Genomic DNA, 70,675 nt, shown 5'->3' with positions numbered 1-70,675 from the left:
CAGCATGCACCGCCTAAGGTTTATGGTGGCCCCGCTGCTAATGCTGCTCCACGCCCCAATATTGTGACATGCTTCAAGTGTGGAGAAACATGTCACTATTTGCGCGAGTGCCCCCGAAACAACCTCAATCAACCTGGACAGTCCGTTGGCCGTGGTAAGCTAGCAGGAAAGACTTACTACGCCAAGCCAGCCACCACTGCACGTGGCCATGTCAACTACGTTTCAGCTGAAGAAACTCATGAGGATCCCAACGTCGTCCTTGGTACGCTCCTTGTTAATTGCCATCCGGCAACTGTTCTTTTCGATACTGGAGCATCTCATTCATTGTCTCTGAGAGCTATGCTCGATTACACAACACCACATTCTGTGACATGCCTACCTCCATGGTAATTCAAACCCCTGGTTCTAAGTGGCAAACCTCTAAAATAAGCCATGGAAATGAAATTCTTGTTGACAGACTGGTCTTCCTTGCATCACTAATAGCTCTCAAGTCCTCGGACATAAACATCATCTTGGGTATGGACTGGATGTCAGCCCATTATGCCAAGATTGATTGCTCTACTAGGACTATTCAACTCACCCATCCGTCGGGCAAGACAGTTAATGTTTTGACCCGTGTGTCTAAGCGTCAGCTCTACTCACTAAATGCCAACCCTCTCCCAGACCTCGAAGATGTGCCGGTAGTCCGTGACTTTCCGGATGTCTTCCCTGAAGAACTGCCAGGTATTCCACCTGACAGGGATGTTGAGTTTGTGATAGACCTTGTTCCAGGAACCGTCCCAATTTCCAGAAGACCCTATAAGATGGCACCCCTAGAGCTAGCCGAGCTTAAGAAACAACTCGATGAGTCCTTGAAAGAGGGTTTCATCCGTCCTAGTTCTTCTCCGTGGGCTTGCCCCGTCCTCTTCGTCAAGAAGAAGGATGGTACGGATCGGATGGTTGTAGATTACCGACCCGTCAACCTAGTCACAATCAAGAACAAGTATCCGCTTCCCAGGATCAACGACCTGTATGATCAGCTCGCTGGATCCTCAGTCTTCTCTAAAATGGATTTGAGGTTGGGCTACCATCAAATCAAAATCAAGAACGGGGACATTCCTAAAACGGCCTTTGTTACTCGTTATGGCCAATACGAGTATACAGTCATGTCCTTCGGGTTAACCAATGCTCTAGCCACCTTCTCTCGGTTAATGAACTCAATCTTCATGGAGTATTTGGATAAATTCGTCGTAGTATACCTCGATGATATACTCATCTACTCCAAGAACGAGGCAGAACATGCCGAGCATCTAAGGCTAGTACTAACGAAACTTCGAGAGCATCGCCTTTATGCCAAATTCTCCAAGTGTGAATTCTGGTTGCCAGAAGTGACCTATCTAGGCCACGTGATCTCTGGTGAGGGTATTGCTGTCAATCCCGAACGAGTTCAAGCCATCCTTGACTGGACTCCACCTAAAACGGTCAAGCAAGTTCGGAGTTTCCTTGGCTTAGCGAGCTACTGCCGCTGCTTCGTCGAAAATTTCTCCAAGGTTGCTAAACCTCTAACCGAACTCCTCAAGAAAGATAAAAGGTTCGAGTGGACCCCACAGTGCGAGTTCAACTTTCAGGAACTGAAAAGACGCCTGACATCTGCTCCCGTACTCGTACCACCAGATTTTTCGAAGGACTTTGTTATCTATTGCGACGCCTCGCGACAAGGACTAGGTTGCATACTCATGCAAGACCGTCATGTGATTGCTTACACTTCCCGGCAGTTGCGTCCACATGAGGATAATTATCCCACACATGATCTAGAGCTTGCAGCCGTAGTCCATGCACTCAAAACATGGCGACATTACCTTCTCGGTAATCGTTGCGAGATTTTCACAGACTACCAGAGTCTGAAATACATCTTCACCCAACCGGATTTGAATCTCAGGCAAAGACGTTGGGTTGAGTTGATCTCAGACTACGACTTAGGAATAACTTACACCCCGGGCAAAGCCAACGTCATGGCTGATGCGCTAAGCCGTAAATCCTATTGTAACAACTTGATGTTACAGCAAAGTCAACCACTTCTCCACGAGGAATTCTGTAAGCTTAACCTTCACATTGTTCCTCAAGGATTTCTATCCACCCTGGTGGCGAAACCTACCCTTACGGATCAGATCATTAAAGCTCAGAAGGTAGATCCGGGAATCTCCCGTATTAAGAGAAACATCAAGAAAGGAGTTGCGGATTGTTTCTCCGTTGATGACCAAGGTGTTGTGCTCTTTGGAGACCGCCTAGTGGTTCCCAAGGTACGCAACCTGAGGCGATTGATCCTTAAGGAAGCTCATGAATCTCCTCTCACCATTCATCCCGGTAGTACTAAAATGTATCAAGACCTACGCCAGAGGTTTTGATGGACTAGGATGAAGAGAGAAATTGCTCAATACATTGCTAATTGCGACGTCTGCCGTCGAGTTAAAGCAGAGCATCAACGGCATGCTGGCACCTTTCAGCCTCTGGCTATTCCTGAATGGAAATGGGATAAAATCGGTATGGATTTCATTACTGGGTTTCCCAGGACCAAGAGGGGAAACAATGCTATCTTCGTTGTTGTCGATCGTCTTTCCAAAGTAGCCCACTTCCTACCTGTTCGTGAGAGTATAACCACTAGCCAGCTAGCAGACTTGTACATCTCCCGAATAGTGTCTCTGCATGGTGTTCCATTGGAAATTAACTCAGACCGTGGAAGTCTCTTTCCCTCTCGATTTTGGGAAAGTTTCCAAAATGCTATGGGAACTCGCCTCTCTTTTGGCACCGCCTTTCACCCTCAATCAAGTGGTCAGGTAGAACGAGTTAATCAAATTCTGGAGGATATGCTCCGAGCTTCTGTCATCTCTTTCGGCATGGACTGGGAGAAATGCCTCCCATTCGCCGAGTTCGCTTATAACAATAGTTACCAAGCTAGTTTGGGCAAAGCCCCTTTCGAGGTTCTCTATGGACGAAAATGTCGAACGCCTCTTAACTGGTCAGAAACCGGGGAAAGACAACTCTTCGGCCCAGATATGATTGAGGAAGCAGAAGAGCAGGTTCGCATTATTCGTGAGAAATTGAAAACAGCCCAATCTCGCCAAAAGAGCCATTATGATCGCAAACATAAGGCTATGACTTTTGAGGTTAACGAGAAGGCTTACCTTCGGGTGACTCCTTTAAAGGGAACCCATCGATTCGGTATCAAAGGCAAATTGGCCCCTCGCTACATTGGACCCTTTCGCATCCTTGCCAAGCGAGGAGAAGTTGCCTACCAATTGGAACTTCCTCCGCATCTTTCCAAGGTTCATGACATCTTCCACGTTTCCCAACTCAGGCGTTGCTTCTCGGATCCTATCCGTGGAGTGGACCACGAAACGCTTGATCTCCAAGATAATCTCACATATCGGGAGTATCCCGTTCGAATCCTTGATCAAGCCGAGCGTACCACTCGACGCCGAAACATCAAGTTTCTCAAAGTTCAATGGTCACACCATTCCGAGAAAGAAGCTACTTGGGAAAGGGAGGATCGTCTTCGACTTGAGTACCCCACCTTCTTCCCAACGGATCCTAAATCTCGGGACGAGATTCTTTTGAGTGGGGGTGAGTTGTCACATCCTAGTTAGTTCATGCATTAGAGTGTTGCATCATGGCTACATTTCACAGAAACCTGAAATGGGGATGCCAGAAACCCCCAGCACCCCCCTGGAACAACTAGGGTTTACTAAAAATTTTCCAATGAACCTGAAATGCCCTCCATAAATGTTCATCACCTTTGGTCTTGGCTAAAACCTCTGCCAAAAATGGTTTCATATTTTTGGAGGCCATCTTGGATTTTTGCACAAGCCATAAGTATTTGCATTTGGGCATTTTAAATGCTATAAATATTTTCAAATGGCCAAATAATCTTGAAGGTATTTTTAGGCTGTTGGGAATAATCTCAAAGCTGCCTCAGAATATTTTCAGGATTTTTCCAAATGAAATAGTATTTTTTACTATTTCAAAACATAGTACAGAAATAAATAAAAAAGAGAAAAGAACAGAAGGCAGAAGACTTACCTGGCAGCCCACCTGGCGGCCCAGCACTGTGCTGGCCCGCGCCAGTCAGCTGCCTGCTCTCGCCAGAGCAGGCAGAGAGGTGACGCCGGCGAGCATGAGCTCGCCACGGCGCCAGCAGCTTGCCGCCCCCGCCGCGGATGAGCTGGCCGACCTCTCTCGACGCGCCCCGAGCCCCCGGACATCGCCATTCTCCCCCATCGCCTCTCCCTTGCCTTCTCCCCACCATGGCCGACGCCGCCGCAGCCACCTCACCGGAGTAGCCGCGCCCACCGTCGTCCTCGCGCCGTACTACCGTGTCCTACAGCACCGCCGTCGTCCACTCCTTCGAGCAAGCCGAGCCCCGAGCGCTCGTTTGCCCCGAAGCTCCGTCACCGACCTCGCCTTCGCCGCTCACCGTCAGAGATCCCCTCCGCCGTCGCCACTGCTACAGCTCGTCTCCGACCTCGCCGTCTGCTCCGTCGCAACCGCCGTGAGCATGGCCACCTTCCCATCCTCTCGTCTCTCTCTCTCGAGCGCTGTAGCCACCGCACGAAGCTCACCCGAACGCGCCGCCGCAAGAGCTCGTCGCCGACGAGGCTCCGGCCATCTAACGGCCGCACCACCGTAGCCATTAGCTTCACCGCAACGCCAGGAACCCGTAGCACCCTCGCACGTTCCTCGCCGCGCTCTCTGGCTACGGTTCCGACTACGCCCGTACCCCGGCAGCCGCACGGCTCGTCGCCGGTGTCGATTCCGGCGACCCCGAGCTCCTCTACCACCACCAGTCGACGCGGTTCGCCCCCAGCTACACATAGGTACTCTCCGCCGTCCTTTTGGTCGCCGGAGAGGGATCCCGCACTCCACCGCCGGCGAGTCAACGTGGTTTGACCACAGGTCAACCCCCCCAGGGTCACTGACGAGTGGGGCCCGCCTGCTAACTAATCTGAGTTAGAATTAAAACTAATCCTAATTAACTAATTACCTAACAGTGTCACTGACATAGGGGACCCACACGTCAGGTTTGACCTGGACGACCCCATTGACCTGCTGACGTCACACTGACGTCAGGCTGACGCAGTAAAGCTTTTACTGGAATTATTCTTATATTGGAAATTCCAGAAATTATCACAAACTTCAAAAAATCATAGAAAATAATTTATAGCTCAGAATGAAAAGATTTATATATGAAAAATGATCAGAAAAATCCATTCTATCCATCTGTACTGGTTTCATGCATGATTAAGCAAGTTAACCTACTGTTTTATACAGAACAAGATAAAGCACTAATATGGGCCATTTATGAACTTGGAATTTGAATCTTTGATTCAAATTAGTCCAAACCCATCTGGTCTTAGTTGCATTAGCCCAATACATCCATTTTGCCATGTCCCATGCATGCATCATATTGTTGCACTTGCTTGGTGTTGATTGTGCTTCGATGTGTTCATTGTGGTAGGTCCTGCCTCCGAGGATATTCAAGAGTATCCAACTGAAGGGCAGAATCCCACCACCACTCCGTCAGGCAAGCAACCCATTGATCATTTCGATACAAACCCATCTTCTCGCTTCTGCTCTCGTTTACTGCATTAAGGCAACGCGATTCAAACTGCTGTGTGTTGCGGTAGTTGAACCCACTTTCCTTTGCATGACCTGTCATTGCCACAGTAACTAGATGAAACCCACTAGCATGTGTAGGAGTTGATTGAGCCATGTTGTGTTTCTACAATGCTATGCTTGCTATGCTTAGAGTTGTGTCAGGTCTGGCTCATCAGGGTGATGAACTAGAGTGAAAGTGTGTGTGTCGGTAAAGAGAGTGAAGTGTTGAACACGATTTGGTAAAGGTATCGATGGGAGGCCATGTAGGAGTACATGGTGGGTTGTTTCATTGAGACCGTCCCTAAGAACTGAGATCTGTATGCATGATTTAAGATTCAGCTACTACCACACATTGGGCCCGAAACCAATGGACCCCCTCGGCTTCTTAATCACCCTTGTCCTCTGTCCAGGAGTTGCACGTAGTTTCTGGTGTTTGTAGTAAGCTGGAGGCCGTGGACAGCGCTGACCAAGGGGTGGGCTGTGATGCGGTAGGCTCGTGGCACGGTGTACCGAGTCGCCCGTTTGGTGTCCGGGAACCCTGCACACATCGTTTGGGGCCCTATGTGGAAACCTCGGCCGGACTCCCTGCAGATGGAACCTAAATAGGCGATAAACCTGGACTAGAGACTCGAGTGTTTAGGTAGGCTGTGGCCGACACCCACGTTGGGCTTCCGCTTGAAGGTTGCCGAGTACACGTCGTGTAGCGACGATAAGTGGTGAGAGCGTGTGTGACGAAGTACACCACTGCAGGGTATGAAACTATTCGAATAGCCGCGTCCGCGGTAAAGGACTACTTGGTCGCTTATGCAGTTCATAGACAAGTAAATGGATACTACTAAAAGCCTCAAGATAAGAGTGAGTACCGCGGATGGCCCTCTCGTTGGATGACGAGGGAGGATCCACGGTGGAGTATTGAGATGATGATTAGTGGACTCGTGTGCGAAAACTATTTCACAAGTGGTGTATCGTAGGATAGCTTAGCCAAGAGTCAAAGCTGGCTTGCTGCAATAACCCCACTACCTTCTTGAGAATGAGCATGTATAGTAGGATCTGTTGTAAGACTTGCTGAGTACCTTTGTACTCATGTTGCCTAATTACTGTTTTCAGACGACAACACCGCCCCTTCTGACGGGTTCTACGTAGAACTCGACGACGACGAGTGACGCGCCACCCAGGTGGTGATCTAGGCTTGTGAAGGGCCTATGTAGATAGACAGGCTTCGTCAAGCCTTCTTTCTTTCTAGTGTCTGTACCCAGACAGTTTGCTTCCGCATGTGCTTGTATAATTGTATGACTTGAGTGTCGGGTCATGTGACCCCTATCTGTATGAACAAGTTATGTTAGGCTCTCCGGAGCCCTTTAAATAAAGTACTTGAGTTGTACAGTTTTGTTGTGATGCCATGTTGTATTTGCACATATCGAGCATATTGTATGTATGTTTGAAATGCTTGGTATGTGTGGGATCCGACAATCTAGCTGTTTATCTTTAGCAGCCTCTCTTATGGGGAAATGTAGTCTAGTGCCTCCTTGAGCCATAGTAGTCCGCTACAGCCCGGTTCACTGGAGTCCTGCTAGCCCAGCACTACTGCTCTGGACACTTGACTGGCCGGCATGTGAGTCATATCGTTCCTGTGTCTGTCCCTTCGGGGAAATGTCACGCGGTGACATCCGTAGTCCGCCTAGCCTGCTACAGCCCGGGTTCCCGGAGTCCTGTTAGCCCAGTGCTACAGCCCGGATTCACACGCTGCTGACCGACACGTTTGATGTTGATTCATGTATGCCTGTCCCCATACGTTAGTGCCGCTTTGGGTTCACGACTAGCAATGTCGGCCCGGGTTCTCTGTCATATGGATGCTAGCGACATTATCATATACGTGAGCCAAAAGGCGCAAACGGTCCCGGGCCATGGTAAGGCGACACCCGTGGGAGTACCGTGCGTGAGGCCGCAATGTTATATGAGGTGTTACATGCTAGATCGGTGTGACTTGGAATCGGGGTCCTGACAAGCGATCTGTGCGCCTTCCACCCTCTGTCCTTCGCGATCAGCTTCAATGGCCTGATTGGCTGTGTCTGAGTGACCAGGGAAGAAGTCTGATAAGATAGAAAGCAAAGAGCCAAAGTTAGAGACAAGAGGCCAGCTCGACCAGGAGCCGGCAGCTCAAAGAAGGAAAAAGAGGGAAGCTCACCATCAACTATGTCTTCAATCTCGTGAAAGCCAGAAGTCAACATCGCCTCCTTGTCGGTCCAGGCGGAGCGTTCGGTCGCAAACTCAGCAAGGAGGCCGGTCTCCTTGTCCTCCGCCTCCTTCTAGGCCTTCTTGAGAAGCTCCGCCAGTTGCGCGACCAGCCGGTCACGCTCTTCAGCCAGCTTGCCGCACTCCTCCTCCTTAGCGCGCAGCGCGGTGTTGGCTTCGCCCAGCTACTGCTGCAAGGTGGCGTTGGCCTCTGCGGAAGAAAAGAAGAAGGGAAAGGCGTCAGTAACCAACAGAAAGAAGAACAGTTGCCGGGGAGATCCGGCCCGACTGCTCAACAGTCGGCGTGAATCTCGGGGACTACAGCCCGCGGGTGCGCCAGCGCGCCCCCGCAGAGAAAGAAGAGCACTTACTTCAGCTCTTCGACAAGTCGACAGCACGTTGATCCAACTCCTAGACTTTGGAGTTGAAGGCGGCCGCACGGAGGTTATGATAATCTTGCAGCAAAGATATCAGCGCTCAGAGCCTGCTAATTAAAGTTCCGAGCCGCCTGCTCAGCAGCCGGCCCGGAACTCGGGGACTACACCCAGTGGGTGCGCTGACGCGCCCCCATGAAGCAATACAAGAGTTGAAAACAAAGAAGCAAGAAGCGTACCAGGATGGCCTCTCGCGATTCCAGGAACAACTTGTTGCAGTGCTTGATAGCGTCGGCCTCGGCGCGGAGTTTGGCCTGAACATCCAGGATCGCCTTGTTCAGAGGGCCCGTCCCGGCTCCCCGCGCCCACCCAGTGGGCGCGGCGCTGGTCGCCTCGGTGTCCGGGATCGAGGAGCTTGCGGCGCCGGTCTCCAGCGGGCGTGGCGCCGAAGCCGCCTTTGCAAGCCGGCGGCGCGTCGGTGTGCAGACCTCAGGAGTCGGGCCCGTTACCACCTCGTTTCCGGTTGGCGGCACCGGCGGGTCCGCCGGCTGCTCGCCTTGCGCATTCCCGGACGGCGGAAGTGGAGGCACAATCACGTCCGGCATGGCAACGTCGCCGCCGTCCCTCTCCATGATCGGGTGCTCGTCGCCGGCTTCCCCAGTCTGCGCCATGAACTCCGGTGGTGGCGGCGCGGAGTCCAGGGGAGTGATGAATATCGTCGACTGGCGGTGCGCAGCTTCTTCAGCCTGCTACTTCGCCGCGGCGACTGCCTCGGCCTCCGCCAGTTTCTTCAGGGCGGCGGCCTCCGCCTTCTCTACTTCCGCCTTCTCCAGGCGGGCGGCTTCCTGCTCCTAGCGCGCATCCTGCGCGTTCCGCTCCCTCGCCTCCTGGAGGTCGGCGGCCGGATCGATCCGCCGAGTGGTGGTGGAGGTCTCCGCCGACCCCACGATGGAGGCGGCGGCCGATTTCTCAAGAGAGAGCGGAGCCCTAGATCAAGGGAAACAAAGTAAAGAAACTCAAACAGAATCAACAAGGAAAAAAATTTAAGGCGCGAGAGGAAGGCAGTACTTACGCACAAACCAGTTGCGGCTCCTTCACCGCCTTGCGGAAGCGGATGGCCTTCGTGGACGCTTCATCCCGCTTAGTCACCGCGGCCGAGCCCTTGGGCTTCTTCGGCCGGCCGCCGAACAAGCTCGGCACAGCCCTGCGTTTTTTCGCGCCACCTTGGGCATCCGGCACGGCAGACGAGCTCGCGCCCGGCTGGCCGGACCCTGGCTGGTGGCGCAGGGCGACTCCCCCCGCATCATCATTAGGCCAGTCCTCGAGGCTGGCTCTGAGCCTCGAGCTGCCTGCTTCGCCGCCTCCTCCCTCGGCGTCGTCCTCCAAGGCCGCCGCCCCCAAGTCGGGGTCATCGACGTTGCTCTCCGCTCGGTCGGGGAGGAATTGGAGCTCCGGCCCCGCGGCGCCGGCTGCTGGCTGGAGGAGGGGGCTCTGTTCAAAGGCCAATTGGTCAAGTTCGACAGGCCGAGCTCGGCAACAAAAAGGATAGAGAAAAAGAAACATAACTTACCATAGGCGGGGGGTCGGCGCGTGAATACGGCTCCTTGCCAAACCGCCACTCCTCATGAGCTCGCAGCTCGCGAGATAGTTCACCATGTGAGCTACCTCTGCCTGAGGCATCTCCTTGGTGCACAGCCGGCTTGGGTCCCGATGCCCGCTCATCTGACAGATCATGTGACGGCGGCCCTGGAGCGGGAGCACTCGGCGTGACACAAAGGCGGACAGCAAGTCGGGCCCGGTCAGGCCCTCTGACTGTGTCAACACTCGAGCCGCGCGATGGCAGCGACTCCAGAAGGCGACAGTGTCTTGGCCCGGTACGACCAGTTGGGCCGCCTCCCAGCCGGCGGGCCAGCTGCGTAAGCCGGCAAGTTGACCCAGTCGCCCTCCGGGAAGACGCTCTTCACGTAGAAGTACGACCGCTGCCACATCTTCACCGACTTGATCAGCGTGATGGAAGGAAATGGATTTTCGGCCGCCGGCCTCTGCACCGCAATAAAAGCGCCGCATTGAGCCGGCACGCCCGCGACGAGGGTGCCGAGCTTGGTGCTAAAGGGGCAAGCACAGGCGAGGAGTCCCGAGGCATCAAGCAAAGGTTTCCATATCGGTGCAACAAGACCAAGACCAGAAGGACGGCAGGAGGGAGGTCATCATGGAGCCCAAGACGGCGTCACTACCAGAGCCTTTGGCACGCGAAGACTACTTTTGTCAGGATAACTTGTACTAGTTGTCCCCCTTCAAACTTGGCCGTTGTGGGATCCCTTCCCGCTCAACATTTGGGAAGAGGACCAGGGCCTCTATAAATAGGGCTAGCCGCTACCATAGCTGGCAAATGACCTGGGAGAGGACTCGAACTGATTCAGATCATCCTCAGCCACACCAGCTCACGAAGCACAAGAATGCCTCTCCTCAGAAGGCTGTTCTTCCCTTGTAACCGTTCGTCCTCAGCCCAAGAGGCAATCCACGCCACCACACTGGAGTAGGGTATTATACCACAACAGTGGCCCGAACCAGTATAAACCTTGTGTCCCCTTGTTCTTTGGGTTCGTCGAGCTAGGCCGTGAGATCATGATGTGTGCGAGCTAGAGGGAGGAGAGATCTTCGTGTGCACCCCAGTGTTCGAACCTCAAGGGTTTTTTCGGAACTCGTAATCAAACAGAAACCTCCAGCCTCACGAATATGTCGCGGTGGTGGCTCAGCCTCTTCTTCGGTGGAAGTGGCCCGGGATCGTCGCGGGGGGTTTTCCCCTTCTCCGAGGCTGAGAGCTTCCGTATCGGCGCCATGGGTGTCACTAATAGCAATGGAGCAAGGGAGAAGAAGCACGCGGAGCAGGAAGAGATGAGTGATGGGCCCTCCGCCCTCTCTTCATTTATAGCCAGGGGAAGGACAACCGGTGATCCCTATGATCACAGGTAATGATGATTTTTCTCTGCATGTAGTAGGGACTCGTCAAGTCGGGCAGTTGCCGAGGCGGCGTGGGGAAGCGGAGACGCCAACGTCTAATCAGTCGCCACGCGTCAAAAGGGCCCGCAGGCTGTTGGGGCCCGCGGCGCTCCGCACATTCCCCTTGGCTTCGCCTCGAAGCCAAGTCCAGGCGTGCCTTGGGCCCGGGGGCTACTGTCGGTGTTCTGGGAACGGGGCTCCCCAGACTTGCCTAACTGCGGCCCCGTACGGCACATCTTCACCAGCAAACACTCAAGACCCTTGCGAGGGGCCAAGCCTCACGAGGCGGACGACACAAGACCTCCTCGGGGGCAACCTCACCAGGCTGGCTCACGAGGGGCGGAGATATCAAGGCAAGGGGAACCTCGCGAGGTTCCTATGACGCAAGCCATGACGACCGGCCTGGTGAGGCTGCCCCCGAGAAGAAACAAGCGGATCATGAAGAGATGAGCGACGGGGGCTCTACCCCCTCCTCATTTATAGCAGGAGGAGACGAACCGACGATCCCCTTGATCACAGGTAATGATGATTTTTTCTCTGCATGCAGCAGGGACTCGTCAAGTCGGGAAGTTGCCAAGGCGGCGTGGGGAAGCGGAGATGCCCACGTCCAATCAGTCGCCACGCGTCAAGCGGGCCCACAGGCTGTTGGGGCCTGCGGCGCTCCGCACTTGCCCCTTGGCTTCGCGTCGAAGCCAAGTCCGAGCACGCCTTGGGCCCGGGGGCTACTGTCGGCGTTTTGGGAACGGGGGTCCCCAGACTTGCCTACCTGCGGCCCACGGCGTGGCTCCACCAGAGGCCCCGTACGGCCCATCTTCACCAGCAAACACTCAAGACCCTCGCGAGGGGCCAAGCCTCACGAGGCGGACGACACAAGACCTCCTCGGGGGCAGCCTCACCAGGCTGGCTCGCGAGGGGCGGAGAGATGAAGGCAAGGGGAACCTCGCGAGGTTCCTATAACATAAGCCATTACGACCAAGGCCAAGCGGGCGCCAGGAGGGTGCCAGCGCGCATAGTGTCCTCGTTTCCTCTTTGGTGCTAAAGGGGCAAGCGCAGGCGAGGAGTCCCGAGGCATCAAGCAAAGGTTTCCATATCGGTGCAACAAGACCAAGACAAGAAGGACGGCAGGACGGAGGTCATCATGGAGCCCAAGACGGCGTCACCACGAGAGCCTTTGGCAGGAGAAGACTACTTTTGTCAGGATAACTTGTACTAGTTGTCCCCCTTCAAAATTGGCCGTTGTGGGATCCCTTCCCGCTCAATATTTGGGAAGAGGACCAGGGCCTCTATAAATAGGGCTAGCCGCCACCATAGCTGGCAAATGACCTGGGAGAGGACTCGAACTGATTCAGATCATCCTCAGCCACACCAGCTCACGAAGCACAAGAACGCCTCTCCTCAGAAGGCTGTTCTTCCCTTGTAACCGTTCATCCTCAGCCCAAGAGGCAATCCACCTCACCACACTGGAGTAGGGTATTATACCACAACAGTGGCCCAAACCAGTATAAACCTTGTGTCCCCTTGTTCTTTGGGTTCATCGAGCTAGGCCGTGAGATCATGATGTGTGCGAGGTAGAGGGAGGAGAGATCTTTGTGTGCACCCCAGTGTTTGAACCTCAAGTATTTTTTCGGAACTCGTAATCCGACAGAAACCTCCGGCCTCAGGAATATGTCGCGGAGGTGGCTCAGCCTCTTCTTTGGCGGAAGTGGCCCGGGCCCGTCGCAGGGGGTTTTCCCCTTCTCCGCGGCTGAGAGCTTCCGTATCGGTGCCATGGGTGTCACTAATAGCAATGGAGCAAGGGAGAAGAAGCACGCGGAGCAGGAAGAGATGAGTGTCGGAGTAAATGGCCACGGGTAGCCTAACCGACTCCCCCTGGCTCTTCGAAAAATTATCAGGCCATTCAAGCTCTCAAGCACACAAGGCATAGGGCCGCCTTCTTCCGGCCGACTATCCCCAAGGCCGACGCCCAGAAGGCGACCCAGTCTCAGAAAACCTCCCCCAAGAAAGGTACGAGATAGCCGACTCCAGGAAGCCGGCCCCAAGAGGGCCGACTCCTAGAAGCCGGCCATAAAGAGGGCCGACTCCCCGAAGCCGGCCAAGACTGCACCCACTAAGATTGTACCCACATAACGGTGATAAGATGGGTCGTGGCCGCAGTATGGCACACTACACCCTGGATCCCGGAACAGGCATGGCCACAGGGCGCCGTACGGGTCAGCCATCCCCCGTCCGGCGCGGCACTGTAGCCATGCTGACCTCGATGTCACCCACAACAGGCGCCAGCACGGCTCGCGTGCGGCGGGCCCCTTTAGCCAGAGAGACGCTCAAAGGCGGCCCGGCCTCCCCTAGTCGGCCAGGAGCATAGCCGGCTCCCAACAGCCGGCTACCTCCCTCCCTCGAAACATGTGCCTCATTAAGGAGACAAGACGAGGTGAGGCTACAGTGAGAGTCCGCGAGACGGCGGCACCGTAGCCATGCTTACCTCGACAAAGCCCTCGTCATCAGAGGCGAGGCAATAGTAACCAGCCGCCGACAAAGCCCCAAGCGGTGGGGCCGGCCTGTCGGCCAAGAGGCCGGCAGCCGGCGGGACCCACCAGTTGGCGGGCCCCAATGGCCGGCGGAGAAGCCGGCTAGCACAGACACTGATGGCTGGGACCCGCGCCCTGCCGGATTACCATTGTACCCATGGGGGGTAGGCCTATATAAACCCCCCAGGGCACCCATGCAAAGGGTTGGTCTCATAGAATTACACACACCACATAGAGAGAAAACGAGAGCTAGGCTTGCCCTTCTTCTCCCTCTAACCCAACAGCTCAAGGAGCGTTTGTAGCTACTTGTTTTGATCTAGTGATCATGCGGAGACCCCGCAGAGCAGGACTAGGGGTGCTATCTCCATGGAGAGCCCCGAACCTGGGTAAGATTAGCCGGCGTGCATGTCTTTGCCTCATCCCGTTTCCAGGCACCGGCGACGTCTTACTAGCTCCCACTATGATAAGCCACCCGTTGGCATATGTCGCACCTACCACCCGACATTTGGCGCCCACCGTGGGGCCAGGTGCACTGTCGTCCGGAGACCTGTTCTGGACGGGAACCTTTTTCCTCCCCCGTGAGCGTAGCCAGCCCGCTACGCCCGATGGCGCTTGCCCTGACGCGCTGCAAGGCGTCGCCGACGCCTGCGCGGCGAGCTGCCTCGCCCATCATCTTGGCGAGGCTCGCATCTCCGACGAGCCCGCGTCCGACACAGGCACGGACTACCCCGAGAGCCGCCTCGTCAGCCTCCTCAACCAACTTCACGTCTCCAGCGAGCCTGCTGTATACATGGAGTCGGTCGGCTCCACCGACCCGATGCTTGTCAACTCCGACACGACATAGTTCGACGCCTACCCCTCCGACGTGGTAGTCTTCGACGACCCTGTCCCTCGAGCCGACAGCGGCCGCAGCGCTGTCACTGAGGTGCTGGTCATCAGCCACGTCGCCAACTCGGGCGAGAACGCCCACGACGCCCTGCAATCGGTGATGCATGCCTTATCCGTCCCCATCCCGGCCGACGCCGACGCCGAGACCCTGGAAGCACGCCGCCTCGCCCTCATCGCGGAAGGCCAGAAGATAGCCTCCATGAGACGCCTCACCGAAGCTCACCAGCGCGAAGTCGACCGCGCCACCTTTGGCACGCCGCCTCATGGCGGGCCGAGCCGAGCCGGCCTCGTCAAGAAGCGCGGCGCGGCCATCGCCAGCATGCTGGGGGCAGACCGCCCCGTCTACGCCACCCCGCTTGAGAATCTGCGAGCCGCTCAGGTGCCCGCAGAAGAGCTAAATGGGCTGGGAGCCGATGAGCTCCCCTACGTGACAAGGCGAATCCAGCAGCTGATCGACGCGGCCGCAGAACGACACAAAGCCGGCGCTCGCGCTGAGAGTCCTCCCCCGCGCCGAGAGCACGCCGCGACATCCCGGTCGCCGGCTGCGAGCGGCGCCCGCGCAAGGAAAGACAAGGTGCCGGCTGCTAGCCGCAGCCGGACTCGGATCACCATCGAGCGCGACGCAGAAGGCCGCCCTCGAGCAGTGGAGCGCCAAGGAAATCCGCCTCCTCCCCCGCCTCGAGGGGAGAGATATCCCACCCCGCCACCTGTCATGCATCCGACTCTTGGTGGCCGACTAGGCCACCGCGAAGGAGTCGGCTAGAACGACGCCTGCCACCGGATCGACCATCTAGCTCGATCCCTGGCGCTAGAAGAAGAAGACGATGTCGGCCCGCCATGCTTTGGCCCCCGCATCCGCGACGAGCCCTTCCCCAAAGGGTTCTCGCTCCCCAGAGACACGCCCAAGTACAATGGCTCTATGAAGCCGGAAGATTGGCTCATCGACTACTCTACTGCTGTCAGCATAGCGAACGGCAACCGGCGCGTAGCCGTCAAGTACGTCCCCCTCATGCTGCAAGGCACGACACACACCTGGCTCAACAGCCTCAAGCCCTACAGCGTCAACAGCTGGCTGGACTTCACAGAAGTCTTTGTCCACAACTTCACCAGCACGTACAAGCGGCCTCCCAAGCCCCGCCAGCTATCCCTGTGTGTCCAAGGGCCCAAAGAGTCGACCCGCAACTACCTCACGCGGTGGGCCGAGCTCCGCAACTCCTGCGAGGGGGTGCACGAGGTTCAGGCCATCGAATACTTCACCGCCAGGTGCCGAGAGGGCACCCTCCTCAAGCACCGACTCCTCTGCGACGAGCCGGCTACCCTCGACGAGCTGTTGATTATCGCAGACAAGTACGCCACGGCCGACTCCTCGATGAAAACTGAGCTCTGAGTGGACGCCTCTGGGAAGGTGCTCGCTCCGGCTCCCAAGACGCCGGCTGGCGGCTCCAATCGGCGCACCTATCAGAACGACCACAAGCGCAAGGCCCCTATGCCGCCTTCCACCAGTTGGCAGGTGGCCACAGTCGAAGATGAGCAGCCCGAAGAACGGCCCGCTCCCAAGAAGAAGGGCGGCAGGCCGGCTTGGCAGCCGGCCTTCTCCTACGAGCAGACTCTTGATGCCCCCTGCAAGTTCCACAGCGGCGTTAAGCCATCCAACCACACGACCCGAAAGTGCCACTGGCTCACACGGATCTCCAAGGGCGAGGGGCTGGTGCCGCCTCCGCCTCCCGGCCCGCCGCCTCCAGGCCCCCGGCAGCCGGCTGTTCAACCAGCAGTCGGAGCCATTCAAGATGAGTTCCCTGAAGAGCAGGCCGCCTACGTCGTCTTCACAAGCCAGGTTGAAGACAAGCGCAGCAAGCGCCGACAGCACCAAGAGGTCAATGCAGTCGCCTCCAGCAACCCCGAGTTCATGCACTGGTCTGAGAAGCCTATCAACTGGAGCCGGGCCGACCACCCAGAGGTGATGCCGTCCCCTGGCTCCTACGCATTAGTATTGGATGTCACCCTCGCAGTAGAGAGACGAGCTGCCCGATTCTCCCGCGTTCTGATTGATGGCGGAAGCAGTATCAACATACTGTACCGCGATACCATGGAGAAGCTGAACATCAAGGCAAAGCAGCTCATGGCAAGCCGGACCGTGTTCCATGGCATCGTACCCGGCCTGTCATGTTCCCCGATCGGCAAGATCAAGATGGATGTTCTCTTCGGAGACAAGGATCACTTTCGCCGAGAAGCAATCTGGTTTGAGGTAGTAGATCTGGAGAGCCCTTACCACGCCTTGCTTGGCCGACTTGCTCTGGCCAAATTCATGGCCGTGCCCCACTACGCCTACCTGAATATGAAGATGCCGAGCTCAAAGGGGATCATCTCTGTAGCCGGCGACTACAAGAAGTCCATCGAGTGCGCCGCAGCCAGCAGTCGGCTGGCCGAGTCCCTCGTAGTGGCGGAAGAGAAGAAGATGCTGGAGCGAGTTGTGGCCATGGCCGGCAAGCAGCCGGCCTTGTCCCCCAACCCCAAGGATTATGATGCGCGGGGCTCCTTCCAGCCGGCCAAAGAGACGAAGAAGATACCTCTGGACCCGGAGAACCCGGAAAGGTTTGCAGTCAATGGTGCAAACCTGGACAGTAAATAGGAAGGCGAGCTCGTCGACTTCCTCCATGAGAATCGAGACATCTTTGCATGGTCCCCAAAGGACATGCCGGGTGTTCCGAAGGATTTCGCCGAGCACAAATTGCACGTCCGAGCCGATGCAAAGCCGGTCAAGCAGCCCCTCCGCAGACTGTCAGAAGAGAAGCAAAGAATCGTAGGAGAAGAGATAGCCCGGCTCCTCGCCGCCGGCTTTATTATGGAAGTATTTTTCCAAGAGTGGCTTGCCAACCCAGTCTTGGTGTTGAAGAAGAACAACAAATGGCGTATGTGTATAGACTACACCAGCCTCAACAAGGCCTGCCCCAAAGATCCGTTTGCTTTGCCACGGATTGATCAAGTGATAGACTCCACGGCTGGATGCGAGCTATTGAGGTTTTTGGATGCCTACTCAGGATACCACCAGATCAAGTTGGACCCAGCAGACCGCCTGAAGACTGCCTTCATCACACCATTCGGAGCTTTCTGTTACCTGACTATGACATTCGGCTTGAGGAATGCCGGTGCCACTTTTCAGCGTTGCATGCAGAAATGCCTCCTCAAGAAACTCGGCAGAAATGCCCACGTCTACGTAGACGATATTGTGGTGAAGACAGAGAAGCGCGGCACCCTGCTGGAGGACCTCAAAGAAACATTTGCCAACTTGCGCTGATTCCAGATCAAGCTCAACCCCGAGAAATGCGTGTTCGGAGTACCAGCCGACCAGCTTCTAGGCTTTCTGGTCTCCGAACGCGGCATTGAGTGCAACCCTGTGAAGATGATGGCCATTGAGAGAATGGAGATTCCCACCAAGTTGCGGGACGTGCAGAAGTTCACTAGGTGCCTGGCCTCCTTAAACCGATTTATCAGCCGGCTAGGAGAGAAGGCTCTCCCCCTGTCGTGGAATTGTCACGGCACATGTCCTCGAGCTAGGACTTAGTCGTGGAGCCATCGCCGCTAGGAAGCTTGAAGGGGTTAAGCGGGACAAGGAACACGAGGGTTTATACTGGTTCTGCCCCTTACGGTGAAGGTAAAATCCTACGTCCAGTTGAGGTGGTATTCATTAGGGTTTCGATGACCAAGGAGCTTAACTGCTATGCCTGGCTCTCGATGATATCTTTTCCCTGTCCCTAAACCGCTGCCGGGTCGTCCCTTTATATAGGGAGGCTGACGCCCAACAGCTCTCAGAGTCTCGGCCGGCTCATAAGAATGTCCGGCTCGGAATCTCAACTATTCTTCCCTTACACTACAAGTTCTACCATGATAATGATTGTAACTACGGGCCTTAAGCCATATCCGGGTCTTAAGCCCATCTCTGGCCCACCGTCTTCAAGCTTGGCGCCGGGCTTCTGGCAATGACCATATGAGTAACCCGGCCCCTCCTAGCGGGTGACTCTAAGGTCTATATCCTCAACATTAGGCCCCAGATTGATTTGAGCCGGCTCATGTCAATCTTCAATTCTTTCGACAGAAAAAATCTGCAGCTTACCATTTGTGTGAAGGCCATAACCCGGCGTGACGTCATTCTCTGGACTCCGGGTAATCCGCCGTGACGTCATCTTCCATTAAGCCCGTTTTTTACTCCACCAGATCCGCAACGGATCTTATCTTTACTGCCATCCTGAAAATCGAGGCGTTTCGTGGGGAGATAACCATGCCGTGGTCTCCTCGTTTCTCGCGCCCACTTATGAGCTCACCCTTATAAATAGCCCGGCCCGACGGGCCTTCAGCCACTCTTCTTCCTCCTCGCGCCACTGTTCCTCCGCTCGAGCTCGAACTCCGCCGCCGCCGCCGCGCCCCCGGTCTTCGTCAACCTTGGCCGCTGCATCACCCTGACTCGGTCAAGACAAACGGCGGCAACCTCTGCATCTCTTCAGCACCGGTAAGTCCTCGCTACCCCGTAGAACAGATCTGCAGTAGGGTTCGTCCGTGTTCTTCGCCGTCGCCCACGAGTTCTTCGGTAGTTTTCATTTTTACTGCCCTTCTTGATCTTAGACCTATATAGACCTGCCGCGGTAGCTGTTTAGCACTCATTTCAAATGCAAGTAGATCTCTTTTGACTGCCTAAAGGCCCCATTCAAGCCCAAGAACTTCCCTGCGTCTGTTTTTAGGTCTAGAAACGTCCCTTTTGCCCGACCATTTTGATCCAGAATATTTCCCGCAATGTGTGAAACCTGTTTTCACCACACATAGTAAAAAACTGCACTCATTAAGTCATGGCGGCTTACATTTCCGGCTTAAAGAAACCACGCTCCATAGAACCTTCCGACTCAAAGGAGACCATGCGCCATAGAATTTTCCGGCTCATCTGTGATAAGGCCGTAGACAATCGAACTAGTCCCCTCCGTAAGCCGCCACTTAACATTGAACTATAACTTTCCTCCGGCTTTCACCATGCCTCCCAAAGCTCCTAAAGCCTCCATCACTTGCAATTGGACGAGGTCCAATGTCACCAACGAGACATTAGCAGATTTTGTCAAGTCAGGCTACCTGCCCAAGAAGGACGTCATGTCCTACCGTGACCCGACCCATCAGAGGAGAGACCACAACCAAGGGACGGGGAGGTGGTCATTTTTGCGGATCACATGAGCCGGGGCTTCGCACCGCCCGGCTCAAAGTTTTTTAGAGATGTGCTGAACTTCTTTGACCTGCGGCCACAAGATATAGGACCCAACTCGGTGCCCAACATATGCAATTTTCAAGTGTTCTGCGAGGTTTATCTTGGAGAAGAGCCCAGTCTGCTGCTCTTCAGAGAGCTCTTCTACTTGAACCGCCAGAACGAGTGCGCCAACGGGCCAAGTTTGGAGCTAGGCGGCATCTCCATTCAGAGACGGAGAGACTGTCTTTTCCCTTATGCCGAGCCGCCGAGTCACCCAAAGGACTGGAATCTGACGTGGTTCTATTACCAAGACACGTCACCGGCTGACGAGAGCCCGCTGCCCGGCTTTCGCCCATCACGTCTGGAGCTAACTCACCCGCTGTCTGACAAGTTAACTCAGGCGGAACGCCAACCTCTGCTCACCACCATCAACAAGGTCAAGGCTCTCCTGGGCAATGGTCTCAACGGAATCGATCTGGTCCGGATCTGGATCTCCTGGCGGGTGATCCCATTGAGCCGCCGCCCCGGCTTAATGTGCGAGTACACGGGCCGAAAGAATGACCCCCAGAGACACAGCCTCAACGATCTTCCTGAAGATGTTGCAGAGGATATGAGCAAGGCTCTCTTGAACGAGAGCCTGGCAGACTGCGGGAGGACTGGGTTAGCCCCCTTCTGCAAGACCAACCCATCCCCAGCAGTAAGCCGCTGATCTAAACATCTTATCTTCTTCTGTATATAACCTTCATCTGAAACCTTTACGAAACCATCATTGTATTTTTCAGGCTGATGACAAATTTTGGAAGGTCAAATATGACCATGAGGCGGCCAAGAAGGCCAGGAAGGCGAAGAAAGCCGCCAAGAAAGCCGCCCCTCGCAAGAAAGGAAGTAGGCCTACTGCTTCAGAGCTGATGCAATTGAGCGACAGCTCCGAGTCAGAGGTAACCCTTGAACCTGTAAGCTCTTGCTATACCTGCTATTTATAGCTATCCACCTTATCAATACTATTCATCAACAGGATGACACCGGCGCCAGTAACCCGGTGGTTGAAGAGGTAATGTCACTTTCCTCCGACTCGGAGCCCTTGCCAAGGCTGAAAGTCCGAAGGGTAACCCGGAAAGTAAGCTTTTCACATCCTTTAGCTTATCAAGATCCTCAACTTATTTTGAAGCGACAGGTTCATGAGAGCCGGCGGCACACCCGGACCAATAAAGACACTGACCTCTCCTCCGGGTTACCTGACGCATCGAGGAAACGCCGGACCGAGGTGATCTCAAAATTGTACCCTTTTCATCCTTTGGCAGGTGTTATACGTCAATCGCTCAACTCTTCTGACTCAAATTATCAGGAAACTTCCCCCTCTTCTGGCGACTCTATGCAGTCAAGCCTGCCGGCTTTCAAGACCGTGCCCGGGTAATGATCACCATCTCATGTTGTACTTGTCTTTACTTACATTTTTGTGCTTAACCTTTCTGTCTTTTCAGTGCCCAGGCCAAGCTCACCAAGAGGGCGAAGAAGACCAAGCCGGTCGAAGAGCCGGATTTGCCTGAGCCGGAGGTAGCAGGCCAAGAACCGCCAGCTGCCTCCGCTCCCGAAGCCACCGCTCCAACCGTCAAGGCAACTGCAGAAGCTTCTGCTAACCCGGAGTCCTCCAGCTTGGCTCAACCAGTAGATGACCCGGACGTGGTCATCACCCGGACGGAATTTGTTGAGCCGGGGAGACCTACTGCGCTGGCCAAGTGCTCCGCCAAGGGGGAGTTGCTACAGCCCCGCCGGGTGAATCTGGACATCACTGAGTACGCCAACCTGAGCATCGGAGAGCTCGTCTCCGGCTACGTCAGCCAAGTGCACAAGCGCCGGGATGTGGAGATTGAGATGGTGAACCAGATTCAGTTCTTCCGTCTTCTTACTTACTGCATAGTTACCTTTACCATGCTAGCCCCCAAGTCGACGACTTATGACTGAATATGTTGCAGACTTAAGTTCCGGCTTATCCAATTGAACCGACGATTTGTAGATAGAAATGTTCAATATGCATTAGCCCCCAAGTGCCAAGTGTCTTTGCTTGGAAAACGCTTGGGACTTCTAAATTTGCATAACAACTGTTCATGCTATAACCCGGAAATTATGCAGGCTGCTGGCAAAAAGTTTGAGGCTGACATCGCTGATCTCAAGACCCGTCTGAGGACGCAAGAGACGGAGACCCGGAAAGCAAACGCCAAATTTGTGTCCAGCATTGCTGCGCAAGAAAAGCTGAAGACAGAATTTGATGCTGAACGGAGAGCCTGGGCCGAAGAGAAGGCCACTCTGGTGAACCGGGCCGAACAGGCGGAGAAGGCTCTCTCAGAGAAGACCGCCGAACACTCCGGCTTAAAGCGCCAAGTGTCCCAGATGGTTGCCGCAATCTTCGGTAAGTCATTTCACCGGCTTTCATCAAGTTTAGAATCTTTATATCTCATAACTCATCCTTGTCGGCGACTTATCTTATTCTGTTAAACAGGTCCCAGAAACGCCAACCTCAACCAGAGTGTGGTAACCAAGCTAAAGGCCGTGTACACCCTGGTGGAGCAACTCTACACCGGGTCACAGCATGCCTTGGCTGTGGTGGCCCTATCCAACGAGGTGCCGACTCACCTGGCGGAAGTTCTTTGCCGCTCGCCGTTCTGCCTCAACGTATCCAAGAGCTGCGATGGGCCTCTGCAAGAGCCGGAGCTATCGCCGCGCTGAGCCGGGCCAAGGAGTTCCTTCCAGAGTTAGACCCGGCAGATATCGCCCTCGGCTATCCAAGTTTGAAGGAAGACGGCACAACCTTCGGCCAAAGGGACTTTGCCGCCTGCATGAAGGTCGTGCGCCCGGTGGCCACCCTTATTGGAAACGACACAGATCTGACCAAGTACCAGCCGGGTTACAATGCGGAAAATCAGAGGATCCCGACCCCACGCTATGAAGCCCTCAGCTTAATCCCGCCGGCTCGTCAGCACACCTTCGCCCCGGAGATTGACCAGGTCGGGTTAATTGACGAGGAAGCTCAATTCGAAGCTCTGAGCGGCATCGACTGGAAGTCATCGACTTTCCAGACCTTGGGAGCAGCCGGAGGAGAAGAGAGGGACGAGCCGGAGACTTCAACCCAGAAAGCGTCGTAACTCTGCTGGCGGCTTATCAAACAATGCCTCACCCTTTTGGACTCCACGAGTCTTGTAATAGAATAGGGTCAACACTTTAACTGTGTCGTGCCATCATGCACGCATTGAATGCTGAAGTCTATTGAAATTGTCTTCCTTATATTCCTCCGGGTCGTAATCAATCATTTATTTACCTTAAGCTCAAAATAGTTGTCTTCGACTATCCTGCATAGGACAAATCACAAGTCTCTAGGCGGCTTACCGCGCTGAGAATCATAGGTTTTAGATATATTACCCGGATATGAATCAAAAAAGACTGGTCCTCAAGTATGACCTTAATACAGCTGTAATAACTCACTTAGCGGCCTGCAAGCATACTTCCGGTTTAAATAACCCGTGTAATAAGGTTGATACCTCAATTCTGGTTTACCTGTCTTAATAACACCCATTGTGTTCAACTAACACTGGAAATCAAAGTTAAGCCGGCAAAGTGAGACCCGGCCGTACACACTTTGAAATATTCAGAAGAAACTTGCTATAAAGCAGAGGAACTTAGGGGCTTCCGGTTCGAATACGACCAGAGACCCGGCCCAAAGGGGTTATGCTAGAATTCGAATACGATCATATAGCCCCCAGTGGGTGTGGCGATGCCAATCAAGAGGGTACCGACAGCTATGTTCTCTTTGGTTCGAATACGACCCATGTTTGAACAGGAAGCCCCCAAATGACTTTAAGAATTGTTTAACGACGCTGATTCGAATACGATCCACGTCGGTTCCCAAAGGGGTTTATACTAAGATTCAAATATGATCAAAGAAAATTCCCTAATGAGCTCGGCACTTTGCCAATCAAATGGGTATGGACAGCTGTGTTCTCTTTGGTTCGAATACGACCTATGTTTGAACAGGAAGCCCCCAAGTGACCTTATTGCCTAGAGCTAGATTCGAATACGATCATAAGCCGGATTCTCCTTCAAGTTATCATGTAATCTTGCAAGGAAAACAACACGTGCACATTTGGAGGAGAAAAAAGGACAGAGGTCCTGCTTTATTGCTTATCATAATATATAAATGGCTTAGAGAAATGTGTACATTATGAGAGCCGGTGGCTCAAGTGTAATAAGGCCGAAGCTGAGCTATGTTCCACGGCCGACGGGTCTCCTCCTCCGACTTACGTGAATCTTTGTGCTCCCGAATGTCAATGAGATAATACGACCCGTTGTGCAAATTCTTGCTGACCACAAAGGGCCCTTCCCAAGGCGGGGACAGCTTGTGCACATCTGTTTGATCTTGGATGAGCCGGAGCACCAGATCGCCTTCCTGGAAGACCCGGGATTTAACCGGCGACTATGATAACGGCGCAGGTCCTGTTGGTAAATCGCTGAGCGAGCTGCTGCCACATCACGCTGCTCGTCCAACAAGTCAAGAGCATCTTGGCGCGCCTGTTCATTATCCGCCTCAACGTAAGCCGCCACTCGAGGCGAGTCATGACGGATATCACTGGGGAGGACTGCCTCTGCCCCGTAAACCATGAAAAAAGGCGTGAAACCTGTAGACCTGTTAGGAGTAGTGTTGATGCTCCATAACACGGAGGGCAACTCCTCCACCCAACAACCCGGTGTCCGTTGCAAAGGGACCAAAAGCCGGGGTTTGATGCCTTTCAAAATCTCCTGATTAGCTCTCTCAGCTTGACCATTGGATTGAGGATGAGCCACTGAGGAAACATCAAGTCGGATATGCTCTCGTTGACAAAACTCTTCCATGGCGCCTTTGGATAGATTGGTGCCATTGTCAGTTATAATGCTATGCGGAAAGCCAAAGCGAAAGATCACCTTTTTCATAAACTGAACTGTCGTGGCTGCATCACACTTGCTAACTGGCTCTGCTTCTACCCACTTGGTAAATTTGTCAACTGCCACCAAGAGGTGGGTCTTCTTATCTTTGGACCTTTTAAAAGGCCCAACCATATCAAGCCCCCAGACCGCAAAGGGCCAAGTAATTGGGATCATCCTCAGCTCCTGAGCCGGCACATGAGCCCGTCGTGAGAACCTTTGGCAACCATCGCATTTGCTGACCAAGTCCTCCGCATCAGCATGAGCCGTCAGCCAATAAAAACCATGACGAAAAGCCTTGGCCACAAGAGACTTTGAGCTGGCGTGATGGCCACAATCCCCTTCATGAATCTCGCGCAAGATCTCTTGACCCTCCTCAAGGGAGACACAACGCTGGAATGCTCCCGTAACACTGCGGCGATGCAACTCACCATTGATGACAACCATTGACTTAGACCGCCGGGTTATTTGTCTGGCCAAAGTTTCATCCCCAGGCAACTCTCCCTGGGTCATGTAAGCCAAATAAGGTACTGTCCAATCTGGTATGATGTGGAGAGCCGCCACCACTCGTGCCTCCGGGTCAGGGACAGCCAAGTCTTCCTCTGTAGGCAACTTAACAGAAGGGTTATACAGGACGTCCAGGAAAGTATTAGGCGGCACCGGTTTTCGCTGAGAGCCCAGCCGGCTTAAAGCATCAGCCGCCTCGTTCTTCCTGCGATCGATGTGCTCTACTTGGTAACCCTGAAAGTGCCCAGCAATGGCATCAACTTCGCGGCGATAAGCCGCCATGAGAGGGTCCTTAGAGTCCCACTTGCCTGATACTTGGTGAGCCACCAAGTCTGAGTCACCGAAACACCTTACCCGGCTCAAGCTCATCTCCTTAGCCATCCGAAGACCATGGAGTAAGGCCTCGTACTCAGTTGCATTGTTTGTACAAGGAAACATCAATTGTAGCACATAATGGAACTTATCACCCTTAGGGGAAGCCAATACGACTCCAGCCCCCGAGCCCTCCAACAGCCTGGACCCATCAAAATGAATAGTCCAATATGTGTTATCCGGCTTTTGGTCGGGCACTTGTGACTCTGTTCAATCATTGATGAAATCCACCAAGGCCTGAGATTTAACAGCAGTGCGTGGCACGTATTTGAGACCATGAGGTCCGAGCTCTATGGCCCACTTAGCTACTCTTCCTATGGCCTCTCTGTTTTGAATGATATCACCAAGAGGAGCCGAACTAACCACAGTGATGGGATGACCCTGGAAATAATGCTTAAGCTTCCGGCTTGCCATGAACACACCATAAACAAGCTTCTGCCAATGTGGATACCGCTGTTTGGACTCGATGAGCACTTCACTGACATAATAAACCGGCCGCTGAACCGGATGCTCCTTACCCTCTTCCTTGTGCTCCACCACCACAGCCACACTGACAGCTCGTGTGTTCGCCGCCACATACACTAGTAAGGGCTCCTTATCAACCGGAGCAGCAAGGACTGGGGCTCTGCCAACTGCTTCTTCAAATCCTCAAAGGCAGTATTAGCTACATCATTCCAGACAAAGTTATCAGTTTTCTTCATCAACTGATATAATGGCATGGCCTTCTCACCCAGACGGCTTATAAACTGGCTTAGAGCAGCGATGCGACCCGCCAAGCGCTGGACGTTATTTATACACGCCGGCTTAGCCAGGGAGGTGATGGCCTTGATCTTCTCCGGGTTAGCTTCAATGCCTCTGTCAGAAACCAAGAAACCCAAGAGTTTGCCTGCAGGAACACCAAAAACACACTTGGCCGGGTTAAGCATCATCTTGTAAACCCGGAGATTGTCAAAGGTTTCTCGCAAATCATCTATCAGGGTTTCCTCCTTTATGGATTTAACCACAATATCTTCCACATAAGCATGAACATTGCGCCCAATCTGGTTATGAAGACAACTCTGCACGCAGCGCTGATAAGTCGCCTGTGCACACCTGAGTCCAAAGGGCATGGACACATAGCATAAGGCTCCAAAGGGAGTGATGAACGCCGTCTTCTCCTGGTCCTTAACTGCCATTTTAATCTGATGATATCTGGAATAAGCATCCAAGAAACTTAAGCGCACACAACCTGCCGTAGCATCAATAATTTGATCAATACGGGGAAGGGCAAAAGGATGAGCCGGACACGCTTTGTTTAAGTCCGTGTAGTCCACACACATTCGCCAGGTGCCGTTCTTCTTGAGTACGAGCACCGGGTTTGCTAACCACTCTGGGTGAAAGACTTCAACAATAAACCCGGCCGCCAAGAGCCGGGCCACCTCTTCTCCAATAGCTTTCCGCCTCTCTTTGTTAAACCGCCGAAGGAACTGCCTGACCGGCTTAAATTTCGGATCAACATTGAGAGTGTGCTCAGCAAGTTCTCTAGGTACACCTGGCATGTCAGACGGCTTCCATGCAAAAATGTCCCTATTCTCACGGATGAACTCGATGAGCGCGCTTTCCTATTTTGGATACAGATTGGCACTGATGCTAAACTGCTGAGATGAATCTCCAGGAACGAAATCAACAAGTTTAGTCTCGTCAGCCGACTTAAATTTCATTGCCGGCTCATGCTCCGTAGTCGGCTTTTTCAGAGAGGTCATATCTGTTGGGTCAACGTTGTCTTTGTAAAACTTCAACTCCTCTGTTGCACAAACAGATTCTGCATAAGCTGCATCGCCTTCCTCACATTCCAAGGCCACCTTCTGGCTTCCGTGAACCGTAATGGTCCCATTATGACCCGGCATCTTAAGCTGTAAATATACGTAACACGGCCGTGCCATGAACTTGGCGTAAGCCGGCCGCCCAAATATAGCATGGTACGGACTTCTTATCTTGACCACCTCAAAGGTCAATTTTTCCACCCTGTAGTTTTTCTCATCTCCAAAGGCCACTTCCAACTCGATCTTGCCGACTCGATAAGCCGACTTACCAGGTACCACCCCATGGAAAATAGTGTTTGATTGGCTGAGGTTCTTATCAATCAACCCCATACGACGGAAAGTCTCATAGTAGAGGATGTTGATGCTGCTGCCTCCATCCATGAATACCTTAGTAAACATATATCCTCCCACCTGAGGAGCCACCACCAACACCAAGTGACCCGGATTATCCACCCGGGGAGGGTGATCCTCCCTACTCCACACTATAGGCTGCTCGGACCACCGCAAGTAGCGTGGAACCGCCGGCTCAACAGCATTCACAGCCCTCTTATGAAGCTTCTGATCTCGTTTACACAGACTGGTGGTAAACACATGATACCGTCCACCGCTAAGCTGCTTTCGATTGGTCTGATAACCCCCCTGCTGCTGTTGATGACCCTGGCCAGACTGCTGATTAAAGCCCCCTTGACCGTTCTGAGGGTTAGAATTTGAGCCGCCGCCCGGGCCATGAAAACCGCCGGCGCCTGAGCCACCGCCCGGGCCATTGTAATTCTTAAAGGCCTTCATGATTGCACAATCCTTCCATAGATGAGTTGCTGGCTTCTCTCTAGAGCCATGCCTCGGACAAGGCTCATTCAACAGTTGCTCCAGCGTCGGGCCTGACCCGCCGCCTCGGGGAGGGGCCTCCCCTTGCGTCGCTGGTTATTACCTTGTGAGCTGGCATTGGCTACAAACTCTAGGCTGCCATCGGCCTTGCGCTTCCCTCCTCCTTGGTTTCCCGGGTTATGCTGAGGACCCTTTCCATTGCCGTTCTTCTTTCCCTTCCCTGTCCTTTCATCATCTGAAGCGGGGTCCTTGGTACCATCCGAATCGGCGTACTTGACAAGAGCCGCCATCAGTGTACCCATATCATTGCAGTCGCGCTTAAGCCGCCCGAGTTTCATCTTCAGGGGCACAAAACGACAATTCTGCTCCAACATTAAGACTGCAGAGCCGGCATCCATCTTATCCGAGGAATGTATTATCTCCTTAACCCGGCGAACCCAATGTGTCGTAGAATCACCCTCCTGCTGCTTGCAGTTAGTCAAATCCACAATTGACATAGACTGCCTACAGGTATCCTTGAAGTTTTGGATGAACCGGGCCTTCAGCTCAGCCCAAGACCCAATGGAATTCGGTGGTAGCCGTTTCAACCAAGTGCGGGCAGTCCCATCTAACATCATGGTGAAGTACTTAGCCATGGCCGCTTCACTGGCCTCCAGCAGTTCCATGGCCATCTCATAACTCTCGATCCAGGCTGCAGGTTATAAGTCTGCCGTGTAATTAGGCACCTTCCTAGGGCCTTTGAAGTCCTTGGGTAGACGTTCATTGCGGATAGCTGGCACTAAACAAGGGACACCCCCAGTCCTGGTAGGGATACCCACGTCGGCGGAAGTCGTCGGATAAGCCGGGGGAGTCTGGTAAGCCGTCAACTGAGGCACCTGCTCCGCCTCTTGCCGCGCTCTGTCTTGGTCTGCTACGTGAAAGGCTCCGTTATGAGCCGGGCCATGGCCAGGGGGTGGGTCATGGCATCGGACGTTACTTGAGCCGGTCGCTGAGACCATGTGTCTGCTGTAACTCGGGCTCCGGCCTGGACGAGGGGTCGAGTGGATCCTGTCCCGGCTGTAGGAGTACGCCTCTTGCTGCGCCAGTGCCGTCTGAAGGAGTTCCCTGACCCGGCGGGTTTCAATAGCCGTCGGAGAGTCGCCGTCAATTGGGAGAGCCGCCAGCCGTGCTGCCACGGCGACCATGTTCTCCAGCGGGTTGGCATAATGACCCGGTGGTATTGGCACGTACTGAGGCGGGGCAGGGGGCATCTGGGGAGGCCCCATCACTTGTGGCTGAATAGGGGTCCCAGATCCGGGCACTTTGACCCCTGGCGGGTTACTAGACCCTGCACCTGGCGTGTTGAAGAGGTTTCGTGGATCGTAAACCGGAGGGAGTCGAGATTGGGCCTTTTGATGCCTCCTTCTCAGGACCTCATATGACACGTTTTGATCCATCGTGAGCCGGAAGGACTGCGCTTGAATCAACTGGGTTTGGGCGTCGAGAGCCGCCCTTTCCGCAGCCATCCTGATCCCTTCTGCTGCCAGATCCTCCTTAGCTTCCACTAGATCCAACCTTAACTGTGCCACCTCCGCATCATGCTGAGCTTGATCCGCCGGGTCAACCGTGGTGGTTAACAGGGTCGTCATCTTGTCCGTGAGATCCATTAGCACCTGAGCCGGCGAGGGCACCGGGTTTCCCGCTCCAGCAGCAAGGTTCTGAACAGGCTGTGCCCCGGCCATAAAGACTCCAACCTGACTTGGCGGCTCAAACGGGTCCGGAATACTGTCAACATCGGAACAACCCATGAGCCTACCATCTTGAGGTTGATACAACGAGTTTGACTCATCGGTTGACGACTCGCCGTCAGAGCCGACGGCCGTCTCATTACCAGATCCAGATCGATCAGAGGGCCCTCCATGGATACATCCCACAAAAGCATGCCTTAAGGCAGGCCGGGCCCGGGCGGGTCGTGTATGCTGAGCCATCTCGATGAGACCGGCGCAGAGATCCGGCTCACCAATCTTGCCGATGAAAACATGAATTCCGCCGAAGGGGACCCGGTACCCGTACTCAATTGAGCCGGCGTCGGGGCCCCAGTTTGCATCGTCGATGTAGAGCTTGCCGCGACGACTCTTGGTCATCCGGCCCACAGCGTATCCCTTGAGTCCTTCGAAGCTGCCCTTCAAGAACTCAAATCCACCGTCCGCTTGCCCCACGGTGGGCGCCAACTGTCGTGGAATTGTCACGGCAGATGTCCTCGAGCTAGGACTTAGTCGTGGAGCCATCGCTGCTAGGAAGCTTGAAGGGATTAAGCGGGACAAGGAACACGAGGGTTTATACTGGTTCGGCCCCTTACGGTGAAGGTAAAAGCCTACGTCCAGTTGAGGTTGTATTCATTAGGGTTTCGATGACCAGGGAGCTTAACAGCTATGCCTGGCTCTCGATGAGATCTTTTCCCTGCCCCTAAACTGCTGCCGGGTCGTCCCTTCATATAGGGAGGCTGACGCCCAGCAGCTCTCAGAGTCCCGGCTGGCTCATAAGAGTGTCCGGCTCGGACTCTCAACTATTCTTGCCTTACACTACAAGTTCTACCATGATAATGATTGTAACTACGGGCCTTAAGCCATATCCGGGTCTTAAGCCAATCTCTGGCCCACCGTCTTCAAGCTTGGCGCCGGGCTTCTGGCAATGACCATATGAGTAACCCGGCCCCTCCTGGAGGGTGACTCTAAGGTCTATATCCTCAACACCCGCTGTACCGACTCATGAAGAAATCCACTCATTTCGAGTGGAATGACCAAGCAGACCAAGCCTTCCATGAGTTGAAGAAGATGCTGACTACTCCACCTGTCCTGGCGGCGCCAACTGAGAAGGAGCCCATGCTCCTTTACATTGCCGTGACTAGCCGAGTGGTCAGCACAGTTGTCGTTGTCCAGCGCCCGGAAGAAGACCGAGCCCAGCTAGTGCAGAGGCCGGTATATTATCTAAGCGAAGTACTATCCAGCTCAAAGCAAAACTACCCGCACTACCAGAAGATGTGCTATGGAGTGTACTTCGCCGCCAAGAAGCTGAAGCCCTACTTTCAAGAGCATCCCATCACGGTTGTGTGCACTGCCCCGCTTGCCGAGATCATAGGCAGCCGGGATGTATCCGGCCGGGTGGCTAAATGGGCCATTGCGCTGGCGCCTTACACAATCTTCTACCAGCCTTGCACCGCCATCAAGTCCCAAGCATTGGCCGACTTCCTCGCCGAGTGGGCCGAGACCCAGTACCTACCGCCGGCTCCCGACTCTACCCATTGGCGGATGCACTTCGACGGGTCCAAGATGCGCACCGGCTTGGGAGCCGGCATCGTCCTCACCTCTCCCAAAGGCGACAAACTCAGATACACGCTGCAATCCACTTCGCCGCCTCCAACAACGTGGCCGAGTACGAGGCACTCATACACGGGCTCGGCTAGCCAAAGAGCTCGGCATACGCCGGATCCTGTGTTATGGCGACTCAGACTTGGTGGTCTAGCAGTCATCTGGCGACTGCGACGACAAGGATGCAAACATGGCGAGCTATCGAGGCCGTCATCCCAACTGACATCGAGTTCGACTCGCCTCGGGTCACCATGTACACTGAGGCGGAGGGCAAGGAAGCACGAGAAGACGGCGTCGACCTGCTGGAAGAAGGCCGGCTGTTAGCACTCAGCCGGTCCGCCATCTACCAGCAGGGTTTGCGCCGTTACCACAACCGCAAGGTCAAGCCAAGATTCTTCCAAGAGGGCGACCTTGTGCTTCGGCTGATCTAGCGAACAGCCGGCCAGCACAAGCTCTCGGCCCCTTGGGAAGGCCCTTTCGTCATCAGCAAGGCACTAGGCAACGACTCCTACTACCTGATCAGCGCACAAAAATCAAGAGCACGCAAGAGGGATGATTCCGGCAAGGAGTCGGAGCGACCATGGAACGCGAACCTCCTGAGAAGATTTTACAGTTGAAAGCAGTTTGTGTCATGCTCCCCTTTTGTATTAAGTACAAAACAACGGCCCCCCCGAGGAGCACTCGGGGACTGCCTTCCTGTATTTATGAATGACGAGTGTCATATTCATGAATTTATTATTATATTTGATTTTCTGTCTGGCACCGGGTTCGACTAGTCGGCCCGGGGACTGGCCGCCTTAAGTTATATTAAAGTTCTACCTGAAGTCAGACAAGTAGTGTGCCGGCACCCGAGCCCTCTCTTGTTGAAAATCGCAGCTCGAAGAACCGACTGTCCGACTAGAAAGAGCCAAAGGCAGAAAGGATGCCCACACGAAAAAACGGCTAAGGACTAACGAACTTGTATAACGAAAAGACGGCCTCCAACCACGCTTGCCGGCTGTCAAAACAGCCGGCCGGCTGGCCTCCCAAATCACTTTGCTATAGTCCAACAAAGCCAGAGTACTTGCCCTCCCAACTGGCCAAGCACTCCGCCAGCCACAGATTGCAGAGCAACTGTCCGACTGGGGAGGCGGCAACCAAGGGAGGGCGGCAAAGGAAACAACAGAAGGATGAAAAGCAAAGAACAAGGGAAAGCCAAACGCATGCATAATCATATTTACACATAAGGCCCCCAACAGGCCGGTAATCAACGTAGTTCGAATACACCCCCAGTGGCTGGAATTGTGCAAACCTAACAAGATACTGTTCCAAGAGTGGTAAAACAGGAAAACAGAGGCAGCAGACTAGACTAAGGGCGCAGTGTGGGAGCCGGGTTGGTCGGTGGAGACGGCGCTACCGGCTGGAGGAGTGGGCGGCTGGCGGGTCTCGGCTTGATCATCGCCGGCTGCAGGCGGTGCACCCGCGCGTGCCTTGTTGCTGGAGGCACGGTCAAGCTGAGGCTGACCGGCCCCTCCACCATCTGGCCCGGCATCTTCACCCTCCTCCTCCTCCTCCTCGCCCTCGTCACTTGAGTCGATCTCCTCCGCCGAGTCCTTGCTGTCTGCCGGGTTCAGCCCGAACCACTCCTCCGGCTGGGCAACACCGTTGTCGTCCACCTCATGAGCGAAGGCGCTGGTGTCGGTGTAGTCGACGATCGCTGAAGCCCACTGGATGATAGCCGGCCGCGCCGGCTCCAGCTCCGTGTCGGCCTCCTGCCGCCAGGTGGCCAGCTAGTCCAGACTCAGCTCGGGATACCAGGCCTTGGCAAACTCCAGCGCCTGCCTGGCGCCGGACCGAGCCGCCGAAGCCTTCCAGGCCTCGAAGCGGCCGACCGCCACCTCCAGCCAGTCGGCAGTCCAACTGGGGGTGCGGGGAATCACTTCACCAGGCCAGAGAGCGGCCAGCACCTGCGCCCCAACACGCTGAAGCCGGCGGAGCAGGCGATGAGCCGGCTGGAGGCGGGCCTGGATTGCCAAGAGCTGCTCCTCCAGCGACCGGCGAGCGTTTGGTGCGATTTCGGCGCCAGCCTGCCTTTGTGCCTCGCGGTGGGCCTCGACGACCTGGTTGGCGGTGGTAGAGTAGCCAGGGAAGTATTCTGCGCAAGGAAGGAAGAGAAAGAAGAGAAGAACACCAAGTCAGAAAACGTGCTAAAACGGCAAGCGGCAAGAAAGGACGAAGAGGAAGGCGGCCTACCGTCAACCAAGTCTTCGATCTGGCCATAGCCGTTGATCAGCGTCTGCCTCGCTTCGGCCCAGCTGGCCACCTCTATCTCGTACTCGGCTTGGAGGGCGGCCTCGCTGTCCCGCACCGCCTTCAGGGCCGCCTTGTGGCTCTCCTCCTGGTCGGCCAACCTCTTGGCCAGGCGGTCACGCTCCCGTGCCAAGGCGGCAAACTCGGCCTCCTTAGCACGAAGGGCGGCCTGAGTCCCTCCCAGCTGCTCCCTTAGACCGACGTTGGCGGCTGCAGGGACGGCAGAAAAGAATGAAGCAATAAGGAAAAAGTCGTCAAGGAAGATCTGACCCGACTGCTCAGCAGTCGGCCCGAATCTCGGGGACTACACCCAGTGGGTGCGCTGACGCGCCCCCACATGAGATAAAAGACAAAGCACTTACCCCGGCTCTCAGATAAGTCAGCAGTCTTCTGGGTCAGCTCACGAGCCTGGGAGTTGAAGGCAGCCGCGCGGAGGTTGTGGTAGTCCTGCAAGCCGGGCAGAGGAGCAAATGAGAACAAGAATAGCAAAACAAGGCCCGCTAGGAAGTTCCAAGCCGCCTGCTCAGCAGCCGACTCGGAACTCGGGGACTACACCCAGTTGGTGCGCTAACGCGCCCCCACGGAAGAAATCAAGATCAAAAAAGCAAAGATAAGAAGACTAACCCGGATGGCCGCCCGCGTCGCAAGGAACTCGTCATTATATTTCCTCAGCGCCGCAGCCTGGGCTTGAAGCCGGTTCCAGACGTCCTGCGCAGCCACGTTCATCACTGCCGTCCCTCCACCCGGCGTCCACCCCGAGCTGCCGCTGCCGCCTCCATGTCCTGGGCTGACGAGCTGGAGCCCGCGGCCCTCTACGGCTCCGATACGGCCTTCTACGGCTCCGATGCAGCCTTCCCTGCGCGCTGGCGCGACGGCGTCTGGACCACCAGATCAGTCCTAGTGGCCGGCTCGCCCCCAGCTGACTGCACAGGCGGTAAGTTAGGCCGGCCACCTTGGGTTGCCCCAGTCGGCGGGGCCGGTGCTGCCACCCTCTCCGGGACGACGACGTCGTCCTCCCTCCACATTCCCGGCTGGTCACCGCCGGCTTCTTCTGGCGGGGGTTCTGGGGCCTCAGGCGCCGCGACACGTAGAGGGGTGACTAGCAAGGCCCCCTCCGCGATCGCCACGGCCGCAGCCTCCGCTTGGGCCTTGGCCGCTGCATCGGTGCGCGCCTTCGCCGCTTCCTGCTCCTGCGCCGCCTTGGCGGCGGCCGCCCTCAACTCCTCCGCCTCCCGTTCCTCCCGCGCCTCCCGCGCGTTTTGCTCCGTTGCCGCCTGGAGCTCGGCACGGGGGTCCACGCGGCGAGTGGTGCTCCCGGATCCCCCCGACGATCCAACGACGGAGGCGGCAACAACCCGCTCGAGCGACAGTGGAGCCTTGAATTTTTGAGAAAAGACAAGGATTCAGGAACTACCAGAGAAAAGAAGAAACAATACACGAAGGAGTATGCACTTACGCCGACACCGTCTGCGGCTGCTTCACCACCTTGCGGAAGCGGGCCGCCTTCGCGGCCGCCTCTTCCCGCCTGGTCGCCGCTGCCCCGCCCTTGGGCTTCTTCGGCCGACTGCCGAACAAGCCCGACGCGACACGACGCTTCTGCCCGCCGCCCCGAGCAGGCGGCGCGGCAGAGAAGCCCGCGCCGTGGCCAGACGCCGGCTGGCGGCGTGGGAGGACTTCCGCCTCATCGTCATCCGGCAAGTCGTCGAAGCTGACTCCAAGCCCGGAGCCGCCTGGCTCGGTGTTGTCGTCCATGGCGGCCGCCCACAAGTCGGGGTCCTCTAGGTCGTGCTCCGTCCGGTCGGGGAGGAATCGGCGCTCCGCCCCCGACCCGCCTGCAGGCCGAAGGAGAGGGCTCTGCCGAGACGTGCCGACTAGTCAGAGTCGGCCAAGAGGGACTCGGCGACAAAATTAAGAGAAGAAAGGGAAAAAGAGAACATACCATGGGCGGCGGATGTGCTCGGGAATATGGCTCCATGCCAAACTGCCACTCTGCGGAGAGCTTGCAGTTCGCAAGGTAGTTCACCACGTGGGCCACCTCGTCGGGCGGCATGTCCTTGGTGCACATCTGAGTCGGATCGAACTGGCCGCTCATCTGACAGATCAGGTGAGGGCGGCTCTGAAGCGGAAGCACCCAGCGCGTGACGAAGGCGGCCAGCAAGTCGGGCCTAGTCAGACCCTCCGACTGGATCATCACCCGCAGTCGGGCGACGGCCGCGGCTCCAGCCGGCGTCAGCGTCACGGCCCGATAGGACCATTGGGGCCGCCTACCCGCCGGCGGGCCGGCTACATAAGCCGGCAAATTAACGTAGTCGCCTTGCGGGGCGACGTTCTTCACGTAGAAGTATGACTTCTGCCAGAGCTTCACCGACTGGATTAGCGTGATGATGGGGAAGGGGTTGTTGGCTGCCACCCTCCGCATCGCGATGAAGGCGCCAATCTGGGCCAGCGCGCCCTGCATACGCGTGCCCAACTTGGACTAGAAGAACTCCCCCCAGAGCTCGAGGGTGGGGAGAACGCCAAGATAGCCGTCGCACAAGGTGACGAAGGCGGACAGCAGCACCACCGTGTTCGGGTGAGGTGGTGCGGCTGGAGTTGGTAGAACTCAAGAAAGGAACGGAAGAAAGCGCTCGCTGGCAAGCCGATGCCGCGCAAGAAATGCGAGCGGAAGACCACCCGCTCACCTTCCTCCGGCTCCGGCGTGATCTCCTTCTCAGGCGCGAGACGGACCCGCACCTTATCCGCGCCGGGTAGCCGCCGCGTCTTGCGGAGGAACTCGACGTGGTCCTCATGGACATTGGAGCCGTCCCAATCCCCGCCGTACTGCATGGCGGCGTGAGGCCGGTGAGAATGAGCACGGCGGAGGGGAAAAGAGTGGCGGGACGGCGCGGCTGTGAGGGTAATCATAAGGAAGAAGATGGCGGAGAGGAGAGGAGCGTGCGAGCGTCTGCCGCTTCCCCTCCTCCCCCTACTTATAGCCTCGTGCGGCGAAGCCGAGGAGGCGAGGCGTGGGGTGGGACGTGGGATTAACTGCACCCACTCCCCCACGTCTCACGATTACTGCACCCTAAAGACGTGCCAAAACCACCGCAAGAAGACATGCGGACGGCTTTGGGCCGCAGAGAATCCGCGCCTGGGCCTGGGCGTGGGAGTGGTGGGCCCCCGACCTGCAGCAACGTCTTGTCGCGCGCATGGGCTGGCAGGCCTTTTTGAGCCAAGGGATGCCACGTGGTTCGCAGGCGGCGAGCGGCCGGCCCGCAGCCCGGCGCGCGCGCCAGCAGACTCCCGCCCTCCGACTTTAGAAATTTTCGCCAAGACGGCGCGCCCGACCGAAGCCGGCTCCCAGCTGCCGGCTCGTCAAGATAAGAAGCTGCCCAAGCTTCTCGACCTCCACTCAACCTCGAAGCCCAATCAGCTTCGGGGACTACTGTCGGAGTAAATGGGCATGGGTAGCTTAACCGACTCCCCCTGGCTCTTCGAAAAATTATCAGGCCATTCAAGATCTCAAGCACACAAGGCATAGGACCGCCTTCTTCCGGCCAACTATCCCCAAGGCCGACTCCCAGAAGGCGACCCAGTCTCAGAAAACCTCCCCTAAGAAAGATACGAGATAGCCGACTCCAGGAAGCCAGCCCCAAGAGGGCCGACTCCTAGAAGCCGGCCATAAACAAGGCCGACTCCCAGAAGCCGGCCAAGACTGCACCCACTAAGATTGTACCCACATAACAGTGATAAGATGGGGTGTGGCCGCAGTACGGCACACTACACCCTGTATCCCGGAACAGGCATGGCCACAGGGCGCCGTACGGGTCAGCCATCCCCCGTCCGGCGCGGCACTGTAGGCATGCTGACCTTGATGTCACCCACGACAGGCGCCAGCACGGCCCGCGGGCGGCGGGCCCCTTTAGCCAGAGAGACGCTCAAAGGCGGCCTGGCCTCCCCTAGTCGGCCAGGAGCATAGCCGGCTCCCAATAGCCGGCTACCTCCCTCCCTCGAAACATGTGCCTCATTAAGGAGACAAGATGAGGTGAGGCTACAGTGAGAGTCCGCGAGACGGCGGCACTGTAGCCACGCTTACCTCGACAAAGCCCTCGTCATCAGAGGCGAGGCAACAGTAACCAGCCGCCGACAAAGCCCCCAAGCGGTGGGGCCAGCCTGTCGGCCAAGAGGCCGGCAGCCGGCGGGACCCACCAGTCGGCGGGCCCCAATGGCCGGCGGAGAAGCCAGCTAGCACAGACACTGATGGCTGGGACCCGCGCCCAGCTGGATTACCATTGTACCCCTGGGGGGTAGGCCTATATAAACCCCCCAGGGCACCCATGCAAAGGGTTGGTCTAATAGAATTACACACACCACATAGAGAGAAAAGGAGAGCTAGCCTTGCCCTTCTTCTCCCTCTAAGCGGACAGCTCAAGGAGCATTTGTAGCTACTTGTTTTGATCTAGTGATCATGCGGAGAGCCCGCAGAGCAGGACTAGGGATGTTATCTCCATGGAGAGCCCCGAACCTGGGTAAGATTCGCCGGCGTGCATCTCTTCGCCTCATCCAGTTTCCAGGCACCGGCGACGTCTTAATGGCTCCCACTATGATAAGCCACCCGTTGGCATATGTCGCACCTACCACCCGACAATGAGTGATGGAGCCTCCGCCCTCTCCTCATTTATAGCCAGGGGAAGGCCAAGCGGCGATCCCCATGATCACAGGTAATGATGATTTATCTCTGCATGTAGCAGGGACTCGTCAAGTCGGGCAGTTGCCGAGGCGGCGTGGGGAAGCGGAGACGCCAACGTCCAATCAGTCGCCACGCGTCAAGCGGGCCCGCAGGCTGTTGGGGCCCGCGGCGCACCGCACTTTCCCCTTGGCTTCGCCTCGAAGCCAAGTCCGGGCGCGCCTTGGGCCCAGGGGCTACTGTCGGTGTTCTGGGAATGGGGGTCCCCATACTTGCCTACCTGCGGCCCCGTACGGCACATCTTCACCAGCAAACACTCAAGACCCTCGCGAGGGGCCAAGCCTCGCCAGGCGGATAACACAAGACCTCCTCGGGGGCAGCCTCACCAGGCTGGCTCACGAGGGGCGGAGATATCAAGGCAAGGGGAACCTCGCGAGGTTCCTATGACGCAAGCAATGACGACCGGCCTGGTGAGGCTGCCCCCGAGAAGAAACGAGCGGAGCATGAAGAGATGAGCGACGGGGGCTCTACCCCCTCCTCATTTATAGTAGGAGGAGACGAACCGACGATCCCCTTGATCACAGGCAATGATGATTTTTTCTCTGATGCAGCAGGGACTCGTCAAGTCGGGAAGTTGCCGAGGTGGCGTGGGGAAGCGGAGACGCCCACGTCCAATCAGTCGCCATGCATCAAGCGGCCCTGCAGGCTGTTGGGGCCCACGGCGCTCCGCACTTGCCCCTTGGCTTCAACTCGAAGCCAAGTCCGAGCGCGCCTTGGGCCCGGGGGCTACTGTCGGCGTTTTGGGAACGGGGGTCCCCAGACATGCCTGCCTATGGCCCACGGCGTGGCTGCACCAGCGGCCCCGTATGGCCCATCTTCACTAGCAAACACTCAAGTCGCTCACGAGTGGCCAAGCCTCACGAGGCGGACGACACAAGACCTCCTCGGGGGCAGCCTCACCAGGCTGGCTCGCGAGGGGCGGAGAGATGAAGGCAAGGGGAACCTCGCGAAGTTCCTATGACATAAGCCATGACGACCAAGGCCAAGCGGGCGCTAGGAGGGCGCCAACTCGCACAGTGTCCTCGTTTCCTCTTTGGTGCTAAAGGGGCAAGCACAGGCGAGGAGTCCCGAGGCATCAAGCAAAGGTTTCCATATCGGTGCAACAAGACCAAGACCATAAGGACGGCAGGACGGAGGTCATCATGGAGCCCAAGACGGCGTCACCACCAGAGCCTTTGGCAGGCGAAGACTACTTTTGTAAGGATAACTTGTACTAGTTGTCCCCCTTCAAACTTGGCCGTTGTGGGATCCCTTCCCGCATAATATTTGGGAAGAGGACCAGGGCCTCTATAAATAGGGCTAGCGACCACCATAGCTGGCAAATGACCTGGGAGAGGACTCGAACTGATTCAGATCATTCTCAGCCACACCAGCTCACGAAGCACAAGAATGCCTCTCCTCAGGAGGCTGTTCTTCCATTGTAACCGTTCATCCTCAGCCCAAGAGGCAATCCACCTCACCACACTGGAGTAGGGTATTATGCCACAACAGTGGCCCGAACCAGTATGAACCTTGTGTCCCTATGTCCTTTGGGTTCATCGAGCTAGGCCGTGAGATCATGATGCGTGCGAGCTAGAGGGAGGAGAGATCTTCGTGTGCACCCCAGTGTTCGAACCTCAAGGGTTTTTTTGGAACCCGTAATCCGACAGAAACCTCCGGCCTCACGAATATGTCGCGGTGGTGGCTCGGCCTTCTTCTTCGGCGGAAGTGGCCCGGGCTCGTCGCGGGGGGTTTCCCCTTCTCCGTGGCTGAGAGCTTCCATATCGGTGCCATGGGTGTCGCTAATAGCAATGGAGCAAGGGAGAAGAAGCACACGGAGCAGGAAGAGATGAGTGATGGGGGCTCCGCCCTCTCCTCATTTATAGCCATGGGAAGGCCAACCGGCGATCCCCATGATCACAGGTAATGATGAATTTTCTCTGCATGTATAAGGGACTCGTCAAGTCGGGCAGTTGCCGAGGCGGCGTGGGGAAGCGGAGACGCCAACGTCCAATCAGTTGCCACGCGTCAAGCAGGCCCGCAGGCTGTTGGGGCCCGCGGCACTCCGCACTTTCCTCTTGGCTTCGCCTCGAAGCCAAGTCCGGGCGCGCCTTGGGCCCGGGGGCTACTGTCGGTGTTCTCGGAACGGGGGTCCCCAGACTTGCCTACCTGCGGCCCCGTACGACCCATCTTCACCAGCAAACACTCAAGACCCTCGCGAGGGGCCAAGCCTCATGAGGCGGACGACACAAGACCTCCTCGGGGGCAGCCTCACCAGGCTGGCTCACGAGGGCTGGAGATATCAAGGCAAGGGGAACCTCGCGAGGTTCCTATGACGCAAGCCATGACGACCGGCCTCGTGAGGCTGCCCCCGAGAAGAAACGAGCGGAGCATGAAGAGATGAGCGACGGGGACTCTGCCCCCCTCCTCATTTATAGCAGGAGGAGACGAACCGGCGATCCCCATGATCACAGGTAATGATGATTTTTTCTCTGCATGCAGCAGGGACTCGTTAAGTCGGGAAGTTGCCGAGGCGGCGTGGGGAAGCGGAGACGCCCGCGTCCAATCAGTCGCCACGCATCAAGCGGGCCCCAGGCTGTTGGGGCCCGCGGCGCTCCGCACTTGCCCCTTGGCTACACCTCGAAGCCAAGTCCGAGCGCGCCTTGGGCCCGGGGGCTACTGTCGGCGTTTTGGGAACGGGGGTCCCCAGACTTGCCTGCTTGCGTCCCACGGCGTGGCTCCACCAGCGGCCCCGTACGGCCCATCTTCACCAACAAACACTCAAGACCCTCGCTAGGGGCCAAGCCTCGCGAGGCGGACGACACAAGACCTCCTCGGGGGCAGCCTCACCAGGCTGGCTCGCGAGGGGCGGAGAGATGAAGGCAAGGGGAACCTCTCGAGGTTCCTATGAGATAAGCTATGACGACCGAGGCCAAGCGGGCGCCAGCAGGGCGCCAGCACGCACAGTGTCCTCGTTTCCTCTTTGGTGCTAAAGGGGCAAGCGCAGGCGAGGAGTCCCGAGGCATCAAGCAAAGGTTTCCATATCGGTGCAACAAGACCAAGACCATAAGGACGGCAGGATGGAGGTCATCATGGAGCCCAAGACGGCGTCACCACCAGAGCCTTTGGCAGGCGAAGACTACTTTTGTTAGGATAACTTGTACTAGTAGTCCCCCTTCAAACTTGGCCGTTGTGGGATCCCTTCCCGCATAATATTTGGGAAGAGGACCAGGGCCTCTATAAATAGGGCTAGCCACCACCATAGATGGCAAATGACCTGGGAGAGGACTCGAACTGATTCAGGTCATCCTCAGCCACACTAGCTCACGAAGCACAAGAACGCCTCTCCTCAGGGGGCTGTTCTTCCATTGTAACCGTTCATCCTCAGCCCAAGAGGCAATCCACCTCACCACACTGGAGTAGGGTATTATACCACAACAGTGGCCCGAACCAGTATAAACCTTGTGTCCCTTTGTTCTTTGGGTTCGTCGAGCTAGGCCGTGAGATCATGATGCATGCGCGCTAGAGGGAGGAGAGATCTTCTTGTGCACCCCAGCGTTCGAACCTCAAGGGTTTTTTCAGAACCCGTACTCCGACAGGAACCACCGGCCTCACGAATATGTCGCGGTGGTGGCTCGGCCTCTTCTTCGGCGGAAGTGGCCCGGGCTCGTCGCGGGGGGTTTCCCCTTCTCCGCGGCTGAGAGCTTCCATATCGGCGCCATAGGTGTCGCTAATAGCAATGGAGCAAGGGAGAAGAAGCACACGGAGCAGGAAGAGATGAGTGATGGGGGCTCCGCCCTCTCCTCATTTATAGCCATGGGAAGGCCAACCGGCGATCCCCATGATCACAGGTAATGATGAATTTTCTCTGCATGTAGCAGCGACTCGTCAGGTCGGGCAGTTGCCGAGGCGGCTTGGGGAAGCGGAGACGCCAACGTCCAATCAGTCGCCACGCGTCAAGCAGGCCCGCAGGCTGTTGGGGCCCGCGGCACTCCGCACTTTCCCCTTGGCTTCGCCTCAAAGCCAAGTCCGGGCGCGCCTTGGGCCCGGTGGCTACTGTCGGTGTTCTCGGAATGGGGGTCCCCAGACTTGCCTACCTACGGCCCCGTACGACCCATCTTCACCAGCAAACACTCAAGACCCTCGCGAGGGGCCAAGCCTCTTGAGGCGGACGACACAAGACCTCCTCGGGGGCAGCCTCACCAGGCTGGCTCACGAGGGCCGGAGATATCAAGGCAAGGGGAAACTCGCGAGGTTCCTATGACGCAAGCCATGACGACCGGCCTGGTGAGGCTGCCCCCGAGAAGAAACGAGCGGAGCATGAAGAGATGAGCGACGGGGACTCTGCCCCCCTCCTCATTTATAGCAGGAGGAGACGAACCGGCGATCCCCATGATCACAGGTAATGATGATTTTTCTCTGCATGCAGCAGGGACTCATCAAGTCGGGAAGTTGCCGAGGCGGCGTGGGGAAGCGGAGACGCCCACGTCCATACAGTCGCCACGCGTCAAGCGGGCCCGCAGGCTGTTGGGGCCCGCGATGCTTCGCACATGCCCCTTGGCTTCGCCTCGAAGCCAAGTCCGAGCGCGCCTTGGGCCCGGGGGCTACTGTCGGCGTTTTGGGAACAGGGGTCCCCAGACTTTCCTGCCTGCGGCCCACGGCGTGGCTCCACCAGCGGCCCCGTACGGCCCATCTTCACAAGCAAACACTCAAGACCCTAGCGAGGGGCCAAGCCTCGCGAGGCGGACGACACAAGACCTCCTCGGGGGCAGCCTCACCAGGCTGGCTCGCGAGGGGCGGAGAGATGAAGGCAAGGGGAACCTTGCGAGATTTCTATGACATAAGCCATGATGACCAAGGCCAAGCGGGCGCCAGGAGGGCACCAGCGCGCGCAGTGTCCTTGTTTCCTCTTTGGTGCTAAAGGGGAAAGCGCAGACGAGGAGTCCCGAGGCACCTGGCAAAGGTTTCCATATCGGTGGAACGAGACCAAGACCAGAAGGATGGCAGGACAGAGGTCATCATGGAGCCCAAGACGGCGTCACCACTAGAGCCTTTGGCAGGCGAACACTACTTTTGTCAGGATAACTTGTACTAGTTATCCCCCTTCAAACTTGGTCGTTGTGGGATCCCTTCCCCCTCAATATTTGGGAAGAGGACCAGGGCCTCTATAAATAGGGCTAGCCACCACAGCTGACAACGGACCTGGGAAAGAACTCGAACGGATTCAGATCATCCTCATCCACAAGCTGAGCAAGCACAAGAGCACCTCCCCTCAGGAGGCTGTTCTTCCCTTGTAACTGTTCATCCTCAGCCCAAGAGGCAATCCACCACACCACAGTGGAGTAGGGTATTACACCACAACGTTGGCCCAAACCAGTATAAACCTTGTGTCCCCTTGTTCTTTGGGTTCGTCGAGCTAGGCCGTGAGATCATGATGCGTGCGAGCTAGAGGGAGGAGAGGTCTTCGTGCGCACCCTAGTGTTCGAACCTCAAGGGTTTTTCTGGAACCCGTAATCCGACAGAAACCTCCGGCCTCACGACTATGTCGCGGCGGTGGCTCGGCCTCTTCTTCGGCGAAAGTGGCCTGGGCTCATTGCGGGGGGCTTTCCCCTTCTCCGCGGCTGAGAGCTTCTCTATCGGCGCCATGGGTGTCGCTAACAGCAATGGAGCAAGGGAGAAGAAACAAGCGGAGTAGGAAGAGATGAGCGATGGTTGCTCTGCCCTCTCCTCATTTATAGCCAGGGGAAGGCCAACCGGTGATTCCCATGATCATAGGTAATGATGATTTTTCTCTCCATGGAGCAGGGACTCGTCAAGTCGGGCAATTGCTGAGGCGGCGTGGGGAAGCGGAGACGCCAACGTCCAATTAGTCGCCACGAGTCAAGCAGGCCCACAGGCTGTTGGGGCGATTGCCCCTTGGCTTCGCCTCGAAGCCATGTCCGAGCGCGCCTTGGGCCCGGGGGCGATTGTCGGCGTTCTGGGAACGGGGGTCCCCAGACTTGCCTGCCTGCGGCCCACAGCGTGGCTCCACCAGCGGCCCCGTACGACCCATCTTCACCAGCAAACACTCAAGACCCTCGCGAGGGGCCAAGCCTCGCGAGGCGGACGACACAAGACCTCCTCGGGGGCAGCCTCACCAGGCTGGCTCACGAGGGGCGGAGAGATCATGGCAAGGGGAACCTCGCGAGGTTCCTATGACGCAAACCATGACGACCGGCGCCAGGCGGGCACCAGCATGCGCAGTGTCCTTGTTTCCTCATTGGTGCTAAAGAGGCAAGCGCAGACGAGGAGCCCCGAGGCACTAGGCAAAGGTTTCCATATCGGTGCAACGAGACCAAGACCAGAAGGACGGCAGGACGGAGGTCATCGTGGAGCCCAAGACGGCGTCACCACCAGAGCTTTTGGCAGGCGAAGACTACTTTTGTTAAGATAACTTGTACTAGATGACCCCCTTCAAACTTGGCCGTTGTGCGATCCCTTCCCGTTCAATATTTGGGAAGAGGACCAGGGGCTCTATAAATAGGGCTAGACACCACCGTAGCTGGCAACGGACATGGGAGAGAACTCGAACGGATTCAGATCATCCTCATCCACAAGCTGGCCAAGCACAAGAGCACCTCTCCTCAGGAGGCTGTTCTTCCCTTGTAACTGTTCATCCTCAGCCCAAGAGGCAATCCACCACACCACATTGCAGTAGGGTATTACACCACAACGGTGGCCCGAACCAGTATAAACCTCATGTCCCCTTGTTCTTTGGGTTCGTCAAGCTAGCCCGTGAGATCATGATGCATGCGAGCTAGAGGGAGGAGAGATCTTCGTGCGCACCCCAGTGTTCGAACCTCAAGGGTTTTGCCGGAACCCGTAATCTGACATCTGCCCCGCCGCGTCGCCGAATCCGGCCACCAGGACCCTCCAGCGCAGCCGCTTCCTTCCTCCTGCTGCTCGATCCCCTGTTTCACAAACAAGGAGACGAGCGTCTCGCCTGTGTTGAACCCGTCCTCGACCGCGAAAGCATGGCTAGCCTGTTGGGCCGCAAGCATGCCAGAAGCCCAGATCTGCGTCGCTTGGGCCTCCTCCTCTCCAGCTGGGCTTGGCCGATGGGTGAGCAGCCCCTCCAGCCCCTCTGTTCTGTTGTGGCCCAGCCAGTTTCGACCTGTATCATGTTTTTCCCAAATCTACGAATTTCACTTTTATCCAGGGTTCTGCAGTTTTACAGAAAAGTCCCTAGTCTTGATGCATATAATAACTCATTAACCGTGCATCGGATTAAAATACTTCATATATGTAAAATGCTTTGAATTTCATCTAGTTTCATATTGTGCTGCTTTCATCCATGTTAAAAATGTTTAACTTGCTGTTTGCATTAATTTGCATAAATGCCATGCTAAAAAACTTTATTTCATAACTAAATAACCGTAGCTCCATTTTGAATAAAATTTATATATAAATGGGGTGGAAAAATGCATAGTTTAACATGATGACATTACTTTGCAGGTTTAAGAACTCTAAAATATGGTTTAGGGCTGAACAATACCATAACCAAAATCTGCACATGGGGATTTTTCGGATTTGTTGTTTGTTATATCCGGCCTCATTAAACTTGCCTAAATAGTTAGTTTACTTATGCTTCACCCCTTGCCATGCTGAATAACATTTAATATTGTTGGCTACATAAACAAGAGCTAACTAAATAACTTGAATGTGGTGTTTCTTCAATATGCAACTCGTTGCATATTGAGCTCCACTTAATTTCTAGTATTGTTTGTGCACTTTGCCATGCCATACCTATTTAAACTTGACATGCATCACACTTGTTTGTGCACCATGCCATGTTTATGCTTGTGTGTTTACCATGTTGTTTGCTTCTTTCCGGTGTTGCTTCTTCTTGATAGTTCCGGTTATGTTGCGATTGTGAGGATTCGTTCGACTATGTCCGTTTGTCTTCTTCATGGACTTGTTCTTCTTCCTTGCGGGATCTCAGGCAAGATGACCATTGCCCTTGATATCACTTCTATCTTTGCTTGCTAGTTGTTCACTCTATCGCTATGTCGCGCTACCTACCACTTGTTTATCATGCCTCCCATATTGCCATGTCAAGCCTCTAACCCACCTTCCTAGCAAACCATTGTTTGGCTATGTTACCGCTTTGCTCAGCCTCTCTTATAGCGTTGTTAGTTGCAGGTGAAGTTGAAGATTGCTCCATGTTGGAACATGATGATTTTGGGATATCACAATATCTCTTATTTAATTAATGCATCCATATACTTGGTAAAGGGTGGAAGGCTCGGCCTTATGCCTGGTGTTTTGTTCCACTCTTGAAGCCCTAGTTTCCGTCATACCGGTGTTATGTTTCTTGATTTTGTGTTCTTTACGCGGTTGGGGTTATGGGACCCCCTTGACAGTTTGCTTTGAATAAAACTCCTCCATCAAGGCCCAACATTGGTTTTACATTTGCCTAACAACCTATAACTTTCCCTTGGGTTTTCGCGAGCCCGAGGGACATCTTTATTTTAACCCCCCCGGGCTAGTGCTCCTCTGTGTGTTGGTCCAAACTAGAGCCCTTTGCAGCGCCACCTCGGGAAACTTGAGGGCTGGTTTTAGTTGTACGTATTGCTCATTCGGTGTGCCCTGAGAATGAGATATGTGAAGCTGCTATCGGGATTTGTCGGCACATTCGGGCGGTCTTGCTGGTCTTGTTTTACCATCGTCGAAATGCCTTATAACCGGGATTCCGAGTCTGATCAGGTATTTGCGAGAGAAGGAATATCCTTTGACGATCGTCAGAGCTTGTGATGGGCTAAGTTGGGACACCCCTGCAGGGTATAAACTTTTGAAAGCCGTGGCCACGGTTATGTGGCAGATGGGAATTTGTTAATGTCCGGTTGTAGAGAACTTGACACTTGACTTAATTAAAAATTCATTAAACCGCGTGTGTAGCTGCGATGGTCTCTTTTCAGAGGAGTCCGGGAAGTGAACACGGTTTAGGTAAGTAGTTTCAGGATCAGTTCTTGATCACTTCTAGCTTCTCGACCATTGCGTTGCTTCTCTTCTCTCCCTTATTTGCGTATGTTAGTCACCATATATGCTTAGTGCTTGGTGCAGCTCCACCCATTTACCCCTTTCGTACCCATAAGCTTAAATTGTGTTGATCTCGTGGGTTTTGAGATTGTTGAGTCCTCGTGACTCACAGATACTACCAAAATAGTTGTAGGTGCCGATGATACCAGTGCAGGTGACGCAACCGAGCTCAAGTGGGAGTTCGACGAGGACCTTGGTCGTTACTATGTTTGGTTTCCTGATGATCTGTAGTGGTGCCCAGTTGGGACGATCGGGGATCTAGCATTTGGGGTTGTCTTCCTTTTCATTTGTAATCGTCCATAGTCGGACTATGTGTGTACTCTGAATGATGTATGTTTAATTAATGTATTGTGTTAAGTGGCGATTGTAAGCCAACTCTTTATCCCATTCTTGTTCATTACATGGGATTGTGTGAAGATGACCCTTCTTGTGATAAAACCACCATGCGGTTATGCCTCTAAGTCGTGCCTCGACACGTGTGAGATATAGCCGCATCGTGGGTGCTACACATGCCCACCTTCGACGGGCGCGGACTCGTGCCGCCAGCGCCCTCTGAGACCCCAGTGGTGACGGCTCCGGTGATGGTGTCCTCCGATGACTCCGTCGAGGAGGAGGAGCGGGACTCGGAGGTGACCCAGGAGGGGGAAGGGGGGTATTCCCCTCCGTGCAAGGCTGATCTCCTCCGCGCCTTGCCAGACGATGACGACGACGCCAACGACCATCCGGTGAAGGAGGTCACGCCCCCTACCGAGGTCACCACAAGGTCCAAGGTCACCCCCTCAAAGAAGTCGTCGGCTGGGGTCCCGACGAAGAGCAAGTCAGCGCTGATCTCCCGAGGCGATGCTCCTGCTCTGACTTTTCTAGTGCTGCCGCCGGGCCGGCTGCCGTGGGCTCATCTACTCCTGGAGCTCGCGCGCCAGTGCCCCTGCCGCGAGGCCCCTGGGCTCCGCACTTCTAAAGAGGCCGCGGGGCTACGCTGCCGTGGACTAGTAAGGACCCTGCCCTGACTTTGTTCTTGCTCCTGCTTCTGTTGCTGCTTCCTGATGGTCTCCTCTTGCACTGTCAGGCAAATGCTGTCGGCAAAGAAGAAGAGGGAGGGGGCGGCCGCACCCTCGGGGACCCAGCAGCCTGGCATGGCCGCACCTCCTCCGACGGAGAAGGGCGGCGACGGCGCTCGTGCCTCCCCAGCCCGGTTATCCTCGCGAGGCCCAGAGGAGCATCCCCAGAAGAGGGCAACCCCCGCAGCCACGCCGGGTCCGGAGGCGCCCATCCTCGGCTCACTGGCCGAGGTCCCACAAGCTCCGGAGCTTCCGGCTTCTTCTTCTACCGCCATCGACTCGGAGGTCTTGGTGACTGTCGGTGTCAAAACCGGCGGATCTCGGGTAGGGGGTCCCGAACTGTGCGTCTAAGGTCGATGGTCACAGGGGACAGGGGACATGATGTTTACCCAGGTTCGGGCCCACTCTATGGAGGCAATACCCTACTTCATGCTTGATTGATCTTGATGAATATGAGTATTACAAGAGTTGATTTACCTCGAGATCGTAATGGCTAAACCCTAGAAGTCTAGCCTGTATGACTATGGTAATGAGTATGTCCTTTCCGAACTACACCCTTAGGTTTATATAGACACCGGGGGGATCTAGGGTTACATACAGTCGGTTACATAAGAAGGGATCTTTATAGTTGGTCGCCAACCTTGCCATCCACGCCAATGAGAGTCCAATCCGGACACGGGTACAGTCTTCGGCCTTCATGTCTTCACAGCCCACCAGTCCGGCCCATTGATAATTGGCCGGACGCCCGAGGACCCCTTAGTCCAGGACTCCCTCAGTAGCCCCTGAACCTGGCTTCAATGACGAGGAGTCCGGCGCGCAGATTGTCTTCGACATTGCAAGGCGGGATCTGCTTTCCGAACTCCAAGATAGTCTTCGGTCGCGATGATAAGGTCTGCTAGGAAGTCTACCCCATTAATGACAATTCCGACTCCCTTACATCCTACCTTGGCTCTCATCTCTGCTCCGGGGGTTTGTACCACCATAGGGTTATTCAGGGGTGTAGGGGTCATGCCACTTTTTAATTCAAATTCTTGGGTGACAAATGAATGCGTGGCTCCAGAATCAAACAAGACAGTTGCAGGTGCTGAGTTAACAAGGAACGTACCCAGCACGACATCCGGGTTTTCCTGGGCTTCTTCTGCAGTGACATGATTCACACGACCCTTGCCATTGTTAGGCGGGTTGCGGGGAGCTTGGTTCCTTGGTGGCATTCCGCGGCCTTGTCCTGGGTTCTGCGCATTGGGGCGCGGGGCATCGGGCTTCTTGTTGGGGGCAATACTTGGAGTAGTGTCCTGCCTGACCACATCCAAAGCAAGTGGCTTGATTGGGGTTGATGCTCTTGCCGGCATTGTTGTTGGGGTTGTTGTAACTGATAGTTGGTGCGGGGTGCAGGGGCTCTTGGCTGCTGATTGATTGGCTTGACCGGGGCTGGCTGCCACGGGCGAGGCTTCTGGTTGCTGGAGCTGCCCTTGCTGATCATCTTGCGCTTACGGGTATCATCCAAAGCACATTGCTTGTCCTCAAGCATGAGTGCCTTGTTCACCAGATCAGGAAAGGTTGGGCAGTCACATACAACAAGCGAGTACTATAGAGTCTGGTTAAGGCCTTCCATGAAGCGCTCTCTTTTGGCAGCATCAGTGCTGACATCCTCAGGAGCATACCTTGAGAGAACACTGAACTTCTGCATGTACTCCTTGACAGTGCTACTTCCTTGCTTCAGGGCTCGGAACTCACGCTTCTTGATGGCCATGATTCCGGAAGGAATATGGGCCTTGCGGAATTCTGTCTTGAAGTCATTCCAAGTGATGTTTTGCCCAGCATGCATGACCTTGAATCCATCCCACCAAGCTCTGGCAGTTCCCTCGAGACAGTGGGCATCATATGCCACCCTCTCGTGGTCTTCAGTGCAGCCGACTAGTTCCAACAGATCCTCAATGGTGCGGACCCAGTCATCTGCATCCAGGGGTTCATCAGTCTCGATGAAGGTGGGTGGTGCATGCTTCTTGAACTCTGCCAACGTGGAGCGTCCATTGTCGTTCCCCGCCGGCTGGCGGTTGACAGCTTGAGCAATCATCTGGAGGGCTGCAGTGTTGGCTTGGTGTTCCTCTCGGAAGGCCTGGAGAAGCTGAGCCATGTCCATGTTTGGACGCAGTGGGGGTGGTGGAGCTTGTCCTTGGGTTTGGTTTTGGCTGGCTCCTGCTCCAGTTTCTTGCTGCTGAGTAGAGGTACCAGTACGTGTTACAACAGGCATCCTGTTGGAGCGGTCAAGGTCTCATGATTGGGAAAGATAAGGGAAAGCAATATAGATGGGATGCCTAGTAAGGGGGTGGGCGTGACCCAATTTTAAGTTAAGCAAGGGCCAGAAGGGCCAAACTCATGCATTAAAACCAAATGGGGGATGTAGTCGTTTACAAGTTCCCGAAGGGAAAGTACGACTTCCATCAAACAAGTTGAAGGCAACCACAAGACAACATGGTTTCATTTGAACCATTACATGGACTCGACTTCGCATAGGGGTACACGACCTATCCTACCTTAAGGGTTACGGACTGGCCTATCCTAGTCCTGAACGGTGTCTAAGTGGTGGAATGCTCGGTCGCGTATTCCGGCTCCTCTGGGTCTTCCTCCTCATCTTCATCTGTCTCAGTTTCTTCGTCAGTTGAGGGAGTGGGGGAGTGGAGGAGCTGAACACAGCGCTGCTTGGTGGCACCATGAAGAGGTTGCGATATTCCTTCGCCGTCATACGGCGTGGCCGAGATGATCCCTTGGCATGCGTAGCCTGTGGGGGTCGCCCGCCTCGATAGGCAACAACGGGCTGTCCAGGGGGAGCACCATCCTTCTTGATCCTGTCCGCCTTTGTCTGAGCTAGGTGGAGGAGTTCCTTGGTATCATGGAGTTCCCTCCGAAGCTCCATCGACTCCGAGGCCAAGTGCTGTGCAAGGCTGTCAGCACACAAGCTGAAGTAGGTCTGGAAACGGAGGAGAAGCCCCTCGTCCATGGGTGGAGCTGGTGCGCTGGTCTCGTCATCACCCTCCTTACGATAAGGCAGGGAACGAGTGGCTGGCTCACTTGCCATCTCTGGCAGAAGATCTCGAAGGCGAGTCAGCGCCTTCAGTGCAGCAGTCTCTACGGCAAGAAGCAGGGTCGCCATCTGGGGTCCTTCAAAGAACCAGCTTGTCAGAGAGTCGTTCGCGCTCACGACTACCTCCACGTGATACTCCTTCTTGGTGCTGTCGATCCAGTGCTCGTGATAGGAGAAGGTGGGGGCTCGAGTGAACTGGCACTTCTTGAGGCTATCCTCAAGAAGCACAGGAATGCCAGTGGTCAGGAAGTCGTCGAGTACGACGGCCATCTACAAAAGTGGAAGGGGAAGGGTCAATAGAGGAAATGTGACCTACGTTTGGGGCATTTTTAGAAAACGTAGGTATATAGGTAATTTTGTAGATAGTCTCACCCTAACTAACGTCCATGCTAACTAAGGCTTCCTACAGTCAGGATGGCTCTGATACCAGCTCTGTGGGGACCCCGACTCGTAAGTCGTGATCACCGAATGCACGTGTACAGTGATCCCAGAGATCAATGCTCACTAAACACACAGAAACTGAGTAGCAAGAGCCTTACATCCATACATACCTTCTTACACAAATTATGACCATTGTGGTCAAGTCTTACATGGATAAAGCCATAAGGCTGAGTACCAAATAAACTTAAGCAGCGGAAATCTTCGCCGATAAGTAGGACCCATGCCATCTGCCTTAACCCTACAGGCATTCTGACTGGGAAACGTCCTAGTTCACATGTTCGTCTCCAAAGAACTCTTCTTCGAACTCCTGTTCTTCCATGCCTGGCCAATTAAATAACCAGTGGCAAGCCAATTAATACTTTGAATGTACTCGCAAGCAACCCATGTTTTGGTTCAAGATACAACAATGCATGACATAGGTAAGTTTTTGCAGAAAGCTAATTTTGTTGTGCTCTGACATGTTCAATAACTGGTTACAGGTATTAACATAAATGGAGTGGGCACCAACCCAACTCAATCATGTCAAGTCCTTTGACTTGACTCAAGTAGTTCTTCCCACTTATCCGAACACACTCACCAGGTTTCGTAAACAAGTGGACGTAGCCCAAGAGCGGTTACCCAAATGTCCTTGACCGTGGACACGGCTATTCGTATAGTTTTACACTCTGCAGAGGTTGCACACTTTAGCCACAAGATCCGGGGAACTTCCGTGTCATCCACGACCCGCGGTACCTCAAGTACCCAGGGTAAGCACCCGATCACTATCTTTCCCTAGACGACACTAACATGGAGTCCACTCGATTGGTAGTAACCCCCGTGCCCAACATTTCACATCTTAAAATTGTGGAGCCTTGCTCCCATATTTATCACATACCACTGGCACGGGGTACCAACGGTGTGCCCGGTGCCCCATAAAAATGTTCTTGGCCGCCCTACCTGGCACGACCCCGTCCCGAGAGAGCGCACCAACAACTCTCCGGTCACTAGTAATGCGGGCTCCAAGCTAGCATCGGCCTAGGTAATCAATAATGCCCTTTCCCATATAAGGGTAGTGTGGTTGCGCATGTAAGGTTGGAATAACGGTCGCAACTTAAACCAATCCGTTTTTGAAACCACACTCACATATCCTTCTCCGGTACACCACTTCTTTGTCAAGTGGTTACCTAGCTCAACATCTCCCTCGGGCATTAGTGGCACCCGCGGGGTTTTCAAAAAGCCTTTGGGAGCATACTTGCCTCCATCACCCTGCATATACCTGTCCCATTTGCGTAGCATCTACTTTAGCATCCTATCTTCTCCCACCGGCATAACCCTCATAAGGAGGTAGGGTCATGCACCATGCAAGTATCAACGAGGAAGTAACAGATGCAACCCATCAAAGTGGTTACCATCACATCATGATTCCGATGCAACAATAGTAAAGTGATATATGACATGCATAAAAAGGGTTTCATGGACATGGTCAAAGGGCTGCTTGCCTTGCTTGGCTTGGTCTTCAAAGTCTTCAGGCCCTTCTCCTTCTTCTCCTCCAACTACTTCGTCAAACACGGGATCTAATCGTCGCAAGAAAACAACGGAAAAATAAGACAATAATAAAACAGAAAAACCAAAGTGCTCAGAAAAATGTCAACTCATTTTTGGTAAATACTAGGGTTAAAACTAAGGAGGGGCAATTCTTAGTTTTGGATTTGGAGCTACAGGGACAAAGCAATGGATTTTTAAACAAGGATTTAATTGCTCAAATTTGAATTTGAATTTGAGCAGTACAGAAAAGTTGGTTGGGCATGTAGGAAAACTACACCATTAAATAGGTGGGATTTTTACAAGATTTTTGGAACTAGAACTATTGCATTTGGATTAATATTTAATCCTATGGAATTTTTGGAAAAGGGACAGAAAAAGAAAAAGAGAAAGGGCACTGTGCCCGCCGGGCCAAAACAGCTGCAGTGTAGCAGGCCCAGAGGGGAAAAAGGCCCAGGAGAGCCGGTGCGCGCGCGCGCCAGGTTTTCAAACGTGACGGGCGGGGCCCAGGCGTCAGCGAGAGAGAGAGAGACGATGGAGGGGAGAGGCCGATGGGCGGGGCCTGCCTGTCATCCCTAACCCCGAGTCCAGATGGCCGGCGAGCTCACCGGTGACGATGCAGGGCACGGCGAGGTCGGGCGAGGGCACGGCTGGGCTCAGCGTTGTGTCGCCGTTCGGGTGGAGGTGGAGTTGGTCATCGGAGCAGCCTGGTTCGCCGGCGACGAAGTCACGCAGCGGAGGTGCTTCGGGCGTCGATGGTTCCAGCCGTTCCCGGCTGCAAAAGGAGTGGGGAAGAGAGGGGAAATGGTCAGTGACGCCGTGCGGTTCCAGATCGAGAGAAAATGTGGGCAGAGGAGGCCTGTACCCCGTGGACGCCGACGAGCCGAGGCGGCGGAGCTCGAGCTCGATCTCGAGCTCGGGTGGCTCTGGAGACAAATGGATGGATCGGAAGGTAGATTGGGAGTGTGGGAGAGCGACAGGAAGCGAGAGAGAGGCTCGGGGTCGCCTTATATAGGCTGGCCGAGGTCCATTGTAGGCGCGGACTGCGGGTGCCCGCTGGATCGGCTCGGGTGGCCGTTAGAGAGGGAATGGAGGGCTCGGGGGTGTTTGTGGGAGTGGTCTAGGGTGCCAGGGAGAGAGAGGAGGAGCGGGACGAGCTGCGGGCGGGCCACAGGGGCGGCGCGAGCATTGGCCGAGCGGGGCGGCGTTCTGGCGCGAGCTGCAGGAGAGAGAGGAGGGTGCGGGAGCAAGTGGGCGGCCTGCTGGCGTGGAACGGACGTCGAGGACCATCGACTGGCGCGCGGGGGAGGCTCGAGGAGGCCGGGAGACGCGGCGTCAACGGTCGGGTGCCCTGTAAGGCGCTCCAGAGCGCGACTTTGGCCGGCATCCGCGGCTTTCCCGCGTTCGCGCGTGTCCACTTGTGTCTGGCAGCTGAAGGAGGCATGGGCAAAAGCTGGGGAGAGCCTTGGGTGCTCTGAAAAGCTGAGGGGAGAGAAGGAGGCTGAGAGAGAGGGAGGAATCCACTGTCTAGTGAAGAAAAATTGGGGTTCTCCCCCCTTCATCATTGCTTCCTCGGGTAGCAAGCACACAAGTGCTAGAGGGGGACTAGGAGGGGTCGTGGTAGAAAGTTGAGCCTACGGAGATTAGTGGAAGAGGCCAAAAATGGGATTTTGGTAAAGTGGCAGAAGGTGTTTGATGCAGGTTTGGGCAAGTAGATGATTTCCATTTGCCATGAGACTCCACAGGGTGAAATGTCACATATAATTAGGGCTTTCCACCAATTTGGAGCTTATTTGGGCAAAGTTGCCAATGCAACTTTTGTAAACCCTAGAAATTAGCAGAAATGAACTTGTGTAGATCTAGTTGAGCAATTCACTTCTCCTTGATGCACCACTTGGTGTAGAGGCCTCATTTGGTCATGTGAACATGATCACAAAAGTTGGGGTCAAGGAGAGTAAGTTGGTAGTACAAAGTTGTTCAAATTTGATTCTAGTCAGAGAGGGTTTTGGGGCATTTTGGTGAACCAAACCGACCTTAATTGAGATGAGGCCTTGCAAGGTGATCACAATATGCATTTGTCACTTGCTGGATTTTCCTTGGATTTTTATGAAAATATTTCCTGTAGAAATATTTCAAATCTTTGAAATGGGCAGAAATGGTTTTGGGAGGTTTTGTCCAATATTTGGAACATGACCATGTCTTGAAACTCTTATATATGGAAAATATATGTCCACAGAGTTTCCCTGATTTTTTTCATATATTTATGAAACAATAAAATAATTTTTACCTATTAAAGACCACTTCTGGCCTTAAGAAAAAGCTTTTAAATAAAATAGGAAAATAACTTTTAAAATTATATTTTTGTGGTTTATGGGAATCCTATATCTAATAGGTTTCAAATATACTTTTTGAAATATTTTTCATACCCCAAATCAAGTACTTGTAGTGCAAACCGCAATTCAGGGGTTTTTTGGAAAACTAATTTTTGAAAATACTATTTGGCCAAATTATTTTTGTAATAAAATACTATACTGTTCCATACACATGGCATGATCATTGGGCAGAAGTTTGGGGCAAGGAGATGAGGTATATAGGGTGGAGTTGTGTTGACTTTAAAGAGCACTTAAAAATCACAGAGAGAAAACCAACTCCAAATAAAAAGCCAAATAATGCAAAAGTTTTTGTTGGTCCAAATTTCATGCTTTAATAATGCAAATGACATGTTACAAAATGCAGGGTGTGACACAGACAAGGTCTCCGGACTCAAGAGAAGCTTATCTTCTTCGCCCCCAAGCATCCACAAGGGGCGCGAGCACGCCTGGAGCGGAGCCACGTGCAGCATCAGGAATTCCCTCAGGAACATGGCCCCCGTCATCTTTGCCGCCTTCGTGTTGCCCGGCTTCAGGTCGGCGGTCATCTTCTCCAGCACCGACTTCGCCCGGTCGTAAGTAAGCTTCGCGCAGAGCCACCCTTCGTCGGACTGGGGCATCTCTGTCGGCAGCATCAACCGTGGGTGGACGCACTTGGCATCCATCATGACCCACCTGCTCCTGAAGCCCTCGGCCTTCTTTCCAGCCTTCGAGATCGCGTTGGCCTTGCCGGCTGCGACAAAGTTGGCGCACGCTGAGGTGTGGCCGCCATTGATCTGGAGGAAGAATAAGTGGCGCAGCAAAGCCACGGATGGCATCACCCCGACGTATGCCTCACAGTAGAAGGTGAAGATTGACAGGAGAAGGACGAAGTTGGGATGGAGTTGAAGGGCCTGCAACCTATAATGGCTGAGGACGGCATAGAAGAAGTCGGAGAAGGGGGGAACCAGCCCCGCAACGAGGCTGCTCATGAAGAAGGGGTAGATGGTGCTTCCCAAAGCCTCCGGCTCGGCAGAGCCAACCCGCAGCTCGGTCTTCCCCCTCTCGTTGTTCTCCCCCCCCCCGTCAGCAGACGCGTGGTGGTGAGGTTCTTCTCTGAGACATCGGGTGCGTCCAAAGCCGGCTTGTACCAGGCGGGCAGCGAAGCGGCCTTGACCTTTCGGGGTGCCATTGGTCGCTGGTTCGGAAGGGGATTGAAGCATATCTGGAGATTTCAGAAGCAAGGAGCGAGAAAGGGGATCTCGAGCAAGACGAAGGAAAGCAATGAAGGCAAGCGTTTCCCGCGCCCGTCTTTTGTCAGACGGGCAGTTGCCGAGGCAGCGTGGGGAAGCGGAGACGCCCACGTCCAATCAATCGCCACGTGTCAAGCGAGGCCGTAGGCTGTTGGGGCCCGCGGCACTCCGCACTTGCCCTTGGGCTGCGCCTCGAAGCCAAGTCCAAGCGCGCCTTGGGCCCGGGGGCTACTGTCGGCGTTCCGGGAACGGGGGTCCCCAGACTTGCCTGCCTCCGGCCCACAGCGTGGCTCCACCAGCGGCCCCGTACGGCCCATCTTCACCAGCAAACACACAAGACCCTCGCGAGGAGGACAACGCAAGACCTCCTTGGTGGCGGCCTCACCAGGCTGGCTCGCGAGGAGCGGAGAGATCAAGGCAAGGGGCACCTCGCGAGGTTCCCGTGACGCAAGCCATGACGACCATGACCAGGCGGGCGCCAGGCGGGTGCCAGCGCGTCCAGTGTCCTCGTTTCCTCTTTGGTGCTAAAGAGGCAACCGCAGGCGAGGAGTCCCGAGGCATCAGGCAAAGGTTTCCATATCTGTGCAACAAGACCAAGACCAGCAGGACGGCAAGACGGAGGTCACCGTGGAGCCCATGACGGCGTCACCACCAGAGCCTTTGGCAGGCGACGACTACTTTTGTCAGGATAACTTGTACTAGTTGTCCCCCTTAAAACATGGCCGTTGTGGCATCCCTTCCCGCTCAATATTTGGGAAGAGGAGCAAGGCCTCTATAAATATGACTAGCCACCACCGTAGCAAACAACTCATCTTGGATCAAGGCCAATCCATCAAAAGCCTCCACACCAGCTTACCAAGCACAAGAACACCTCTCCTCAGGAGGCTGTTCTTCCCTTGTAACTGTTCATCCTCAGCCCAAGAGGCAATCCACCACACCACACTGGAGTAGGGTATTACACCGCCACGGTGGCACGAACCGGTATAAACCTTGTGCCCCTTTGTTCTTTGGGTATGTTGAGCTAGTCTTTGAGATCGCGGTGAGGGCGTGAGCTTGGGGGAGGAGAGATCTTCGTGCGCTCCCCAGTGTTCGAACCTCAAGGGTTTTGCCGGAACCGAAATCCGACAATGGCCAATGGTGTGGCTCCACCCGCGGCCCTGTACGGCCCATCTTCACCAGCAAACACTCAAGACCCTCGCGAGGGGCCAAGCCTCGCGAGGCGGACGATGCAAGACTTCCTTGGGGGCGGCGTATCACGCTGGCCCGCGAGGGGCGGAGAGATCAAGGCCAGGGGCGCCAGCGCGCGCAGTGTCCTCGTTTCCTCTTTGTTGCTAAAGAGGCAAGCGCAGGCGAGGAGTCCCGACGCGTCAGGCAAAGGTTTCCATATCGGTGCAACGAGACCAAGACCAGCACGACGGCGTCACCACCAGAGCCTTTGGCAGGCGAAGACCACCTTTAGTCGGGATAACTTGTACTGGTTGTCTCCCTTCAAATTTGGCCGTTGTGGCATCCCTTCCTGCTCAATATTTGGGAAGAGTACCAGGGCCTCTATAAATAGGACTAGCCACTACCTTATCAGAGGACGGATCATTCAGACCACCAGCCACCTCACAAGCTCACCAATCAAAAGAACACCTCTCCTCGGGAGGCTGTTCTTCCCCTGTAACTGTTCATCCTCAACCCAAGAGGCAATCCACCACACCATACTGGAGTAGGGTATTACAACACATCGGTGGCCCAAACCAGTATAAACGCTGTGTCTCTTGTTCTGTGAGTTCCACGCGTCGAGCTTTGAGATCGCGGTGAGGGTGTGTGCTAGGGAGGAGAGATCTTTGTGCGCACCCCAGTGTCCGAACCTCAAGGGTTTTGCCGGAACCTGAAATCCGACATTTGGCGCGCCAGGTAGGGGTGCACCGAAGCCCCTCTTCCATCAGCAGACCCACCAGCACTCCGCAGCGCCGATGTCCGGCGACCTGAGGGCTGACGCCGGCCATTGGGCAGCTTGGCCAGCCCGAGCGGCATCGTCAGCCCAAGAAGACCTCAACCCCGTGCCTAGGCGGCACGCGCACCGCCAAACGCTGTAGGGCCCGGGCAGCGCGGTTCCACGCCATCCACCCTTACTCCGCGGCGCGCGCGGGCCACCGCAAGGGCGTCAAGCTACGCTGCAGCGATGGCGCTGCACACCCGGCGGGAACAAGCGAACATGAGGGCCGCACTCACAATGGCGCGAGAGCTGCTGCGATGCCGACTGATGGAGATTGGACGAGAAGCGCTACTGGAGCGCATTGCCGAGCTATTGGAAGCCGCAGCCAGGGGTACGCCTCCTTTTCTGCTCCTTGCATACACCTCAGGCTGCGGCCGTATCGCATGGTGTGCCTCGTCGCACTCGCGTGCTCCTGGACACACCAGGAGGTTTCGTCGGTGTCGACGCAACCGGTGGCGCAGGGCACCCAACTGCACCTGTGCCTTCCCCGATGGGCGCAGGAGTGAGTATTGCCACCCACGGTCCTGGCAGGATGCCACCCTACGACCTCAGAGCGGCGCGTCGGGCTGGGCAACGTGGAGCGCGGTGCACTTCAGTGAGGTTTCCGGAGCCGTCCCTATGTGCCCCGTAAGATGGACCAGGAGTACGCGCCGGAAGATGACCCCGACGTGTTCCTCGAGCCGGGTTGGGAAGAGAGGACTTTGGAAGTCGAGGCCTTCCAGGAGCCGCCCGGGAACCTCGCCGACTATGCCGGTGACAACAGCTACAGGGTACCGCTAATCTCTCAAGAGTAGGCTTACGCTAACCATGGGTCGCAAGTGAATCAGGTCACAATGGTGGATGACGGCCCCAGCATGGCGGGCCCCCTTCCGCCAGGGGAGGCGCGCAGGGGGCTGCGCGGGAGGAGCCAGGAGCAAGGCCCCTACCCGCATCACACCGAGCAAGGCGTCGCCTGGAGGTAGGTCCTCTGCCTGGGAGGCACTGGCAAGCCTTCCCCCCGGCAGAGGGCCCGTGGTCGCCGAGGGCGACGCTGGCGTCCCCTTTGCCCGTTGGCATCGTCCTGGTTTCCGGACGCCCCAACGGTGGTCGTGGGTGGCGCAAGGCGGGGCCCTCGCCTGGGGATATGAAGCAAGACTCGCGCCTATGAAGGTCTTCGCTCGTGACAGTCTCATGTAATAATGAGTGGGGTTGTACACGCCCCGGAGTCTCCGGAGAGCCGCCCTCGGGCCTCGGGGGCTCCCGCCCACGTCCTAGTGGAGGCACCATAATCCGCGCTGGTGGAAGACCAAAAGATTAGACTTGGCGGTGGACGCAGCCATTTGCTTTTAACCTCTTCTTTGTAGCCCTGTTTCTGGCTATGGATTTAAGTTTGAAGTTGAATTTTCATTGGTATACGCGGGGGGTGTCTTTTCTCGTCCGTGTGATTTCTTGCGATCTGGTTCCTTACCTTGTTTTGGAGTCCGCACCTGCTGCCTCCCCCTCGCGAGCCCCTCGCGAGCGGGGGCTGGGCGCGGCGCACGTGCGCGGCGTGCACGTCCTGCCATGGCTGGCGCTTGCTTCTCGCGAGGCCCTCTTGGACGGATCGACAGGCTCCTCAGGAGCTCACGATCTCACGAGCCGGTTTGGAACTTGTCCTGACTAAGGTAAATTACAGCAGCAAGCTCACGGCAGAACTCGCGGTCTCATGAAAACACATCTCCAGCTTGGCCTAAGGAATATAAGCAGTAATCTTTTTACATGAGGGGCTCCCCCTCCCAAAATTCTCTTACAACTTCCAGGGCCGTGCCCGAGCTTTTGCATGCAGGGTCAACGACAAGGAAGCACGGGCTCTATTGGACATGTCGCTCACCGCGTCCTCCGAGTCGCCCTCAGACGCGCCGCTGGCGTCGCTGTCGCCGTAGCTGGCATCACCGTCACCATCGCCGGCGCCGCCCTCACCATCATCGACCACGTCACCTTCATCTGCCGCGACCACCACCGCATCATCCTCGGAGGTGAAGGCCCTGTCTAGAGCATCCACATTATCTTCGGACCAGCACGCCATGTCGCCCTGGATGGTCTCGGGTACACGGGCAATGGCGGCATCAAATCGAAGTTGGGGTAGATGTTTTGGAGGTGGCTGAAGACGCGGGAGAACGCGCGCCCGAGCAGGCCACGGCTCATCTCTTCAACAAGCTCGCAAGCCCTCTCGGGTCGATTGTCCAGGCGGGTCACCACATCGGTGAAGAAGCGGAGGTGACTGGTCTAATCGTTTGTGTGGGGATGAAGGGCATGTTTGTCGCAGAGCGCTTCCCCCCTGCTCTGTTGCGCGTTGGCTCTGATCCTGAGGCTTGGGAGCATGGGGGCGTGCACGCGCTCCAGCGCTTGCCGCCAGAGCGCTTCCTCCCTGCTCTGCTGCGCGAAGGACTCGGCACTGGCGACCCGCTGCTGAAGAGAAAGCAGCTCGGCACGGGCGGAGGCCAGCTCAGCCCTATACTAAGACCAGGGCGGCTGCGGCGGCTTTCTCGCGCTGTTCAGCCTCAGCCAACCCTAACCTGAGGGCAGTAGTCCTACCCACAGCTTCGGCTTCCACGAGCGTCAGCTTCAGGTCGTACCTGCCAAAAAGATCTGCGCGAGCCTTGGCCACCCAGCGGTTAACCTCCTCCTGGGCCTTGGCCTCGCACGCACCGACATCATCTTCTGCTTGGGCGACTTGGCGCTTCCTCGTCTCCAACCGCTCGAGCTCGAGGCTGCGCTCTGTGGCCTCCAGCAATAGTGCCTCCTCGTGCCTCGAGATCTCCTCGTCGGATGGCGCACCCTTGATCGACGCCAAGGCGGCCCTGCGTGCCTCCACCTACTGCTCCAAGGAGGCGTTCAAGGCCTGGAGCTCCCGCCTGCGCTCCTCGGCAATCGCGCGGCGACAGTCTGCCTCCCTGGCCTCCTCCAAGGCTCGGGCACTGGCCTCGCGTGAGGTTGCCAGGGATGCCTCGGCCTTTGCATTTGCGTGCTCATGCTGAAGGCGCGCGAAGTTGATAGCCACCTTCAGTTGATGCCACTCCTCCACCAGCGAAGACCCTCGGCTTCAAGGAGTGCGTCAACATCCACGAGTTCCCCAGCGAGCCGGCTCATCACGCTCATTGCCTCCTGAAATAGCTTGTGGCGGACGACACTCCGCTCGTGCGCAACCTTAAGCATGTGACCAGGTCCGTCCTCCACAACAGGGGTTGCTGGCGGGATCCGAAGCGGCTCACCCCCTTCCAGCAGGGGGCTAGGGGCTGCTGTCGGTGTCAAAACCGGCGGATCTCGGGTTGGGGGTCCCGAACTGTGCGTCTAAGGTCGATGGTTACAAGAGACAGGGGACACGATGTTTACCCAGGTTCGGGCCCTCTCTATGGAGGCAATACCCTACTTCCTGCTTGATTGATCTTGATGAATATGGGTGTTACAAGAGTTGATCTACCAGGAGATCGTAATGGCTAAACCCTAGAAGTCTAGCCTGTATGACTATGGTAATGAGTATATGCTTTCCGGACTACACCCTCCGGTTTATATAGACACCGGGGGGATCTAGGGTTACATAGAGTCGGTTACATAAGAAGGAATCTTCATAGATGGTTCGCCAAGCTGGCCTTCCACGCCAAGGAGAGTCCTATCCGGACACGGGTACAGTCTTTGGCGTTCATGTCTTCACAGCCCAGCAGTCCGGCCGATGACAGGCTGGACGCCCGAGGACCCCTTAGTCCAGGACTCCCTCAGTAGCTCCTGAACTAGTCTTCAATAGCGAGGTGTTCGGCACACAAATTGTCTTCGGCATTGCAAGGCGGGTTCCTCCTTTAATAATTTCCATGTAGTGTATTCGACCGTAGATTCAATGTCTCCCCTCGGCTTCTGTGTGTTTAATAACCTCGTCTTCCACGTGTCGAGCAAATGCGGGGGGTCAGGTTATTTTTGCAGATAGCACCCCGTTTAGGTCAGGAAGAGTGCCTATTTAAAGAGATCGGATCTTAGATCCATTCAATATCTCGCGAAAAAAATCCCCAAAGACTACTAGGAGAAGCCACCCCAACATGGCTAGCATTCTCAGTTCCTCCTTGGACTCAGAGAGAGGCGAGTGGGAGAGGTGCTCAGTGGCCTACATCCAATTAATGAAGCTGCAAACGCAGGGATTCCTTCCCCCTGCAGATCTAGTCCCTATTCGAGCAGGGCAAGCTTCCCTTAACTGTGAGACCCAGGCGGAGGATTTTCCCAATCCATCCGGGGGGAGCGAGCTTGTTTCGTCCCTTATCTGCTAAGGGGCGTTGGGTTTCCAATCCATCTGTTCCTCCGGGGGCTTCTGGAATACTATGGCCTTCAGCTGCATAACTTTACTCCCGCCTCCGTTCTGCATATTGCGGGCTATGTCGCTTTGTGTGAACTATTCCTGGGCATTCAGGCCCATTTCGAACTGTGGAGGAAGTTGTTCTGTCTAGTCCCGCGCAACCACCAGGGGTCAATATTTGAAGTGGGCCGAGCCGAAGTATGGCGCGTCGCAGATACCGGATAACTGTCCGGCACACCAAGGAAGACATCTAAAGAATGGCCTTCCGAATGGTTCTATATAGAAGACGTCGCTCTTCCCGACCCAGTTCATGAGGGTCTCCCAAAATTTGCAAGCGTTCCGTTAAAGAAATGTCACAGCTCGCGTCCCCGAAGTCTTGAAGAGGAGGACAGTGCGGAGGTTCGTCAGCTCCTGGGCAAGATAAGGATGCTTGCCCAGTCTGGCTTTACAATAGTAGAGGTGATGGCGATCTCCATAGTGCAAGGGGTTCAGCCACTTCAATACAGAGGGCTCCCAATGTGGCACTATAATGGGGAGGATGATGCCTCCCGTTGTGCTCGGAATGGTCCGGACACCCCCGCCGCTCTAGCCAAGATACTGGCCGAGCTATTTAAAGGGGAGGAAGAAGAATTTCTCTGCATCAACCGCAGAGACGGGTACTCCATGTACAACCCTCCCAGCTTGGTAAGTCCTAACTCCTTTGCTTTTATTCACTCCGCTCTCTTGGCCATCTTTAACGAATTCCCAATCTGTCTATTTTGAAACAACACTGGCGGAAGGTAACCGAGGGGCTTAATAGCCCTGCCCCACAGCCGGAGAATCACAACCGGGAGCTTGATCCTAGGTTCGAAGAGGACCCGGATATATTCGTGGTACTCGCGGAAGGGGTGTTTTACCAGGCGAGTTATGACGGCATAGAAGTGGACATTATCGCCAATTATCCTGGTCTTCTTCCAGCTTCCCACGTAAGTAATCAGGAGAAATCCCCCTCAAAAGAGTTTCCTCGCACTGCCTCACCCACCGCACTGTCTCATGCTTCAAAGGGGAGACGTTCGGCACGTCATGCTACGCCGAGGATGACTCCAAGAAGAGCGGCTCCCGCGCCGAACAAGGCCTCGAAAAGGAAGGTCCGCGAAGACAAGGCCGGTCCTTCATCAAAGAGGTATGGGTTTGAAGGTATGCTTTGGCAGTCGTACCCAACTGTGATTGTTATGTTGGTCATGTATTAGGAAAAAGGTTCGCCGGACTATGTCCGGGGATTCGGCCGGTCGTACTCCCAACAACCGGGATTTAGATCCCACCGGAGAGGTGGGGGGCACTATGGGGACAACGCCGGACTGTCCTTCAGATGAGAGTTCGGAAGACATGTCTGTTACCAACTCGGAAGTAGAGAGCGCCATGAATCATCGGCGCTGCAGGGCTGTCTTACGAGACCCTAAGTTCTCGGGAGAGGCATTCAATGCCTTCAGCTCGGCTGACGCATACATCCGAGCTGCTCGAGATGGGCTTAGAAAAGCCACAAAGCAACATTTGACAGATGTGCAGGTAAGTTTTTTTTGTCCGAAAAGGATAACCATATACCCGTAGCCCCTGAGACTGAAAGCAGTTGGTACAACTGATTTAAGAATCGTTGTATAACCAGGTCCTTATAGAGAAGAATGGCCTGCTAGCCCAAGAGCTGGAGCAGTGTCGGGCGCAGCTGAATGCTGCTACCGCCGAACTGGAAAACTTCAAGAAGGCGTCTTCTGGTAACATTCCCCTCCATCGAGGAATGATAATTGTATACCAACTGTACTAATACTATTGCTGATCGCATAATAGGATCGCCCAATCAACTTGAAGAGAAGTTGAAGATCGCCCAAGAGGGAGAAAAAGAGGCGAAAAGGCTACACACCGCAGGCTAGCGTGTGCTGACCCGAGTCAAAGGGGAGAAAAACAAGCTACAGTATTCCAACACTACATTGGGTGAAGAATTAAAAGATGTGCGAGCCCAGCTAGCTGACTCCGTGAAGGAAACAAGAAGCTGCGGGGTGGCATATTCAGTATGTGTCTGAACTATTTTTAAAGTAGTTCGGAGATAAATGGAACTGATATAGTTATGATTGCAGGTATATTGACGGGCCGTCCTGAAGAGGAGGTGTCCGGATCATCAAGTGATCTGCTGCAAGGGCTGTCGCAAGTGCACGAGCAGGCTCGGCTGGCGATGCGGAGTGTTGCCAAGGCCCTATGGCCATCCGCCTCCCCTCCAGGAAGTATGGAGGAGCTTGTAGAGCTGTTCAAAGGAGCGCGGCGGCGTATCCAACTATGGAAGATATCCGCCTGCCGAGAGGGTGCGCGAGAGGCCTGGGCCATGGTGAAGACGCGATATACCAAGCTGGATCCTAATCACATGGCTCGTGTCGGACCGCTAGGGTCGGATGGGGAAGAAATTCTCGTTAGTTTAGTATATGACCAAGTAGAGGTGGCCGCCAAATATTCCCAACAGGATTGTAAGTTAGATTGCCTTTTGGACGGTGTAGAGGAGGAAGTGTTTTAGTCCAAGTGACTATGTACTTTCCTTGATATATGTAACTCTAGCTGAATTGTATAGCATTTGTCATGGCAGACCTTTTCACTTCAACCTCTGGACCCGAAGGTGCGGAGTGTTTCCGAATACCCGCACGGCCGAATAGATCGGGATATGCGCGAAAACTAGGCGTAGGGGTCATAGTTGCTTGAACAGACAAGTTGTATCTGGCTAGCTATGTTATATTACATTGAAATTGTAAGAAACATCTTCCAGAGAGAATAGTTCCGTTAAGGGTTCCTTTCCCTGGGTGTGCATGCATTAGTATACATGTCCGAATTGTGATGTGAAAATCACAGTAATGATAGCTTCTGGGGGTTCACAATGGAGTGAGTGCAAAATACATCTTTCATTCATCGACCGAATATTCCCTTAAGAACGCTAGCTTTCGGCTTCACCCAGTGTGAGGTACACATCCGGATGACCCGGCAGTAACAATCGCAGAGGTGCTCCCTTTATGCCCTAGCCAAACTAACGGGAACGTAGGGCATAAGCACAGGAGCCAGGCAACCCAGCTTGGCCAAAACTTAAGTCATATCGATGCATATAGTGGCGAAGAAAAGGTACATATGGAAAAACTCATATGTGAAGAGCTTGATGCTCAAGGAATAATAATAAAAAGCTTCTGTCCAAGAAGCCCCCAGGTATGATGGACGTACATATTTAAAGATGTATGCGTCAGGGGTGTGCGGTCTAGCCGTACGAAAGTTTTAAAGCGAGAACGAAAAAAGTAATCCGAAAAGAGAGAAAGAATAATGGAAACTACAGGGGAGAAGGAGATGAACAAGGAATTCGGCGCTAGGCATAGAATCTTGGGAGTCTAGCCGCGTTCTAGGGGTTCGGCTCGAGGCGATTGTCTGATGCATCACGAAGATGGTACGCCCCTCCGGTGGGAACTTCATCAATTCTGAAGGGACCCTCCCATTTAGGCTTGAGTTTGTCCTTTTTCTTCTCCGGCAGGCGTAGAACGAGTTCGCCAATGTTGTAGGTCTTGGCCCGTACTTCTCTGCTTTGATATCTTCGAGCCTGCTGTTGGTAAAATGCTGAACGGGCTTTTGCGACATCGCGCTCCTCTTCCAGGATCTAGGTTGTCCTGCTGATCAAGCTCGGCTTCTCTCTCTTCGTACATAAGCACTCGAGGTGAGTCATGGATAATATCGCAGGGCAATACAGCCTCCGCGCCATACGCCATGAAGAAAGGTGTGTATCCGGTGGTACGGTTGGGCATGGTCCGTAGCCCCTAGAGTACGGAGTCGAGCTCCTCAACCCAGTGCTTGTCTGATTCTCTCAAATACCGCACTAGTCTGGGTTTGATGCCGCTCATAATAAGACCACTGGCTCATTCGACTTGACCATTGGTTTGCGGGTGGTAGACGGAGGCATAATCGAGTTTAATGCCAAGATTAGTACACCAGGTGTTTACCTCGTCGGCTGTGAAATTAGAGCCATTGTCGGTGATGATGTTGTGTGGGACACCATAACGGTGCACAACACCGCATATGAATTCTATCACCGGGCCGGACTCAGCCGTTTTGACCGGTTTAGCCTCTATCCACTTAGGGAATTTGTCCACCCTGACCAGCAGATATTTTTTCTTATGGATTCCCCCTTTAAGGGGTCCAACCATGTCTAGTCCCCAGACCGCGAAAGGCCAAGTAATGGGGATAGTTTGTAAGGCAGTTGGGGGCATGTGGTTTTGGTTGGCGAAGAGTTGGCATCCGACGCAGCATTGGACAAGGTCCTGCGCGTCTGCTCAGGCTGTCGGCTAATGAAACCCAGTACGGAAGGCTTTGCTAACAAGGGCCCGAGCTGCGGCGTGGTGTCCGCCGAGACCAGCGTGAATTTCCGCTAAAAGCTGCCGCCCCTCTTCCATGGAGATACATCTTTGAAGTACTCCGGTAGTACTTTTCTTGTAGAGCTCTCCGTCGTGAACCTTGTAGGCTTTCGAACGCCCGACAATGCGGCGAGCCTCATTCTGGTCTTCGGGAAGCTCCTTCCTATTTATGTAGGCCAAGAAGGGTTCGGTCCATTTGGCAATGACTGCTATAATGAGATGGGTCGATGGTGTTATTTCGATGGCTGACCCCCGATGCTATCGGTGTGTTTGGGATTTGGGGTTGTATTCGTATCTGGACTGTTGTTGCAGCCCTCCCCTTGCCACACCACGGATGGCTTGAAAAGCCTTTCGAGGAAAATGTTGGGTGGAACGGGATCGCGCTTGGCACCGATGCGAGCAAGGACGTCCGCTGCCTGATTACTCTCCCGGGCGACGTGATGAAATTCGAGCCCCTCGAACCGAGCCAATATTTTTAAGACGGCATTACGATAAGCTGCCATCTTTCGATCTTTGGCACCAAAGTCTCCGTTTATTTGAGATATTGCGAGGTTTGAGTCCCCGCGCACCTCTAGGCGTTGTATGCCCATGGATACGGCCATCCGAAGACCATGCAATAGGGCCTCGTATTCGGCTGCGTTGTTGGAGTCTGTGTATAGTATTTGGAGTACATACTGGACGACATCTCCCGTGGGGGATGTTAACACGACTCTCGCTCCTAGCCCCGCCAGCATTTTGGAGACGTTAAAATACATAACCCAATTGGAATGTGCGCCGTACTCTTTAGGGAGTTCGGCCTCCGTCCATTCGGCGACGAAGTCAGCCAATACTTGGGATTTGATGGCTCGACGTGGCTTGTATGTTATGTCAAATGGAAGTAGCTCTATGGCCCATTTGGCGATCCGTCCCGTGGCGTCGCGGTTGTTTATTATGTCATTGAGTGGGACTTCAGAAGCCACCGTGATTGAACACTCCTGAAAGTAGTGTCGTAGCTATCGGGATGCCATGAAGACCGCGTATGCTATCTTTTGGTAATGGGGGTACCGGGATTTGCATGGTGTGAGGACAGTCGATACGTAGTATACTGGTTTTTGAAGTGGGAATTTGTGTTCGTCCTGTTCTCGTTCAACGACGAGCACGGCGCTCACCACCTGATGTGTTGCCGATATGTATAACAACATGGGTTTGCCAGCGTTTGGTGCGGCCAGGATTGGGTTGCTTGCTAGGAGGTCCTTTATTTCCTCCAGTCCAGCAGTCGCCGCGTCTGTCCATTTGAAGTTATCGGTGCGCCGTAAGAGGAGATAGAGTGGTTGTGCCTTTTCTCCTAATCTGGAGATAAAGCGACTTAACGCTGCCACGCAACCAGCTAGTTTTTGGACTTGTTTGAGGTCTGTTGGCGTAGCCAACTGTGACAGAGCTCGGATTTTTGCTGGATTTGCTTCTATTCCTCTATTGGAAATGATGAAGCCCAGCAGTTTTCCAGCGGGGACGCCGAAGACACACTTTTCTGGGTTGAGTTTAATGTCATACGCATGGAGGTTGTCGAATGTAAGACGTAAGTCATCTATTAGTGTTTTGACGTGCCTAGTTTTGATGACGATGTCATCGACATAAGCTTCTACTGTCTTACCAATCTGCTTCCCCAGGCATGTTTGAATCATGTGTTGGTATGTGGCGCCGGCGTTCATGAGCCCGAAAGGCATGGTGTTGAAGCAGAATGGCCCATATGGGGTAATAAATGCTGTTGCAGCTTGATCGGACTCCTTCATTTTGATTTGATGGTATCTGGAATATACATCGAGGAAACACAGTGAGTCGTGTCCTGCGGTGGCGTCAATGATTTGATCAATGCGGGGGAGGGGGAAGGGATCCTTAGGGCAAGCCTTGTTGAGGTCTTTGAAATCGACACACAGGAGCCAGGATTTGTCCTTCTTTGGTACAATCACCAGGTTTGCCAGCCATTCCGGATGTTTGATTTCTCTAATGAATCCAGCTTCAATAAGCTTGGCCAGCTCCTCCCCCACGGCTTGTCGCTTGGGTTTGGAAAAGCGCCGGAGTGTTTGCTTGACCGGTTTAAATCCCTTTAATATATTGAGGCTATGTTCAGCCAGCTTGCGTGGGATCCCTGGCATATCTGAAGGGTGCCAGGCAAATATGTCCCAGTTTTTGCGCAGGATATCTCGTAGTGCGGCGTAAACTGTTGGGTTCAGTTGCGCTCCAATAGATGTTGTCTTCATGGGGTCCGTTGGGTGAACCTGGAATTTGACTATTTCTTCTACTGGTTTGAAGGAGGTGGATTTGGGGCGTTTGTCAAGGATCACATCGTTCCTATCCACCGTGGAGCGTAGTGCAGTTAATTCTTCGGCCGCGAGGGCTTCAGATAGCGCCTCAAGGGCCAGGGATGCTGTTTTTTTTCAGCGTGGAGTGCTATGTCCGGATCACTGACGAGAGTGATTATACCATTTGGTCCGGGCATTTTGAGCTTCATATACCCGTAATAAGGTATAGCTTGGAAGCGTGTAAAAGCATACCACCCCAACAAGGC

General features: G+C 54.9%; 2 protein-coding genes across 2 annotated transcripts; one reads left to right on the top strand and one right to left on the bottom strand.

Annotated features, from left to right (window-relative positions):
* Nucleotides 1-50,389: 50,389 nt before the first annotated feature.
* LOC141027121 (uncharacterized) lies at nt 50,390-50,944 on the bottom strand. The gene has a single exon (XM_073504057.1). It carries the CDS (start codon nt 50,942-50,944, stop codon nt 50,390-50,392), a length of 555 nt encoding a protein of 184 aa, XP_073360158.1.
* Nucleotides 50,945-64,411: 13,467 nt separating this feature from the next.
* LOC123494959 (uncharacterized) lies at nt 64,412-66,391 on the top strand. Its single transcript, XM_073505789.1, has 6 exons — nt 64,412-64,695; nt 64,774-64,892; nt 64,960-65,275; nt 65,373-65,478; nt 65,552-65,772; nt 65,839-66,391. The coding sequence occupies exons 2-5, from the start codon at nt 64,807-64,809 to the stop codon at nt 65,632-65,634; spliced, it is 591 nt and encodes a 196-aa protein (XP_073361890.1). The 5' UTR covers nt 64,412-64,695; nt 64,774-64,806; the 3' UTR covers nt 65,635-65,772; nt 65,839-66,391.
* The last annotated feature ends 4,284 nt before the right edge of the window (nt 66,392-70,675 follow it).

This window comes from Aegilops tauschii, chromosome 7, assembly GCF_002575655.3.
Source record: "Aegilops tauschii subsp. strangulata cultivar AL8/78 chromosome 7, Aet v6.0, whole genome shotgun sequence".
Classification (NCBI taxonomy): domain Eukaryota; kingdom Viridiplantae; phylum Streptophyta; class Magnoliopsida; order Poales; family Poaceae; genus Aegilops; species Aegilops tauschii.
This window is presented reverse-complemented; position numbering and strand designations above follow the sequence as displayed.

Excerpts from the sequence above, each read along its gene's own strand:
- LOC141027121 (XM_073504057.1), bottom strand. The coding sequence starts at position 50,944 with ATGGACATGGCTCAGCTTCTCCAGGCCTTCCGAGAGGAACACCAAGCC.
- LOC123494959 (XM_073505789.1), top strand. The coding sequence starts at position 64,807 with ATGACTCCAAGAAGAGCGGCTCCCGCGCCGAACAAGGCCTCGAAAAGG. Across the intron at positions 65,276-65,372 it reads AACATTTGACAGATGTGCAG|GTCCTTATAGAGAAGAATGG; the intron begins GTAAGTTTTTTT and ends TTGTATAACCAG. Across the intron at positions 65,479-65,551 it reads CTTCAAGAAGGCGTCTTCTG|GATCGCCCAATCAACTTGAA; the intron begins GTAACATTCCCC and ends ATCGCATAATAG.